This window comes from Homalodisca vitripennis, chromosome 2 (genome assembly GCF_021130785.1).
Source record: "Homalodisca vitripennis isolate AUS2020 chromosome 2, UT_GWSS_2.1, whole genome shotgun sequence".
Lineage (NCBI taxonomy): Eukaryota > Metazoa > Arthropoda > Insecta > Hemiptera > Cicadellidae > Homalodisca > Homalodisca vitripennis.
In genome coordinates, this window is record NC_060208.1 from 61,657,777 (window position 1) to 61,724,345 (window position 66,569).

The window sequence follows — 66,569 nt, forward strand, 5'->3', positions numbered from 1 at the left end:
TCTTGCCAATGTAGAAATGAAGTTTCTTGCAGAACATTAAATCTACAGCTTATTTTCTTTCTGGAGGTATCATATAAACTGACAGACGACACAGACAGATAAGAAATTTTGCAAGACCCTTGAGTGATAGGCTTCGCAACGCTTAAGGAAATCATAGGCAAGGACATAGACCATCACCCAACTCAATCTCGCTAATGTAATAGTAAAGTTTCAAGTCTATAGCTAAATTCTTTTTCGAAATATTCCCTTGAATGGTATTCTGAGCTAGTGGAATCGATTTTGGGCTTCGAAAATATGAATTTAGCATAAAATTTACTATAATTACCTAGAATACAAAAAAAGTAGATAAACTTGTCCATTTGAAAGTACAGGCAAATATTTAAAGAAGAAAACGTAGACATTTTGTAATCAGACCAAAATAAAAACTGCTGAAGATAAAAATGTCAAATTGCTACAATACGTAGCCTACCTATGTACAAATTTTACATTATTATCAGGCCGTAACATGTTTTTGTTTACGTATCTTTTATTGAGTTTACATATTTAAAAACATATAAGTTTCTCATTATTAAATAAATAAATAACAAACCGTGTTACTTACAGCTGAATATACAACTTTATATTTTAATTAAATCGTTTTCCTTAATTTGACAATCTTTTTTTTTCAAAGTAAGAGTGATTAAAATGCATCAAACACATTAATTTTAACATATCTTTGTCTATATAATGGGTCACAAATGATGAAGGTTTTATAAAACCCACTGAGATCTTTGGGACAGCTTTTTTTACATAAATCGAGGCTTTAGAGGTGCAACTTTATTGCGAATCTTATCAATGTATGCTCCTTTTCATTGTAAACTATTTGCAGCGTTGACTGCTTGCAAACAAACGTACAATAGCGAAATTCGTCCTTAGATAGCCCATTTCTTCGCCTGGCTGTAAGGGTTTGTCATATTCAAAACAGTTAAAAACATATGAGAACTAGTTTTTGTCAAATATAGTCTAAGAGTTTGTAGATGGTAACACATTTACAGACACATTATACAGCTCACGGTTTCTGTAACTGATGAGAAGAAGTCAATAATCAGATTGCTAACAAACCTGGATTTCCACGTAAGGCCTGCTTAACATAGTTAATTAATAACACTTCCAGCCCTATTTTATTTTTCTGCGCTTTCTTACAATCTCGCCGAAAGTGCCACAAACTGTCCACTTGTTTCTTGCACTGAACATTTTATTTTTATTTTTCAATCGAAATTTCCTAGTATAAAGAAAATGTTACTTAACGTCAACTTTAAAACGTAAAATAATTATGGGTTCTGTACATGGACTTTAAGAATTGCCGATGTCCACTACAGTATAGGGCTCCCTCAAAGACGGTTTGAATTTAAATTAAATTTGCATTCTCAAATTATATAAAATGTTGATTATCCGGCAATTGTAAGCTATGAATTTATAATTTTGATGAAGAGTTTAACTTTATTTTCCTGTAGGATATTTCCTACCGAATCCTTTTTTAATTAAATAATTGGTTTCACTATGAAACATATTTTAAAAGCTGTAAAATTTGTGCCTTTCGACATTATACTTTTAAGGACTTTTCCGAGACTATCGCTTAAAAGCATGGCCAAACCCGTACATTATGAATAGACTTGATAATTTTTTAACTTTTTATTTTCAGTATGAAATGATTGATAAAAAACCGAAAAATCTATCAGTCACAACAAAAATTACCCCCAGCCTAACACCAGGGAGTGGCGTCGAGGCGGAGCGCCCACTCCCGAATCAGTTAAGGTTGTTTTAAACTGGCTAATTTATTTGGATTAGATTTGCCGCCAAATGAGGCAAAACGAATCGGAGCGGTCGCCGCGCCATCTGGCGACGGTGGCGCGCAACTAACAGCACCGCCGGGAGTTGCAGGAGAGCGTCGCGCCGTGTCGCTGCCGGAAAATCGCTGTCCCCTCGTAATGATTTATGGCAGTTTTTACATCATTGGCGCGCTCCACTGTTTCAATGTAGCTTATCATAATTAACTTTTATCGCCGGACCAGTGGGGCCGGCTTATCGAGCGCCCGGGGCTCTCTGACGCGGCCGAATGTTATCTTTCTCTCTGTATATGTATTAATGTCCACTCCCGGTTCTGTTTTTTGCCACCGGAGTTTCCGTTGTGATTTATACGCGCGATTCCGCATTGTCCGACGATTGTAACTCATATTTACTGTTAATTCCGGTTTTTCTCCCGACATGTATTAGGCGTTATTCCCTTTTGAATTCAGAAATTTATCCGGCCTCGCTTTAACCGGGTCCCACTTTAACCGCACCCACAGAGGATTGGAGATAAACGGGGTAATTTATTTTGTTTATCTTTGCCTCGTCTTAGATAACTCTCTGTACCACGTAACTACAAAGTATGCTCTGACAAATAGCTCAATTATTCGCAGAGACTTCTTTTGTATTTCATGACTGTATGGAAGGCATTATGTTGTTTTATTGTTTATTAAACTTGAAAATATTGGTACATTTTACTTCTAAACTAATTTCTATGATCGAATTATGTAGTTTTATAACAGTTTTATACATAAACTTATATAATAAAACTAACCTGCTGTACGAGTTAAAATATGTAACATATTTAATTACAGCCTCTTACCTGTAAACTGTGCTTTCTTGCATAAACGTTTACTTTTCGATGAACGAACAGAATCATTATTATGTTTAATTTTTTACTAAAAACAATAACCTTCGTACAACAGTTCAAACTGTAGTCATAACACTGCTATAGTTTCGACTTTTAGTACGACATCGTCTAGCACTGATAAACAATACAAGCGAGGATTATCCATCTTGAGTCGAAATAGTTTAGAATTTATGAACACAGCACAAAACACAATGAATATAAAACGAATAACACAACATTTGAAACCCCTATGACACGCGAATATGTATGTGTGTATATATACATATATATATATATATATATATATATATATATATATATACACATATATATATATAATTTTGTTGTGTTTTTGTTATTTAATTATCTATTCGTTGTGTTTCGTGCTGGTTTTGTCAATTTTAAACTATGACGACCCAGATGGATACTCCTCGCTTTTAATTAACGCCCGAAGATGTACTATAAGTCGAAACTATACTAGTGTTATGACTACTTTTTGAACTGTTTGACAAAGGTACATGTTATTGTTATTAGTCAATCCGCAATTCAGGGCTATATAATATGGAAAATAATAAATCTTTTAGATTCCTTATGTTAAAAGAGTACATGCTACATACTGAAAAGACTATTACGTCAATCATTTCAAGCATTCCTTTCGTTGGACTTTAGATTTCTGTCTAACTAGATATTAACATAATAGTAAATAATCAAACACATTTGTGCTTGATTTGTGTATGTGATCATCAACTTAAAAATTATACTTCATTTTAGAAATGAATAGTTAACATGTATTTCTTACAGGGACTAACCGCTGAACTGATTCCCAACAAAATAACGTATTACATTATTGTTGAAGTAAACAGTTTAAATGTTCATCTTCGTAATTTTTTTGTGATAGTACCCGTGACTGGTGTCATCTAATATAACATTAATACGCTCAAATTAAAGATGTTATTAAAAAGAAACTTTTAACAACAAATTTTAGGTAAGTATCTAAAAGCTCTTTTTCCTTACGGTACACAGAATACAGTAGAGTGGAGTTAATTCCGATCTCCAACACATCTATAGTGGGCTCCCCATTCTGTCCATCGAGACTCAGAGTCAAACTATAATTTACCGACCCATCTCCATCCCACCCTCTCGAGCTGAGTGTCAGATAGCGTGAGTGACCCTGTCCAAACACCGGCACCAGCCGTCCACTCCGGCAAACACATCTAGGCACTTCCGGGTCTCAGATGACCGGAAGCGACACCTCCCCGCCACTCCACTACGTGACACCGCAGATTTTGGCCACCGTCGCGTTCATCATGTTGATTACTGAGGTTCCGGATGACGGGCATCAGCTCTTATCTGGGTGTAAGCCATGGAGGGTGGCATTTTCCCGGTTGAAGTTTCCAGGTGCGTTGGAAACACATCAAGTTCATTGTAGATTCATAAAAGAGAGTTATATTACAGCAAACTCCTCACTTTTATTTTAAGCAACAGTTACGTTATCCTAATAATCATTGCTTGACACACAATTAATCTAATCAAAAGACAAATTTAACAATGCCGTAATTTTTTTAAATTGGTTCATAAAATTGAAATTTATCACGACCATTTTCCAAATTTCCATCGGAGATATCTCAATATTCCTCATTAAAAACCTCGTGCCAGTTATCCCAGCCATGAGAACTTTCTGACTCACGAATGTCTCAACCGATCCACACTGAAATTAGTTTATTTCCGTTTAGCGTTGCGTGTCGCCGGTGTTTCTATGAAGATAATTGAATCTAATTAAAACTTTGAAAAGTTAACACCCACTGCTAACTTTGTGGGACTCGTTGTGTGGTATATTAAATTGGGCAAACTTCAGGATCAGTCAATCACGCTAATGTTGCTGAAGGATTTTTAGGAAAAAGTCGCGTACATATCCGAAATTGTAGAAAATAGTAGTATTTAAGAACGAATTAAATGACAAAACGAAAGGAAATAGTAAATACCAGTGATTTCAGATCGCGATGGAAAACTGATAGTTACACTGTTGGGGATGTTGGGCCATTAATTAATTACCCATAACACCCCGGCGCGGGAACAGGCAGGTTCGGGCCGCGAGCGACACGTGTTCCCATAAATCTGCGAACCCCGGCATTCACGTCATAATAATGGACAAATGACTGTAGTATCAATTGGTGTGAATGGCGTGCGTGTGCGTATGCACGTGCAGGGGGCACGTCACGTGACTGATATCAGCATTAAATACTTATTTATATACGATAAGACAAACACTCCCTTAATGGTATTCTTTGTTTGGGCCCATCTTCAATAGGATTGAACCGGGTGGTGCCTCGATATGTATCTTTCTTTATACACGGATTGGCTGTGATGCTCAATATGCTCACTTTATAATATTAAGGATATGCAGTATGTTTTATCTGGTTATTTTTTTTATATTTTATACAGCTCTATTAGTTAGCCTCATAAAAACAGTAAAATATTGTAAAGTAGTAAAAGTGGAAAATTGTATAACCATAATAAATGTATGTACGTGTGTCAATATCAGGGTGTGACATGTTTTAAAATGATTCATGACAACTAAATAAAATGTTTAATAGACAATACTTTGAGAAAATTACACGTTTTCTCATAAAGTATTACGTAAAGAAATCTTAATTTTGTTTAAATTAAAAACAATTACTACTACAAGTACGTACTGTAAAAATTCACATCCTTATCTTTTTGGCGCCTTACTACTAGATGTTGCTAAGTACTAATTTAAATACAACTCTACAAAGGGCCTACAAACAAAGAACAAAATTATCACCAGTTGCATTATTTAAATGTTTAGTTAGGCCCGAACCATGAAACCTGTTTCATTAACATGTTTGTGAATTTGTATTGTGGTCTTTTACATATTTAAATCGTTTAAGTCTATGTTTATTAATGTAGGTTAATGTAGTAATGCAAAACTCTCTATGGTCATTTTAATGAAATATTTGGAAAACATTCACAAACATAAATATAACTTAGAGCCATATTTGCCTTGTTATAGTTTAAAGAATGTTTTACTCTTTTAGATTATTTTAAATTAAAATTTGTTTACACTTAACAGCAATTGAAATTTAAATTATTTATTAGTCTTTTGACAATATTTATTCCAATATAGATGTATAGCCGTTTCAATAATTTAATATTCAAACCCCATTATGAAATAATAAATTAATTATCTTAATACTTAATAATTTAAAATAATTCAGTACATTTTATGAATTTGTTATATGAAATAAACACAATTGCTTCTGTAAAGCAAAAAGTTTTTCAGTTCTAGAATAATTTAAAAATAAAAGTATTAATGATATGTCATTAAAACATATATCAAACTTATTTACTACTTTATATCAGAAGGGCAAAGGACGAGAGGGGGTGAGGGCAGCCAGGACCTACTCCGGTCTTGGCTGTACCATCGCCTGGCTGTCTTTGTTCCTCAATGTGAGGAAGAGAAATTATTTTGGTAATTTAAACCTATACTCTATATGAGGAACAGGGGCCCTTGAAGAACTACGTATCCTCGCCGACCAATCTGATCTAGCACACCGGACTGTACGTGGAATCATATCCTGTTACACCTTAGTGCGATAAGTTTTGTTTGTTCTTATAAAATTAAGTTTATTTAATTACATACAATCTTCTTTACAAAATAAATAAAATAAATACAAATTGCAATGTAAGCTAATTATCAGCTCATTTTACGATTTTAATATGTCACAGTTATGCAGTTTTTATTTCTTCATGAAAAAAAAACAAAATTCAAAAATTGGTTCAATACCTTAGTGTATTTTAAAAATATTTTCTGTGCGTCATGGTACATAAAATATTGAAGGCCTAGTCAGGCAGCAGGGTTGTGGGATACAGATACGTTAGTACGTGCACAATGGTAAAGAATTTATAATCCTTCCGAGCCCACGGTTCTTCTGTCTGAGTATTTCCTAAAGATCGTTGCTTCATATTATAAGGGAGACGGACAGTCATATGGTGTGATGACATATTACTTTGATGAACGCGTGGTACTGTATAGTGTTTGCGCGGTATGACAGTCCGCTGCTGTTCACTCAGGAACCGAGCATATTTATTCATGTACCTGTATGTAGAGTGATTAAAGTGTGAACTGGTTACGTATTTTAGAGCGCCTGCGCAGCTCACCAATACACAGAAGGCTTGTTTGTGGAATGTAAAACCCTTTACAAAGCCCTCAGTAACGTAAACCGACACACGCAGAGCGAGCAGCTGCAGAGTCGTGTGTAAGCTCTACACCATCACCACTTGCTAAAGTACGTAACGCAACAATGACTTACAAATCAATATGGGCACCTAATATTCCAGAAGGTTTCGCAATAAATTTTGAAAGTTATCAGACTACGACCTAAGTCTTTATTAAATCAATGTAAACATTTCCAAAAATAGAAAGATATCGATTATCGTTTTCGTGGGATCGAATGGGAGGTAGCAAAAGGATTAAAATATCTAATAATAAATTTGTTAACTGGTCAAATAAGAGACCTTCCCAATTAGATAAAGAACTCCCTTAAAAAACATACAAACATGATTTTTCTATTTCCCTTAACAAGATCCTGCCATTTTCAAAAACAATGTACAATAAGAACGCCACAACACGAGTCTCTCAACAGACTTCGCTGAGGTTGCATGAGAAAGTTTATATCTTTAACTCATTTTAAACAGACAGACAATCATACACAAGAGAAATTTTTACATTCCCCAGCAGACAAAAGGTAGCCTACGAAGTGATAGGAGTCGATGGCCCTCAGCTTCAAATGCCCTGGGTGGACTGCGCCGTCATATAAAACTCATTCTTGTCTAAGTATAAATGAAGATTCATGCAGAATATAAAGTCAGCGGATGAAATCTCTCGAAATATCTTGTCACACAATGCATTCCAACTTTTATTTATTAAATTAGATGTCATATCAGTGTTCAAATAGTTCCGAGGAGCTAAGGACGCTACTACAACACTATAGTTGAAATCAAATCTTGTCACCGAGTTTTTTTTCTCTTTGAATAAAACTCACGTGTTTAAACTTCAGATATTGAATTCAGTTTGTTTACAAATTCATTTATACCCATAAGACCAATGTAAGAGTGTTCACTAACGCTCAGCCAATTCCCATGGAGTGACATGCACCATCATAAAACTCAGATGAAGATTCAGAAGACATTCAAGTATATTGGTCAGTTCGTTTTCGAGATATCATCCCAACAGACAGGGATTAATTTTTCCAGCCCCACGATAGGTTTTGCTAAAACTCGAATTATGATTCGAATTCCATTTGGTCTAAATATTAGATAGTAGCTATTTGAATACGAGAATAATTGTTCACAACTGCGAATGAATTTAATATTACATCATTACCTCATACCTGTAGCTAAAACGGTATCATGTTTCTATGGTGTTTTCCGTGTTATAAGGGTTTAGGTCTTCAGGACCCCGTAACATTGCTCTTCAGACTTGTCCGATTATTCTGAAATAGATCCGGAGATTAGACTATTACTCAGTAACTTATCTCTGGAGTATTTTGTATGCTATAACTATATGAATATAGCGTCTATTGTTCCGCAGTAAAATACATGCTAAGCCGCGAATAAGTGCTAGTATCCTATTACGTCACATATCAAACCAGGTTGAAAATTCAAGTTCAGCCGTCCAGACAGCTTTGCGCTAACTAACTTAGATTATTTTTTAATGTTTTTTCCAATACGATTTAGATCAAAGATATACTTATTTGTCAGGATCTGAAATCAATCTACATGTAATGAAAACTCTAACATAACTTTCTTTGTAGTTTTACGTGCAAAAAAGATAATTTTTATTAGTTTCAAATATTGAGATTGGACAGAATGAGGCAACAATAGTTCTACTCAACAATACCCAGCGGTAACTGATGTAGTTCAAAACACATCTGCTAGGTGCGCTGATGTAGTACTCTTCTCATGTAGCTAACTATAACATACATTTGAAATACAAGAAAATGTAAAAGTAAGTTACACTTGCGATAAATATGCAATGAGTTTACTAATGTAAGTGTAAAATAGTTAAACTGTAGTTATATTACATATAATGGAATTATTAACTTATTATTTCAGTCTCTAGAAATAAATGTAACTTGAATAAGTCCATTGTGGTAACCACATCTCACACTAGCAAGTCTAGTGTAAGCGACTTACTAAATTCGTTATTGTTTGGAAACTGCTGACCTCTCATCCTTACCTGGGCGTAGGCAGCAGCACCATCAAGAAATGTACAATGCTGATCCTATTAGGTCATTTTAAGCCGCGTATCAGTAGCAGTATGCTGAAGATTGGGAGAATAAGATTAGATTTAGCTGCAGATGTGAATTTTTTTATTCACTTTTAAGCTTCAGCTCTTGGCAATGGTGGCTTGTTATTTGGTCACTGTGGTTGTTATTCCTATCATGATTGGACCTCACCGGGATTTGAACCCGTGATCTCTGTTAGCCCTCCAACTGCTGTTCATCAAAATTTTGATTGACACAACCCATTGTGGATTGCTGTTCATCAAAATTTTGATGAACAAACATTCCCTTGCATAATCACTCATTACAGTATATTCCGGCAACGTATCGATTCGATTCATGCACCATTGGATTCGGGAAAAAAAAGCCTAAGGAATGCTATAGTTTTATTCCTCTTTGTATTGTAGTTGCAACGTACCAAGTTCGTAGTTTGGAACGTAAAAGATGTGACCGCCATGTTGTCGATGCCGTCTGAGTTGTTGATGTGACGAGTCTTGTTTATTAGTAAGTTTTAGTAGGTTTATTTGTGTTTTAGTGTTGTGTTTAGTGTGTGGTGAATTGTTAAATATTGCAGTAGTGCAAATAAATATATTTTAGAATAAATAAATTTCTCGAAAATTTTTCGCAAAAGTTTTGAGTAATGACAAAATGAAACTTTTTTCGACTCTTAAAAAAAAAGTTATGGAATTTATTTTACTACTGCTGTATAGTTTACTTTATTCTGAGTAATAAAATATGCAATATAACATGTATTGAAGTAAAACTGTATTAGTAAAACTTTTATTAGCAAACTCTTACATATACACCCTATTTTCACAATTTATGCGCATCGCTGCTTTTTGTTATATAGTGTTATTATAGTTTCATAAATTTGTATAATGCTTATGTGTTTCTGAAACTAGAATAAATTTGACACAAAATGGATATCTCACTTTTATAGTTTTCTTACTATAACTTCGTTTGCTAGGTATGGTCCCCCCCAAATAAAAAAAAAAAATGTAAATTTTGAATTTCATGGAAAAAAATTTTTAGTCAACATTTTTTTAAGGACAAATTTAAATACTAATATTATTATATGTTTAATTCTGAACACAAAAATATATACTTCTGTATATATTACTTTTAATTTATATTTTTAATAAATTTTTTTTAAACCCTTGCACGAGGCTCGAAAACATGCCGCCACTACAGGAAAAAATGACTGCCAGTTGGAGGGTAGAGAGCCGTGACTCTATCCACTAGTCTACGATGCTGCAGGTGTTCCTATGCTGTTGGAAACAATAGCATCAGTTTCAATGGAATGGAAGTGAGCTGGTATATTTGCATCGTGTTGAAAAGAAAACAGCTGCTAGTGAATATCCGTTGTGGACAATCAAATGTTGCTACATTAGTTTTTTTTTAATCAACACGGTTTATATTATGGTTTTTTATTCTCTTTTAAGCCTAAGCTCTTAGGCTATGCTGGCTTGTTTTTTGTCAATGCGGCTATTATTCCTCTCATGATTGGACCTCGCCGGATTTGAACCCGCGATCTCTCAATTAGAGAGCCGTGGGTTTCATTTCACTCTCAGGTACATTTCACTCTCCCGATACATCTTACTATGTCACATACTACAATCACATGATTATACACAGTTTCTAGATTTATTTATTCTACGATATCCTCATTGGTATGGTTACCCAGAAAACTAATGTAAAATGTTTACTAATGCTCAGCCAAACCTCATTGAGAAGCTTCACGCTTCAAGTCTATCAAGTCACGCTAAGACAGTTTGTTCTCGAGATATCGTGCGGACTGACATACGTACATATATTTTTCCTTCTATAGAGCTTCACTAATGCTCAGTCAACGACAATGATCAGTACTTTTAATATTCCTCTGTGTTTATCTGTCAAAATTCGAATTTTGGGTAGCTATCTTGAATAATAAAAGAAGGATATTCATTTTGGTTTTCAGATGCAGTTCTTCATTAATGTTTGATCTCTAACTTTGTTTAAGTATGTTCGTGTTTTCCTTCTGATGCTCCATTTCGACGTTAAAACATTAAAACAATTTTACATTGATTATAAATACAAGTATAATTACAAATCTGTGCTCGCTTTGAGTTAACTACCTCAAAGGCGAATCCAAATATTTAGTGGAAATTTCATGAAATGTTATAAAATTATGCACAGGTGAATTTAAAAATTCAGTATCTGGAGAAATTTACTTTATTTTGTACTATTCTTATTATTAATACTCTCATCATCTTATTCAAAAACGAAATACATCCAACGGGTAAGTACTGTACATATACACCAAAAACTTATTTTAGTAGTTTAGTATTTACATCTCATTTTCACCACATTTAAATTGGTCCCTATCTTCACCTTCTTTGGTAAAGTAATAGCAATTATACGAGTATTCTTTACAGATTTTTACGTTTTTCTCATTATTACTATAGTTAAAAACAAGGATTTACATTATTTCCATTCTAAACAAAATGAACTGGAAGTTCTAAAACTAATACTATAAATGATGCACCACATTTCGACAATGCCAGATGCGTCAGACCTTCAATAAGTCAGCAGTTTTCCCCAGTCCATCATCATACATTCCACGATCGCCAATGATGATCTGGGGTGGAAGATCAGACTGAGATCAACAGATCAGCCACCACATGTCCACCGACCGCACGACCCTTCGCAGGGATGGGGTTGTTATCACCCCTTGGAGACCCCAGACCCCTCCCCGCTCCCGCCCCGTGGGGCCAACAGACACCATGACAGATCGAACCATTCGCCTGATAAACCGTTTCAATTGTTGACCACATGTTTTTGTGTCGTTAAAATACATGTTTTTTAGATTCAAATTGGGTCTGAGAAACGAACCAACTGTTATTTCATTCCAAGGAAGATTCAATATTCATTTTGCACTATTACTTATCAATTGCCGAATAATGATGTCTTTCACTTAAATCAATTTTTTGCTACCATTTATCAGGGTGTACTTGCAAATTTTGTTTATAATTATCAGTCACTATTTTTTATTTATAACTAGGATACAGATGGCAATGGTTTACATGGTCTAACTTTTTCATTATTTTAGTTTAGCATCTTGAGTAGAATTATCTAATTCTTTGTCTAATGTTTGTAAAAATGGAGATATGTCCGTTGATATGTAAAATAAAATATATATTTATGTCCGAATACAGAGATGTCTTCCTTAAACGGCTGGTTTCTGGAATGAAACTTAAAAAATTATTTTCATCACTCATTAGTAACATACATCTTTTGTACATGGAAGCATTTGGAGAAGTCTATCGTAAACATTCGGCCAGGTATATTTCATATTATCCACCTGAATAGAATCTTCTAGGCCTTTCTAAAATAAATTGTTCTACGTCAATTGTTATTTATTTACTAACTTAAGTAGCTACTTTTAGCTACTTTTACCGACATTTACTACTTAAGTATAATGTCGGCGAATTTATGGCACACAATTGGGAGATCGATCATTTACAAGACTGACCCCGACGTTGGAAATTGATAGATTTGGCGTATGAATGAGACTGAAAGAATGCAAAAACTATATGTAAGAATGGATATTGTGGTATAAATGACAAAATTATTTTAATTTTAGTTTCTAGACGTTTGCTATAATTAATATAGTATATTAATTATATTAATAATTATATTAATATAATATAAATATAGTTAACGTGTTTTCGTAATAAACAATTTGACTTTCACTTTGACTTTATTTGAGTCAACATTTTATTCTCAATAAACTTACAAGATTGTACTTGAATTCCGGTTTTTAAATATTGGTTCTGCAGTAAGTTTTATTGCGCGTCTCTAACCATCGAAACAATTTGATCCTCAAATGAGGTTTTAAAAGTGAAAAAGTGTAGGTGAATAAAAATTTATATTTTTTTAAACTTAGTATTTACAGAAAAATTATATGAATTCTCATTAAATTCCAAATAATTCCTAACTGTGGGTCTTTTGGAGCTATTAATTTTATTTACTCGGCAATCTCATCAACTACTATGCAAATAATCCAAATTTAATTTAAGGAGGGCTTTCCCACTTACTAATATTGAAATACGAGTATATATCAGGGTTCTAACAGCCTAGTATCAGACTTGAAATAACTTAAGTACCAAGAGCAGAAATTGACCCGGACCATCATGTTTCTCGTCTGGACAGTTTTTAGACCATTCGACAGTCCGGGCGTGAACACAAGCGCAAGACGACAGCTGCTCAAAGAAAAACGTTAGATTATACAAGTTCTGTTTCTGGCTGAAACGAATGTATTACACAATAACATGTCGATCTATGCTTGTATCATTATTCGAAATATTTGCAACTATGGACCCATAGTAGTCTAATTATGTATAGCTATGAGTTGTGCCAAGTTCCTATCAGCTGTTTGGAAACTGTTTAGTGGATAAATGTTCTAATATTTTCCTATTGTATTTTGCGTTTCTTTGTGATATCCCATGGAAGCATGCGATTTAAAAACGAAAAAATCCAATAACGTTTATTATGATAAAAAAAAACAAATTTCTGTTTTTTTTTCATAAAAAATAGAAATTACTGATAGGTGCGTAATTATTTATTTATAAGGTACTGTGATATACAAACGTCAATTTCATCAAGCTCTAACTCGTCAGGGTTTGTTTTTCAAGCATTGCCTTTATTCCAGTAAGTAGAATTGTATGCTTTTTTATATCCGTATTTTTTAATTGCTTTCTAGTTGTCTAATAATTGTGGTTGTTTATATAAGAAGGGAAATATGCCATTAGAGGGATTTTAATTATTGAAAAAATATTTGTACAAAACCAAAACATAATGTAAAATTTTAACTTAAATTTATATATATCCACAAATACTACTTATGTTGTAGTTTTACATGTATATATAAGCATTGGGTACTCTTTGTATGTAATGGGTTTACCGTGAATAAATAAATAAATAAAACTACTCTAAACAGCTCCCCAGGTAATTTAGACATAATGTAATTGTAAAAATCAAACAATGTTTCAATTCGTCACTCGGTCTGTTCTGTTCTGTTCTGAAAATATAATAAAAGTACTAAAATTGAACATTGTCCAGCGACAGATTGTTCCGAATGAACTAATTGAACTAAATTGATTATCATGTGTGTTGCGATTAAAGTCATATTTGATGTATTGAAATTGTAAGAAATAATAAAATATAGTTTGGTAGTAATGCAAAAAGAAATAAAAATTAACCATATTTTAGAATACTGATAATAATGTGTGCCATAGTTTATCGATCTGACAGTGACGCCTTTTTTCGAAATCAGCAGAGAAGCTGGTCTCTGAACAAAAACTCTCAACGGGGAGCTGCGGAATGTAATGCCAAAATATGTTCACAGCCCCACATTAGTAATAAATAAACTACGTGTACGATTAAATTGTTCAACACAAATTTATGGACAGTTCAAATGGGGAAAGTGTTTAAAACGTGAAATATAGTAATTATTTATGAGAATATTGTAAAATATTGTATTGAAACACACGTAAACTCAAATTAATTTATGTAAAAAAGAAACAAGTTCGGGCTGTTTCGTTACGAGTATTAATTGTTGTACAGCACACTTCAGGACCCATTTATTTTGTTAAAATCCTATAAATAAATAAACCTACGACAGTGCACAAGAGCCTCTGCGATAAATAACACGCGCGTCATTTCGCCTGTCAGAAATCTTGTCGTGGAGATTAATAAACAAGGGCCGAACACGCCTGAGTCTAGTCGGGATAACGAACCGAGATAACCTCAAACTCTCAGCTGCAAGTGTGGCTGTGGCACTAATTGCCGCCTATCAGCTGACTTTTGGCGGGAACCCAATCAGCTTGATAACCTTCTAAGCCGCCCCGCTGTCTGTTTCAATTTTTTTTCAACAACTGATTACAGTTATTCGAACAGAGGAATTGTTCAACTAATATTGGTTACGTGTTGTTAATAACCGTATTAATTTCTGACTGTGGTGAAGTTTATACACAGAAAAAATTAATGTTTGTGGTTACCAAAACATTTGCTAAAATAATATTGTATATTTTTATTTGTTTAGTAAACATAACAATAATAGTCTACAACGACACTAATGTTCACACTGTATGTGTTAGTAGCTACTTTAATGAATTTAATGCAGAGCCGTTGGTTTATCATGATAACAACTATTACCTGGGGACAATTAAGATAATTTTCTAAGACTAATTTTTTAAGCAAATGTATTTATTACCAGTCTTGATTGTACTGCCATGCCGGTGTAAAGTGGTACGTTTTAAGCCACTGTACTGCCTGGCTACTAGTCTAGTAGATTGCACAGCCATGTCGTTCAGGCTTTAGTCACCACGAGGCCCAATCCGGACGATGCCTGTTCTAGCTGGACAAAAGTAGTCTATCTATATGATGTATATGATAATGTTAAGTTTAAGTTATATTTGCACAATACAGAATCGACAGTGGTTTTGTTAAAACTGCTTAACACATCCACAATGCAAGATCTAGCCAGGTCCATCCATTGCACTTCGTAGCACTTTTCAATTTAAAACATGACATGACTTGATTTAATTTAAATTCGTTCTTATAACAACGGCTTATTTTTTTTTTAATTTGTGGGATTGTATAAGATAATGATGAGGTGTATTTACGAAGAAATATGGGTTTTCCGCCATTCAATTTTGGTTTAATAATTATTTTTAAGTGAAAAACATTATAAAATGTAACCATTTAACTCTTTGTTGGATTTTTAATGATAGTTTCGCGTTTTTTTTTTACCATCGTTTTTGCAAGAAAACTTATCACATTTAAATGCTTTTCAAGAGAGTTCATCTTAAACTTCACAAAGTATTGCATCATACCAGAAATACCGTAATTTTTTTACTGTATTTCCGCAATCAGAATTTGACCTGAGCTCATCCATGAGTATAATCCGAAGCACTCGGTCAGACATTTGGAAAGTTGGTGCGATGAGATTCGACTAATATATTCTTGCACTAGTGGCTTGGGAATCAGTTCAGTTACAAGTACGTAAACTCTTTGATATTGAAACATTCAAGTATTAAACGTATTCCTTATTGTTTTTTAGTTTAGTCAAAATTTAGTTTTTCTTATGAATATTTTTCTTCTTTTAGTCTATTTCATCACGTATTTTTCTCCTAGTCCTAGTATTTCTATAGGCCGTCCTCGAGATTTGAATGTACTGTACATCATTTACAATACTGTATTGGGTTTTGACAAAACTTACATTCGCGTGTGATAATAAATTACATACATAGAATATACAATAATTAAAGTTTTAAAAATACAATTGGAATTTCAAAAAGATATGTTCAACATTTAAGGGTAAAAATTACGTTGCGCGTATTTGAGTTATTTTATTAATTAACAATAATACCATATCATGTCTGTCATAAAAGCCTTTAAAGTAACATTTAACTTGAAATATGCTTACGTTTAAATGTTAAGGGGATAATTAATTGTAAAACCTTATCACTAATATTATAATATGGTTAAGATATGTAAAAGATGAACAGAGAAATTTAAAAAGATAATTCTCGACTGATAAGTTTTGGACCATAAAAGTTGTAGCTTACACTTACACTCAGATAATTCCCTATGGCTAAAACTTTAACGTATTTATGTAAAAAGAGTGTAATACATTATCAACTCACGACATGAAAAAAAATTGTACTTCAGTTTTTGTTAGCATTTAAAATCAGTACCACAGAATTAACATTTCTGGGAACTATTTTCAAAGTTAGGAGGGAGTGTCCCAAGCTGACCAGGGAGAGTATAGATATATCATGTAGATGTGGTTACACCACAGTAGCTTCAACCACCTATCTGCATTACCTTACAAGTATTAGTTTTGTCCAGATAGAACGCACAATAAGTTCATGACCGACTACTATGTAAGCGTTAAACAATAAGTTATATGATTATTTTTAGTAGAGAAAGACAAATTATCAATTTTCTATTTTAAAAAACACAAATTTTAAATTCATACAGGTTAAATAAATAACAACCCAAGTTTAACGGACTTAATTCGTAATGTATGTACTAGTTCAAATGCCAGGATTGAATCTGCAGGGTATAAGCACATACCTTGGGTTCTCTTGAAATCCGTGCAATATATTCCCTTCCACCCAAACAAATCTATTATCAGTCACTCAAGATTTTGTATAGGTCAAAATGAGAGGGTCGAAAGGGTTAAAAATATCTAGTCTCAGATTAAATGTTTCTTAAAATAGTTAAATCCGCAATAACTAACCATACACAGGCCGATCATTTGGCAATTTGCCAATTTTATTCTCTTTATTTACGTGATTGACATAAAAAATTACCCTTCTTTTATTGCCCTCCTTAAATTTTTAATTTTAATCTCACGTGCTCAAAATTCTATCCTATTTTTTGCTAATATGACTCTCGCTATAACACATTTCAAAAATATTTCGTTTCTAAGCGACATATTCAGATATAGAACAATTTAAGGCGACTATTATGGACAAATTCTTTGGAATGGATCATTCAATATTATAATACAGGTGTTTCATTAAACTTATCTCAAGTTACTTATGTTTTAAAAATAACACGAAACTTGGTCTATAGAAAATAACTCAAATGAACAATAATGTAATGGTGAAATAGCAGAGTCTAAACAAGTTATAGGCAAGTTAGCCTACTAAGCGTATTTAAAACTCCCAAGTCTTATCTTGCCTAGGAAAGATTACTAATTTTACGGTCATTTTATTAGTCTACTTATCTTTTCTAATAAGTAGTTTCCTGATAATTTTAGATAGTCATATATATTCCTCAAGCTTAACCTAATGATAATTATAGTATTATAGAATTAAATTTCTATTCTAGATTTGCATAGCCACTGTCCGGTCAGGCCATGCATTGAGGAAGAAACGGTCTAAGTCTAAGGAAGTAATTTGTCTCACCTCTCAGCACACATTAGAAAGTTTTATATCTTGAATTAATATAGAACGTGTAGTAATCATATTCTGTAAATAATCATTATTTTCACAGAATACATAATGTAAACAAGTGTAATTTTTGGCGCGGACACGCTTGGTTACCATGGCAAATAATTTTAACATAACGACAAGCATTATTATTATGTAGGTCTACTAAATAGCTACAAATGTGTTTCTTAATCACGGCTATTATGTACAATCTAGCAAAGTGTATTGTATATGTACGTGTATAAATTAAACGCAATGATACAATATTAAACCCCACATAGATTATAACATTTCGGTATTTTGATGAACTTTAATACATGCTTAAAATATTTTTTTAATCGGATGAACATCATTTTAAATATTTATACCTCAATATGAAAATTATAATGATGGCGCATAAAATATTCATCCAACAACCGTCGTAGTAGTCGATTTTTGTATCCTGAAGTCCACACTACTGTAGTTAGCTCTCCTACTAGTGCGCCTTCCAATTCGAAATGCAATAACCGCGCTACTGCCTCAAACTATGAATTGTTTTTTTGGATTCACGCGTATAATTTAAAAAGGCGATTATTGGAAATTCAACATTCTAGCCCTAACATTTTCATTTCATAGGTGAAATAAATAGAGGAAAGGAAACATATAATTTACCAGTCACTTTTACAATCAAATAAATAGATTTCAGCAGCTTTGTTGTTTTGGTATCGATACTTCTATAACTGGATACTCTAATATTCCATAATCTATTATATAAAAGAAGATTACATGTCCTGACCTACTGACTGATTGATTCATCAACTCCCAGCAAAAACCATGAAAGATAGAGACATGAGATTTGGTACACAAGTTTATCTTGTGCCGTAGGGACACAATAAGAAGAGATTCCGCCCTACTTGCCTCTGAAACAGCGAAAACTCATGTGAGAAATGCATTGGATCAAAATCATGATAATTAAAATATCTCGTTAAAATATAATCAAATATTCTGTGTAAACATTCTAATATGACAACACTATCATATGTTTAATTAAATTAAGTACTATTTTACATTTCTTTGCATTTACAAGTCTCCAAAGTATAGAGTAGCCTCAGCTTAAAAGTAATAATAACTTACTTCTTATTTCACCCTTTTCTATAATCACTGTTGAGCACATAGTTAAAAAATATACTTTTAACTATATGACTAAAATTTAACAAAATTAAGAATATGTAGTGCTTCATCAGTAGTACAATGCAGATAACAGAGATAAAGTTACTATATAACTATTGCTACTGATTTAAATATGTTAGAAAACCCTCCTTAGTAGTTTTTGACAGAATTATTCTTTTTAGATGTAGGCTATATTTCTGTAATGATTCATTCGAACAAAAAGTGCCCATACACTCTCAGCGCCTAAAATAAAACCCATTAGCAATTTTGCTTAACATCTAAAGCGTTTAACTATAAACACTGAAGTGATTTGAACAAAAAATATGCCTACTTCTGTTTATTTAAGTAGAGTTCCATAGTTGGAGCTATTCGATCAAATATTACTAAACAATGGAAATATATTTGAGTTATTTCACAAGTAACTATACAAATTGTTTCACCCTCCGTTCAGGACCCCATCTTTAAACTTAAATCTAAGATTGGAATATCTTTCAGAGACCGTTACCTATCTTAGTAATTTCATTTAAAAATAATGTGTCCATGGTGTCCCTGTATATTAGAGAACAACTGCGTGCGAAGTCGCGGGTAACTGACAGTGTAATGTAACTCCTATATCATCTACTAGTCGTCGCAATCAATACAACTGTCAAGAATACGCATGAATGATTTTCGTTATTGTAGAAGTTGTGAGCGATTTAGTTTAGTTCCGTTTCTACCAATATTGATGTTTCATGATAGTCAATAGAATGTTTATGTTTCTTTGTTTATGTATTTATAAAAGTGTGAATTTATAATAATACATTTGTCATATAGCCTACGTGAGGAAAGATTAAAATACTGGCACTAGGCCTACATTTTAGATTCCAATTAAGCATAGCACCACATCGTGAAATACAGCATCTCCTTTAAAGAAGAGGCGAACATTCTACTTTAAGATTTGCTACACGCTGGTTAATACACTATTAACAGAATTTTGAACTTCAAACTTGGTTTCTCTAACTAATACGAAAATTATTTTGATTTAAAAAGGACAGTCATAAAAACGTAAATGGGAAATGTTACTAGTGATGTGTGTAATGTAATTGTAATCTTCAGGAATATTTGTTTCAAACAAAGATAATTTTTTGGAAGATTCTACGTGTGGTGTAGCTGAAACAAATTCAGGGATGAAACTGTTTACTTTACGTCACCTATACGAGATTGGCAATGTATAAAATGACTAAAGAAGCCCTGTTAGTGTTTCTTGGATCTATGTCTTTGTTGTTTTTTAAAACAAACTGAAATTTCCGTATCCCCAAAACAAAATTTTGAAATCGCCCTCTATTATCTCAAAGTATTATAGGGGTCTACTCTGTAGTGAGCCCGAATTCCCCTTTCTCAGTGCCATCCTCCATCGGACATCCTATAAACACTTGGAGACCGCTAATCGAAACGGACCGCCGGGTGATCATTAAACATAAAACGATCCAGAGTACATAGTCGGGTCAGAGACAGCTGGCGGATGTCGTCATGGCGACATCCAATCAGGAGGCGGCGTTGTGGCCACGCCCACTAGCCGCGGGGTGGGGAGAGGGGATCAGCTGATTAGGAGAGAACATCTGTTTATTGACATCTCAATTGAAACCCTCTCTCTCTCTCTCTACCACTTAGCCTCATCATTACTGGGCTGATAGAATTGCGCTACATTTTATCGCGCAGAGTTTATAACTCGAAGTGCTCTCGAGTTCAAGTTGAACCCTTTACACTCTTTCCCCAGAAAATACTCTCGTGTATACTTAACTTAGTATTAAATGACATTAAAGTTATACAGTTCATTAATGTTAAGCATGATAGTGGACAGATAAAGAGTCTCTCAGAAACTTGTGTATTCCTAATTACTCCAATTTGTATTATATGATTATTTAAAATGACGATGATTTCTAGGTTATTATTTTTTTTCCTGTCACTACCTAACTTACATCCTTATAACCAGGTTAATGCAGTCTATTTTTATGGCTCAAATTTGTTAGTTTATTGTTATATTCACTGCATAATTCCAATTGCAGGGATGTGTAAACGTATTTTACATTCGATTTTATAAAACGAACATTTGCAATACATTGTTTAAAGTTAAGTATAGTTTTATTTTATACGTCTGACAGGAAAATATGTATGAATTAATTACTACTATGATCGTGTACGACAGATATGTGTAGAGAAAAAATTACATAAGAACAAAATTCATCATTATTCATAAGAAACTGTTTACCTTCCATGACAAAAAATTTAGTTTCAATGTTCAGTTTTTATTTTGTTATTCATTCAGCTGAATAATATGCTATTTGAGGTAACAAAGATGTTGGCCGACTATTTCTTAGCCTGATCAGCCCTTACTAAGGGAACACAAGGACACTAAGCATCTATACAATCTCATTTGTAAACATTTTTACAGTGTTAAACTTTTTGAAAAGCTACTCAAAAATATAACATTGAAAATGCTTTGAGGCTAGGTCTTCTTAGTAGCCATTAGAGTAATACCTTATCTCAATCGGGTGAATGGAAAACAATCACAACTAGAGTTGTAGGCCTATTTCGCTTTTTGTCTGTCGGCGTGTTTTTGTCTGTCCGAGTGTTTTACTAGAACATTCATAGGTCTGAATTACCCATTGCTATTTAGTACGAGATTTTTTTTCTCGTACAATTTAGTAACTTACTGAAAATGTTTAAAAAAATACTTGTGCTTACAAGACACGGTTCCACATCCCGATAACGGATGCAGCAGCAAACAAAACATTGAGATTCGGTACCTCATTTGTGTACATTTCATATTAAAACTAACCGAAACAATGAAGATATGTTATTTAATGTTGACATGAAAGTCAATTTAAATTCGCAGACACCTCTAACTACAGAAAAGATAAGCTACAGAAGTCTCATTGGGACAACTATTAGCAGCACGATCTTGGGAATTATCCTATTAACATCAATAAGACATCTTGTTTAGTATTGCCTCCGCTTGTCATGTTTTTGTTTTTTTTTACGACTGTTATTAACAATGTTCAAAAAATAATTATTATGTTCTGCTTAAAGTATTTGAAAGCAATGATGTGAAACAACTTTAAAACAAAAGAGATTTTATATAAGTTTGGTTTGATTGAGAGGAATTTCCTGTTTAGTAGCTATATAGGCCTACATATATAAAAAGTTGTATATTTCAATCTAAATTTCCACATTTAACGAGGTATTCTATCAAGAACTGATTGATTTTGAATAGACTAAACTAAAATTTCATACTATCGTTGATATTTCAAATTCTATTTTATTACACATTTACTCTAAATTTCTGCATGGGATAGTTAACGCGGAAGTGGCAAAGTCGTGGCGTACAGACGAGGACGAGTCTTTCTCCTGTGGTGATTGGCAGCTTGTTATCAGGGGGGGGGGTTGGTCAGAGGGACTGATAACGCGCTATTATACTACCATGTTAATAGATAGAGACAACATTCGATCTTTTGATAGTAGCCTGCCATCTCAACGAAAACATTGGATGTAGCAATTAGCCTACTCAATAATAAAATAGGCTACTTGTATTTGTACAGCTTATTGTTGCATTTATGGCTGTCCTGTATATTTTATATTAAAAAATATTATTATTATGTTCATATGATACATTAAATTATATTCCAAGGTTTATTGTCCTCAGACTGTTTTGATCATTGACTGAAGTTGGAACATAATCTCCTTTTACGCCCTTATTTATTAGAGGTATCTGTTTTTGATCTTATTAAAAACCATTGTACAATAATTGTCTAACCATAATACTTGTAGATAAGCTATCGTTCAATAACTGTCTAGCTATAATACTTGTAGATAAACTATTGTACCATAGCTATCTAGCTATAATACGTGTAGTTAAACTATTGTACCATAACTATCTAGCTATAATACGCGTTAGTTAAACTATTGTACCATAACTATCTATAATACGCGTTGTTAAACTATTGTGCCATAACTATCTATAATACGTGTAGTTAAACTATTGTACCATAACTATCTATAATACGCGTTGTTAAACTATTGTGCCATAACTATCTAGCTATAATACGTGTAGTTAAACTATTGTACCATAACTATCTATAATACGCGTTGTTAAACTATTGTACCATAAGCTATCTAGCTATAATACGTGTAGTTAAACTATTGTACCATAACTATCTATAATACGCGTTGTTAAACTATTGTGCCATAACTATCTATCTATATAATACGTGTAGTTAAACTATTGTACCATAACTATCTATCTATAATACGCGTTGTTAAACTATTGTGCCATAACTATCTAGCTATAATACGTGTAGTTAAACTATTGTACCATAACTATCTATCTATAATACGCGTTGTTAAACTATTGTGCCATAAGCTATCTATCTATAATACGTGTAGTTAAACTATTGTACCATAACTATCTATCTATAATACGCGTTGTTAAACTATTGTGCCATAACTATCTAGCTATAATACGTGTAGTTAAACTATTGTACCATAACTATCTATCTATAATACGCGTTGTTAAACTATTGTGCCATAACTATCTAGCTATAATACGTGTAGTTAAACTATTGTACCATAACTATCTATAATACGCGTTGTTAAACTATTGTGCCATAACTATCTATCTATAATGTCATCCATATTCGGAAGAGTTTCATAAAAAAATTAAGAAACATAAACGCATCATCTGGCATCATTTAATGCAGAAGATGACAGAACATTAAATGGCCATGTCATTTATAGCATTATCGTTTGCAGACAAGTATCCCATAAAATGAATCCCAAAACACGATTTACCAGAAAAAATACCGAGAATAGCTAGGTTTCATGATATTATCATTAAAATGAGACATATCTTATCATCTCTACAACTAAAATTAAGATTAAGGTCGAAAAAGTACATGAGATTTAATATTGTACTTATGGGGCTTTAATCAAGATGGCCACCCGTAGACTACAGCCTGCTCTTCACTCATCCCTACATCAAAAAAGGCTACATAAGTCATAAATGAATATATCCTACTACATTACATTTTACAGCCTATCGCAAATATTTAACAATGTTCCCGATACAAATATGAAACAATATACTTAGCCAACGATATTATTTTACAGATCTACAAAAAATCTTAAAGAATGAGCGAGGCGTACACGTACAAAGTAATATGCCCATAATATAAACCAGTAACTGCAAAGTCGTCGGTAGCTTCTAAACCCAAAAAGACTTTACTCGTAGGCAAAGTGTTTCATGTTGTCGGCGATTAAATTCCATTTGGTGGAAAAAACATGAATTTTCATAAATTTAACGTTCGTATATCATAGAAAAACATAATGTGACATAGAATAGCTCTCTAATATACAGCTTATATCTTTTTTCTCTTTGTAATATCAAGACTACAACTAAAAATAAAATGTTCATAGACGAATCCAATAACAACCAAACATCATGCGCAAGATCCCTACAAACCTTTCTCTGATGCAAAATCGCAAATCGCGTAGCGTTAAATTGAGGTTATGTTGGGCCTGTTAGGTCGGTCAGGTTATAAAAGCGATACAATCATCGGCACTCTAAGCACCAGTAAATCATCCCAGTCGCGGCTCGACAATCGCCATCGATTATAAAAACTGCAGCGTCGATAGCAGGGCCGATAATCAAATTATAATCGACTGTAACCACTCAATAAGGCGATGTCAACAGGATAAGTGAGGCCGTGGCGCGCCGGGCGTGGCCACTGCGCATCGACTGACGCGCACGTCTCGATCAGCTGATAGAAGAACAGCTGATCCGCCGCCATTATTCTCACAATACCTGTTATCCACAGGCCGTCCTCAGTGTTTGTTTTTATAATGCCTCTTATTACGGCCCCAGATGGCGCGGCCGGATCTTGATAATCTATTTAATGTCATAATTTATTTTCCAGCACGATAATGTTACCGCTTCATCCCGTCCTTAGGCTCTGGGCACGAACGAACATAACCTCAAATAGTTCAGGTTATGGCAAAGTTTAAAAAAGTGAATGTAAAAAGGATCTTTGGTCCGTTTCGTCTTTCACTATTAAAGATAGTATGTTCCAAGAGAAAGTTATGTTTTTAAGAGTCATTAACTCTTTCAAAACCTCTTGTTTATTTCCTGGGATAATAAGTATACGCAGAAGACTTTTTAAACGAATTACTTGAAAAAAGATTTCTCCAGCTGATGTTCAGAGGCTTTGCCATATCAAAATTTTGTTTATCGCCCAAACGTAAATTTTTGTAAACTCGTATCAAATAAAACCAGTTGTAAAACTAACCAATATTACTCGTTTACAAAACATTGACGAGACAAATTTATTATCCTTTTCAACAGGTTAGAGTATACATTTAAGAAATGTGCAGTTTCAATTTCAAAAGTTATTAGGCTAAATTCAACGAAGAAGCAAGTAACTTTAATACAAACATAACAGCAGTGACATTAAAAATGTTAACTTGTGCAAACTTCGTACAAAAAATAAATCAAATTTATCATATCCAAATAATAGACATATACTTACTTTTAAATTGTAGACATCATAACAAACTAGTAGGATGTTTATACATTATGCATGACTAATTTTCCATCAACACATATGTGTCATGTTTACTTCTTAAACCTTTATGATATATACAGTTTTATTTAATGCTGTTATAAACATAATTACCTTTGAGATTTAATCATTTTTCTCAGAGGTGGGCGACTACCCTATTATTATATAGCTACTTGACTTTATCTGACGGAGCAAACCCATGTGGAGAGATCACGTTACATCGACTCACATTAGGGACCGCCGCAGCGTAAGGTTAACTAGATACCACTACTGTTAAATTTTATTTTATGTTTCTACTGACACCAAGCATAACCTTCCAATAATTTCCAAAAAGGTTAAATGGCTATGAAGAAATATATTGTATCGAACAAAACCGGTTTGGTGCGGATCAGGCGACTGCCTCTACATCAGGTTCAGCTGTGGCGAGCCGTAAAGTTTTTTCAACACAAATGTTGCGAGGATTGTCCTGTCCTCTATTCAAGGGCGTCTGTATGATCTGCCATTTACCAAGTTATTATTAAGTTAAAATAATACATGTTACTGATTAATGGCATTTTATTTGAAATCTGCATTTAGTTTATGTGGAAAAAGTAAGACACAATCGGTTTGCAGCCTTACTGATGAAGTTCAATTGGTAGAAAAGATGGCAGCTATGGGTTAGTTGGGATAGGTCTTGGAGACAGGATGGAGTGGTAATAAATGTGTGTATGCATGAGTTTTTCGTATTCAATTTTTAAAGAGACCTTTATTACATAATTTTGTTTTTTCCAAATGCTGTAGCAGTTCTACTTGACTTAAGAAATATTCATGTATTAGGGTTAATTGCAAGATAGGGCGTTATGGCCTTAAATTCGTCCTATTGTAGCCTACAGCATGATACAAATAAAGTCATTTGTCAGTATGGTACTTAACAGAACTAGTCTGAGCTCCCTACTTAAAAATTAATTGTAAAAAATGTATCGCCAAATAATGAAGTTACTAAAGAGTTATGTGATTACAGTTATGATTACAATCTTAAGTTGTTAAAGCTATTGATATATCCTGCATCTACATACTCGAAAATGTTATTTTTACTGCCACAAAATGTAATCAACTTATATGTAACCAAACCAGATAACTATAGGTCTGGAACAGAACAACATTAAGGCAGCGTTTAGGCACTCTATATAGATGGCTCTTTATAACCCAGATATCGCGGGTTCGATTCCCGGGAAATCACAACAATATGCAGCTGGCTTTGGACAGTTTGATCCTAAAATCTTTTAGTATAACAAAGAAAAAACGCCATTGGCGTAGATAGATTCCCCTTTGAAAAACAACCCATCATTATTTTTCAGAGTATTTCTTCGGAGGTAGACGTAAATACTTTCCTGAATCCCTTATAGGGCTTAGAGGAACAAAAAAATCTTCTGTTGTTTAAAGTCAAGCTTAAACCTAAGGCTTCTCACTCGAGTAAAATACGGAATAATTCACTGAAGCAGAGGTAGTCTGACAATGTTGCTCAACGCCAGCTTTTACACTACACGTCTGAAAGTGAATGAAGAGACTAGGACCTTTCGTCAATGATCATTACTTATATTCAGGTGCTTTTGGTATTGGTCAACAAACAGTAAGAAATTATTATTACATTCTATTCAATCCTGCATCCACCACTTGTGATATTGTTTTGCTGTAAATGCATTAAATTTAATTGATACCATAACTACTATATCAAAGAACAAATGCTCAGAGCCTCACTGGAACAATTGATCACAGTGCGATCAAACGGCCAGGCCAAGGTCTCCCTTCGACGAGACCTAACACAATTTTAGTTAGTTACTACAACAGTGAGATGTCTGGATTGTCTTTCAATATGTAATTAATAAATGGCAATTGAAAAAGAGCCAGTTACGTTCATTGTAACAATAAATAATAATTAATTACGTACGTCCCATTTTTGTAGTATGGCGTGTTGTTGAGGCTTAATATTCTCGAAGGTGAACGCCAAAATTGTGGGGGTTAGCACAGTTTCTCTTGACAACAAAATCGGTAACGTGTTCAGAGGAGATTTATCAGATGTGTGCAGAAACATAATAATTCATAATGGGCAACCCCAGCAAAATCAGTTCTTTAATCATTATTAAGTGTAAATTATGTAATAAGTCACTGAATGGTAACTATTTGATTGTTACAACGTGTATTGTTTCTTCCAGTTCGTCAAGTTGGCTTTGATAATAGTCTACTTTCTGATGATCATATGAGACATCGTGGAGGAAATTCTAACCCACAAAATCACCCATATATAAAAAATAAAACTGAAAAATATTGAAATTTATTTCGGGATTTATCGGGATCAGGGCGATTTTGCGGCCTTCCAGCTGGGGAAATGTAGGAGTTGGAGGGCTGAGAGAAGACTGCGAAAAGACTAGCGACAACTGTTTCTGGGGTTGGTCGCAGAGTATGGGCGTATATAAAAAGGAGACAAACATTAAATTGGACTCAGTTGTGCATTTAAGCACCCAGTCCCATACTTCAGGCACGTCTACCATTAAATTATTAGTTCTAAACTGCGTCAAACAATTGAAGCGTTGTTAAAACCATACCATCTCAAATACACGTTCTGGTAACATTACATTTTATGTACATGTTAACTCAAGACTGACAATCAGTGATAATGGACCAGGTCAGATCCGTTATAATGATATTTAGTAACAGTACTACAGGTAGCGCGCTCGTCACAACCCCTTGCAGACGCGAGACAACACTTTACTTGTGTTGCCACCACAACTATAACTGTTCATCGTTTCTATAGTTAATAATCTTTTTTTATTAAGAATAAATGAAACATATGTCTTTCTGTTATAACCACTTGTAGCTCGATGAGTTTTGCTCTTGCTGTTTTATTTAGGGTGTTTCCATTATCAACTCAACCCGCCGCGCCGTATCATGACAAGAGCAATAGTGTTAATGTTAATAGAAGTAACAAATTTTATTTCAAATTTAATCAATGCAATTCACAACGTCACATACCACCCACCATCACTTTAATTTTACTGCAAGTCATGCGCTCCAATATAACAAATGCTCCAGAGATAAGTAATGGTTACTGCATAATATTATAATCCCCGGATCCATTTCAGAAAAATTGTACAAGTCTGAAGCGCAATGTTTTGGGGCCCGGAAGACCTAAATTTTCATAAGACGGAAACACCATAGAAACAAACATTAATACAGTTTTACAGGTATGAGGTAATAATGTAATATTAAATTCATTCGCAGTTGTGAACAATATTAATCTCGTATTCAAATAGCTATTATCTAATATTTAGACCAAATAGCATTCGACTCTTTTAATTGGCTGAGTTTTAGCAAAGCCTATCGTGGTGCTGGAAAAATTAATACCTGCTCGTTCGGATGATATTTTGAAAATGAACTGACCAGTAGACTTGAAATTTTTCTAAAGCTTCACGTATATAATTACTAACTCCGAGTTCGATTATAGTACATGTCACACCATGGGATTGGGCAGAGCGTTAGTGAATATTTAAGCATTAATTCGTAATGTGATGGCAACGAGAAAAAGCAGAATAAGTAAATTAAACGAACTGAATCCAATATTTGAAATTTCAGCATGTGACATATCCACAGAGCAAAATTAGAGTGGAAAGTCAATGTTAAATCTTGGTAATAATATTTTATTTCAGCGCACTCTTGCGTCGTAATAGCTGTATCTTACATTATTTGAACACTGCTATAAAGGGGAGACTGGCGTCCCTATCTTGCGCATGGTAATTTTTCTGTTTTTATGCCCCATTATCTCAGAACCTATTAGTCATTTTTAGGGAAAATTCATTTTAAAACTAATTTACCTTAGTAAAGCATACAAACTTGCTTTAAATGGTATAAAAGTAGTTCAGTAACACCACTACACTTACCTTAAAGTACAGTAAATATGTCATTTCTGTATATTTGTTTCTGAGATTTTGTAAAAAAAATCAAATTTCCAGAAAAAACCACAAAAATGGCAGAAATTGTTGATAATTTGCTTGCTGAATTAAACTCTAACTCAAAACCTTCCAGGTTTTGATCTTCATCTGGATCCTCTAGCTTTAGTCTTTTCCTCTTTCTTAATGTCCTGGCTTCTTTCTTAAATTGTTGGATGGCAATCTCCGCTTTTTTTATCCGCAGGGTATCGGCATCGTTTAGCTTCCGTTTTTTTACCAATGACTTTGATTCCACACTGTTTTAAAACACTAAGTCTGAATACACACACACACACACACACACACACACACACACACACACACACACACACACACACACACACACACACACACACACACACACACACACACACACACACATCATTGAAAGTGGAAACAGCATCTCAAACTCCCAGATCTAAGGTTTCCTTTCCAACAAAATGGTTTTTGAGAACACGCGATCCAGTACATTACTCTGGACGATTCGTTGACATATTGAGTTTTAAAAGCAAACATTTTTGTAACAACTCCTCACTGGCCATATCTCTAAATATAAGCTTGATAGCGTTCATTACTGGTGTTGGATGAGTTGATGCATCGCAAAGTTGATGCGATGAGGATTTATCGGTCGATACCCACGAAACCGTATTGCCCAAACTGCCTTTAGCATTGCATTTACATCATTGCAATAGTTTCTTATAGCTTTACCATAGTAATCCGGCATTTTATCTATTAGGCTATCAGAAAGTATTCCAGTTCTCTTCAACCTCTTTCCATCGGACAGTTTTACACCGCTAATTTCAGTCTGCGGAGATGTGCCCCATGGGCTTTTGGACATTTCCAATAAATTCTAACTTACAAATGTCAGTACTGTAAGGTTTTGAGTTACATACATACAAAAGCAGAAGAGTCCCAATCCCCAGAAACCAGTTTACCGTACACTTCGGGTTCGTTCGGATCGGCTGAACATTGATACAGCGGCAACAGTTTCCATTCCACCACTAGACCCATCATAATTTTTTAAACACATGTGATTAGGTGTACCAGCATTCCCTTTTTATAGAACATATATATTATTATTTTGACAACACCTCAAAGTATATCGCCTTGCTTGTATCATAACTTGTAATTGTAATTGTAGCACACGAGTTTTACGACACGTGTCCCCTTTTCACCAGGTGGCATCAAATGCTATGGGAAATCTAGGCCTAAATTATTTTCTTCAGTTGTTTTATTCTGTCCAACAGCTTCAAAAACTGCACTCTGTATAGGGCAATCAACAAAGACAAAGTCTTATGCAATATGATGTATAACAATGCGATTTGTAGCTGAAATTACGTCAAATTTATCAATGACCCGACATCTTTAATAATTAAAAAAATACTTAAAATTTGAATTATTTCATATATTGTATGATAAAATGTTCGTAAAGAACTGTATTTATAAAAAGTCAAATAAACAAGTTTTTCATTTTTTCAAAATTTCATATCAGTTTCATAATTTAATTATTAAAAATTGTAATGGAATGTATGGCAAGATATATTGTGAAAGATTTCATCTGTTGATTTTTATTTTGTGCAAACCTTCATTTCTACACAGAAAAAATATGTTATATGATGTTACATTTCCAATCATGGAATTTGGCTGAGCGTCATTGAAGGCTAAGACATAGTAGGCTGACACAATTTTAATTTTTCCTGAGGGAGAGGATGTAAAACTTTCTCTATGATTGTCTGTTTTTTCATCTGTCCGCAGAACATCTCAAAAATTAAATGAGCTATAGATTTTAAAATTTGCATGCAGCCTCGGCGTAGCCTGTTACGCAATACGTGGTGTGGCGTACTTTACCTTGTAAATAAATAAATATGCCTTTTATTACGAACGTTCCTCAGGCTTATTTCTAGTGTTAACAGAGCAACTCTACGTTAAACATTGTTCTTATGACTAATATTGTAATTAAAATAAACCTTACAACCCCTAACCTAATCCTTACCTTGAGAAAAGTGTAAAAAGGTAAGAATTTGAATTGTGTGTATGTGTGCAGGTTAAGTGTAAGAAAGGACATAAGTCCTTTGCTACAGAATGTTTTATTTATCCATGTATAAGTTTCCTGGTTATTAGTAGTAGAGTGGTTTGACTGTAAACATTATGTACTCTGATCTGACTTTTGCCCTCCCTTTTATAAGTTTAGAAGTGCCGTACTATAAAATAACGATTTTAGAACCTAATATTTGAAAACCTTTCCGGACTTCCCCCTACTGAGCTTGGGCATTCTATACTCCATTGATGTTCTCGGATACCACTAGAGAAGAAAATACTGGGCGCCATTGATTTATATTGTGTTATTATCTGAGAAATATCTCCTTTAAAATGTTTTTGTTTAATCACTCACAGTTAAAAGTCTTGTAAGATAGTTTAGAGGTTCACATGTCTTAAAAATGAAATTGATCTGTAAGCTTCATGCTCCAAGTGAAAATCGCATGCTGTAAAAGATACATAATGTAAAAGAGAATTTTTATCCATCAAAGTTAGTACAGCAATATACTGAACACACATTTTTAAACTAAAACAGTTTGTGGTATGTCTCTATTTTTAAATCTAGAATCTGAAAAATCTAGTCTTAAAACTTTTGCTTGCATTGTATTTTTCAAATGCTTCTGTAGAAAGAATTTTCAGAGAATTAAATAATATAAAAACTATCCATCGACAACACTTAAAACTATCACAATAGTGGAAATAATGGCATTAAAGACTATGAGGTGTAATTGACTTCGAGCCTTCAAAAGCATACCTTAAGTGTAACATCTGAAATTAGTGGAAGATCCAATATGTAGATATGTTAATCCAAAATGTTAACATCCAAAGATGTTATATTTCTGCTGATGACCATTGGTAACATACCTGACATATGGTGAATAAACCGTGTTTGTCTTAATTTTTTTCTTTGTCAATATTTTCATGTATTAGGATTTATTTAGTCCGTGTAGTTTCATCACATAAGTTTTACGTATTTTATCTTTGTAATTAATTTTACAAATCTAAAAACCATAAAAAAACACACACACACACACTTTGACATCAATATATTTAGAATAATAAAGGACAGTTTGGGGTAATTTTTAGTTAGGCTTAGGGTAATGTGACGGTCAAATATTGGCAACACTGATACGGAGGTTGAGATTCAGTAGCAGCCCAGATATCAAAACTTTGTTATTTGTTTATGTTTTTTAATGTTTGTTAGTATGTGTTATTTATTACTTTGTAATTTGCATGACTTTTTCTTTGTGTGTTATTTAACTTTAGCATATCTATTTTCAGTAGACAAATATTATATTTAATATTTAACTCTCACAAGTTCCAAGGTGTTATATGCTCTTTCGTACTTTGAAATGGGGTATTTAGTAGCTTACCATATGCCTGAAATAGTTTTGTATTGTGCTTAGAATTATGACCTACTCAAGACCTATACCTACAGCTTTAGGATCACCTTCCTGTTATAATATTGGTTCCTGCTAGCTTGCTTATTCATTTATTTGGTAAAAACTACATACATACCAAATTCTTTATTTGTAGTTAGGTTAGTTTTGCTCATTTATTATTGATTAGCTGTTGTAATTATTGTAAATAATATATTGTAATGAAAGTTATGGTTGTGATTTATTGCAGTTGTAGATTTGTTTTCATTAATGGTCAGACTTGATTTACAAGATATTAGAATGTTTTGGGCTAAATATGAAATTGGCTGAAAAAACAAATTAGACTGAATTTCACAGAGTCTAGTACATAATAAGCATCCAAGGCTCGAATTATCTATATTCAAGAGTAATGAATTTTATAGGTATTTCAGATTACAGTATAGTTCGGCTATTTTTATGTATTTAAAAGTAATAATTTAATGGGTATTTATTTACATTAGCGTGACCACGGAAAATGGACTTTTTTCATGGGTTGGGCATTTATAGCCAAATATTATTATCACAGGTGCATATGAACTGGGGGGAAAGTATATTATTGTATTATATTGATGCCTTTCGGACATTATTGCGTTAAGGAGCAGGGGCATCACGTGATTTGTAATTCGACTTTTGCAAGCTCGAGTTAATTTTTTTTCTAAAAGAGCAAGCAGTGCGCAGCACTGCGCAGCGGGCAGGCATCATTGACAGGATTAACGTATACTCGTCTTTACGAATTGCTTCCACGTGAGATACCGAACATCCAACTCAAAGGTGTGCCATTACCACTATTGAACTAGGACGTTAAGAATAGACGTGGAGGAACAACAGTAGTTCAAAATGGCGTCCCTTCTTTATTTGAGAAGGGCCGGAGTAATACCAAACTGTCAAATATGGATAGTGTTGCCAGAGGTATGATAATTATCGTAAAGGTACGATAATTTCATTGATTTTATGCGCCGGTAAGATACACGATGGGTAGTTATTATCGTACTATGAAAGATTTTTGACAAATTTATACAAGTAGCATAACCAAAAGTTAATTATAACCTAATTTATTATACGAACATAACATACTTTTTCATTAAATTTGTTTGGTACGATTATTTTACATTAAAGTACGATAATTTCTTGTTGTTGGTATGGTAATCGGTTTTTAAAATCTGGCTATACTGAGTTTGAGCAGACGCGGAGTTATAGGAAACTGCCAAAAACAGAGTTTTCAAAGGATCTAAAAAATCGTAGCTCCTTTGATTTTCGTTGCCAATGAATTTTTTCTTCAATATTGTTTTCAGGAAAAATTGTAGTTTTCAGAAAAAAAAAATGAACATACCTTTCCATGGTCACGGTTAATGTAAATTGATACCATTTAATGATGATAAAAAACCATTTAGGCTGTGTGTATTTATAAAATGTAACAGAAGAAACAGTGTAACATTTACATACTTTTTACTGTTTTGTAGGATAAACATTTGTGACACAAATAAAACATGTACATGCGGCCATCACTGATGGGTAGTATTAGTGTCTGTAACAGGTTAATCAGTTGCTACCTATATCCGGAATACTGTTATTTCAGTAACAGGTGGGCTGAAGGATTTGGTGTTCTCATAACGCCTCTGGTATTTGGTTACTCTGTAACCTGTAACAGCCGAGGCGATTTTGTGCAAGCAGTGGGGCTAGGAATGGAAATATTACGCTAGGGAATGTTATTAAGCGATATAAGTAGGTTTAGACTAGGTTTTCATAAATATGTTACTATATTTGTAGTACCAAAGTTTAGGGTAGAGTACGATAAGCGGACCCGGTTTTTTATATTGATATTGGCAAACGATATTACGTAATCATAACCATCGATATAACCAATTGATAACTTACTGATTAATTATTTTGAACAATTAACCTAATCTATATCAAGAGCTGTAAACACTTTCAAATAATATACGTAATCATATTATTATAATTATTATATATACGATTACGTGTATATATAACAATAATAATTATTATCAGACATACAAGTAATAATATATAATTACATGTGTATAATTATAAACAAATCAATAATTAATTACATACACCATATGAATATGTGGCTCATCATTATTTTTGAGTTTTCCTGTTTGATCGATCTCGTTCTGGTTTGTTTATTATTTATGTCTTTTCTTAATTATTTATGAGTTTGCCCATATATTCATATTTTAATTTAAAAAATATGATTGTTATTTAGAACTATAGATACTTTTATATCAATTGATAGTCTAGGATTCAAGATGCGAATATTTTTTTCCCCCTTCCTGAGGGAAGAGGACAGTTTGTCCCCGCACTTAGTCCTAAAAAGGACCTTTGCGCCTCCCTTACTTTAATTTGTGCCCTCAAAGACCGAGGCTTTTGCAAAAACCAATCAGATTTAAGGGCTCCTATTCTCTAATGTCCTTGGGGCTGAGAAGATATGTGTTCAAAATGTTCCCCTCTAGAACATAGTCTCTACAATGGCAGGACAATCCAACCAAATGTGCTCCGCTGACTCCTCCTCTTCTCCACAGAGTCTACATTCGCTGCTCTGACTGAGGCCTACCTTCATAAGATGCTTCCTCAGAGGGCCATATCCTGTCAACATTCCTAATATCAGTCTTATATCCTCCTTATTCTGGTCTAGGAGAGCTGTCCACCCTTTTGCATAAGGAGAGATAAACATTTTGGATAGTCTTAAACCTGAGGCTCTACTCCAATTCTTGTGTCTTGTCCTCTTTTCCCAATCTTTGACCAGAGCTTTAATGTTGGAGAAGGCTATCCCACAACCTGGCTCAGGCCCCACCAATGTGGATTCTGCTCCCTTTTTGGCGAGGATGTCCGCTTTTTCATTCCCATGAATACCTTCATGACCCGGTACCCAACCGAGTGTTACTCTGTTATTTGGGTACTTTGGGATTATACCGACCACACCAGTATGAAGAACACAAAAATATAAATTTATAGAAATAAACATGATAGAACGAAAAAAACAACTCTTTAATTACAAAATTACAAACTTACAAGCATTTCCAGGTATTGTGATCGGTATTGTTGTCGCTGTTATCTTATCTTTCTCGAGAATCCCGATTACGGCAGGCCGCGCGGCATCACATGATTTGCACTATACATAATTGCCTTTCCATTACAATTCAATTTATATTTCTGATCAGCCCGTCTAGAATTTGATATTTTACTGATAGGTACTATCTCGAGGGATGTTTTTCTCTTGTCGACATCAGCGCGGGGCAGCACCAAAGGTGCTGTCGAAGCCCGCGCTGATGGCCGGAGGCACTCGCATTTTGGGTGGCGGAATGTGATCAAGAATAAAAACAAGTTTTGAGTGTTTTTTCAATAAAGAGTTTAGTTTTAGTTTGGTAATGTTTGTTGTTGTTGAATTTTTGTGTTTGGAGAAATGTAGAGGTAAAACACGGAAGTACAACAAAGCGACGCACCAGCTGAACGGGCGGCGAGACTCTGCAATCACGTTATCTACTAGACCGCTCGACTTTGACCTCTGTCTGAGGATGGGGAAGGGTTTGCGATAAGACAATTCCTGTTTTATATTGACGAAATATTGTTTTACGCTAATCTAGTAATCTGCAAAAGCAAAATGTCGAATAACGATTCATGTCTGGGTGTGGTCGGTATAATCCCAAAGTACCGTTATTTGTTGTCAGCTCTGCTAGAGCATTCCTGCATTCCCAGACCGCTTTCGAATCAATCGAACAGGTATCCAGTGCCTTCAGTGCAGCCTGACTATCAGAAAGTATTAGGTATGATAATCCTTTTGTCCTCAACTGTGTGAGTCTTCTGGAACATGAGTCTATTGCCATGACCTCCGCCTGAAAAACCGTGGCATGTCTTCCTAGGGGCACAGCCATGTCGACTCCAGGTCCATGTATTCCGTATCCTGCCCTAGAGTCTAGGAGTGAACCACCAGTAAAAAACTTCAGGACTCCTTTTGTAGGGTAGGCCTCCCTTTTAATCCATTTCTCCCTACTTCCGATAGAGACCGTATATGGTTTTTCAAAGGAGTATTTCTTAACCATAGCATCTGATACTTTGGTTAGCATTTCAGCCTCAGGAAATTTTTCCAATATCTTCATGTGGCCTTCTAAGGAAGTAGCATTTATTACCTTTGTTCCTAGAAGCTTCATTGCGCTCATCGCAGCTGTTCTCATCACCTCCTGGCCAAGAGGAGTGTACCCCAGAACCGCTTCCATTGCTAGTGTTGGGCAGGAGCTCATCGCTCCTGTGATGCTTAAGCAAGCTAACCTTTGAAGACTCTGTAGCCTTTTTGCAGCTGTTGTTTGTTCTACCTTCGGCCACCACACTAAGTCCCCATTCAAATCCAAAAAGTCTCATACAGGCCCCAAGGGCCATTATTGCTTTGGATATCCTGTTTCTAATATGGGAGTTCCAAGTGAGCTTTTCATCCAGGATTAAACCCAGGTACTTCACTTCCTTTGTTTGGTTAATGCTGATTCCCTCCAGGACAGGTTGTGCTATCTGGAATTTTCTTTTCCTGGTAAAGGTAATCATATTTGTTTTTTAATGGGTTGATCCGCAGACCTTCCCCATGACACCAGTTACTTATGAAGTTAAGTTCTGTTTGTAATAGGCGTTCCAGCCTGCCTTTGTTTTTCCCTTTAATCATAAGCACTAGGTCGTCCGCATAACATAGTAGCCTTATTCCCCTCTTCTCTGCTTTGCTTAGGAGATCATCCACTACTATCGCCCACAGGAGAGGAGACAAGACTCACCCCTGGGGGCAGCCTCTTTGGGCCGTGATCGCGGCAGATTCGTCTCCGTACTTAGCTTTCACCTGTCTGCTTTTTAGGAGGGCTACTATCCATTTGACTACATCTGGGGAAACTCCAAAACGTTCCATCGCAGTCTCCATGGATTGATATGCTACTCGGTCGAAAGCTCCTTCAATGTCCATAAAGACGCTGACTAGGGCTTCCTTTTTTTCGAAGGTATTCTCCACCTCTCTCACTAAACTGTGGAGAGCAGTAGTGGTTGATTTTCCTTCTATGTAGGCATGTTGTGTGGGACTAAGTGGGTGTTCCAGTAATATTACATCCCTTATGTGTCTATTTATTATTTTTTCCATAGTTTTCACCATGAAGGAGGTTAGGCTTATGGGTCTGTACAAACTGGGTTTTGTTGGATCCCTGTCGTTCTTCCTCAAAAACACCACTAGTGCTATCCTCCAGTTCTTTGGTATGTATCCTAAGACGAAACTGCTTCTAAACAGAATGCTAAGAGTATTTAATAGTATATCCAGCCCCTCTTGAAGAAGGGCTGGAAAAACTCCATCCGCCCCAGGAGATTTAAATATGGCTTAAACGATCTTATAGCCCATTTAATTCTTTCATGTGTGAATAGTCTGTTAGACTGCTGTCTGGCTTTTGCCACCTCCCGACTGGATCCCCCCCTGATTAGAGAATATGTGTCCTCATTTCGAGTTAGGTGACCCCCCGGGAAGTGTCTCCAGAAGTAGTTCTAAGGTCTCCTTCCTGTTCATTGTTAGGTCTCCATTGTCCTTTACTAGAGTCCCCATAGGATTAGTATGCTCCGTTTGGAGAGTTTTTTGAAGCCTGGATGCCTCGAGAAGACTGTTAATGTTTTTACAAAAATTTCTCCATGTTCTTCTTTTATTCGTTCTAAGTTCTTTTTTATATTCATTTTGGGCCTGTAGATAAGGGAGCCAATCGTCTGTCCTTTTTGCCCATTTTAGTAATTTCCTCGTTTTGTTTCTTAATGTTTCCAACCTCCCAGTCCACCACGGCACATCCTTCTTCAACCAGTTTTGCCTGGGAGTGCAGTTTTTCTCCTAGGTCTTTATTATAGCTTGCTCTACTATTTGTGCAGACCTTTCTAATTCAAATTCACTTTTCTGGAAGGGTCCTATTTCTTCCAACTCTTCTACTAGGGACTCTCGGTATCCTCTCCAGTTGGTAGATTTAGGAACCCTGTGGGTCACGTATCTTTCCCCTATCTCCTCTATGTCGAACCTAATTGGGCAGTGGTCCGATAGTGAGGCCTCCTTAGAGACGTGCCACCTTACAATGTTTATGTTTTTGAGTCCTGTAGATAGGGTTATGTCTAGGACTTCTTTCCTATTTCTAGTTATAAAGGTTGGGCAGATGCGAATATTAGGTATCGTTGATTAAATTCTTCAATATAAAAAACCGGGTCCGCTTATCGTACCCTACCCAAAGTTTAAAATAACCTTTACAAGCGCCCGTGATATGAGCTTGAATTTGGATACTATTTTGAGGGATGTTTTTTTTCTTTTTTGAGTTGCCAACCCGCACTTCTGGAGAAAAAAGAAAAACTTCCCTCGAGATAGTACCTAAATTCTTGCTCAGATCGCGTGAGTGCTTATACAGTCTCAGTTTACTTGCAGTTTAGTAAAGTCATTTCAATAATTACATGATGCTAATACTTAGATTAGATCGGCTGTTAAAGTGTTACCATGGTAACAGATTGCATGAACACAATATCTCAACACGTTATTTTGTAATATTTAAGTTATTCACAAATAGCAGTATTTTCCACTGTAGCGGCCATTATTCAAATACATGATTTAACTTTTTTTAAATTAATTCCGAACAATAATGTCGATTGACTTATATTGTAGACTTTCAAGGTTCTATTATAGTGAAGCTGTATTTTTATACGTAAATAAATACACGTTTTAAGTTATAGAAAATAATACAACTTTATACTTATTGTGAGCAGCATTGTATGCCTACTTACAATTATTTACAGAGGGTAATCATGTCTGACAGCAGTTAAAATGTTTTAATATCCACTGATATTTGATTCAATTGGAATTTTGTGTGCTTATCATACTGCAGCCATTTCACATTATTTAATATTACAATTTTCTCCCTGAACAAAATAATAAAAAGTCAAATGGAATGAAAAAGTTGCAGTATGATAAGCAGCCACCATGATATTCTAATCATTGATATTTCTGATTATTATCTAAACTACCGAACAATAACAAACCAAAATTAAAAACCTAATTATGGTTACACTACATCATATTATCATTGATCAATGTAATTGAATGTATTGAATTTTCAATATTCATGAGTGTTTAAAAATATTGAAAACAAAAGGTCAAACCAAATTATGTAACAGTTATTTCAAATAACTAATAAATAAATAATAGTTCTTCTAGTTTTACACCTTAAAAATTAATATATTAATCAGAAGTAAAAAATATATCTAGGCTATGTACATTTATAAAATGTTACAGACAAAACAATGAAACATTTATTTGCGTTTTACCAATTCCAAGTATAAACGTGACTTTAATCCTTGTGACACAAAGAACACATGAACATCACCATTGCACTTATGCCATTACTCAAATACACACACATGATTTTGCTTGGAATTAATTTAGAACAAAAATGTTCAACTGAATTACGTTACAGGCATTTAAAATTGTGTTATAGTGAATCTGTATTTTATTGAATTGAAGATTATATAAAGTAACCAAACTTTATTTAAACTATGTTTGAGCAGCGTAGTACTTTTAATTAATTACAATTATTTGAAATGTCTGACAGCATTTAAAAATGCTTGAGTGTATCACCATCATCAAAGTCATTATCTTGTAACCATTTTAAACATTTTTCAAAGTTTAAAAATACATTTTGAAACAAAAATAGCATAGCATGTTCTTGCTGATTTCACAAGCATAATTATTAATTATGAATATATATATATCATAATATATATATATATATGTCAAATGTTTTTATATTCAATAGTTTAGATAATTCTAATTGATAATTTATTTGATTGTGGTGGTAGCTGCTTATTGTTCTGCAGTTGATTAATAATTTAACGATGAATTAATAACTATTTTACTTGTATTTATGACATGTAACAAAATGGTGTAAAACTTACTATTTTGAAGGATAAGCTTGTGTTTTACAGTTTGTGACACAAATAACGTAAGGTTATCGCCATTGTAGTTGTGGCCATTACTCAAGTTACCACACAAATGATTTTATATTGTTTGAATTAATTTTAAACTATAATTGTTATAATACTTTAAAAACAGCTAGATTTTAACTGATTGTCCAATAACTAATAAGAATGATTTTGTACTCGATACTTTAGATATTTCTAATCTGTAATTGAAATTGATTGTTGTAGTATATACTTATTATATTGCAGCTGATTAAAACTAAACTAGACTAGGGAAGTTAGGGACAAAGATGGACATTAACCCTTTGACTAGTAATCCCGCAACAAACTCGGGAGCGCCCTACGTGCAGCCCGCAGTAATCCCGATAGCCGTGCGGGAAGCACTATGGGGCTACACAGTTTTCACAATAATGTCATATGATGAATAATCTCTTGCTTCAATATAAATGCGATCTAGTAGAATAAATAAGAAACAGTTTCAAGTAGTTTTCGTCGTTCCCACCAGAATGCAGTTGTTTTTTTATCTATTTCTTTCAGACCCAATCGACGGTATTCAGGACATATGACGGTATTCAATCAGTTGTTCGAAGTAATCAGCTTGAATCTATTTCTGTTTGTAGTGAATACTGTTTTTTAGTGGTTGTAACCTCACTTCTACATTACCGGTTGCCTTGATTGTAAACGTTTTTTCTTGTGTATCGGGAGTAAATAAACGTGGCTGTTTGTGTAATTACTGATCACGTAAAATGGTGTGAGAAAGAAATTACAGATGAATTGTTGGCTAAGATGCTAGGCATTTCCAGCTACCATCCCTTGCTACAGATAAAATGGACAAAAGAGAGCATGATACGTGTGCAGATAGCGCCGGGACACGATATCCGGGATTGTGACGTTACGCTATGTGTGTCCGACTGTTTTCCGCTGCTTTTCATACCATCAAAGATTTCTGAGGAGATTTGTGTAATGTATGTTAATAAGTTTTACCTATCAATGTGCCATATTATGTTTATGATAAAATACTGAATATCTTATCTTATTCCCATATTTTGTAAATATAATAAACATTTGTGCATAATTAGATTATGAGGGTAGGCTGAAAGGTAATGCACAACATGCTTGTAAAACACGATTGAAGTGAACTATAGAAACACGCCTGGTGTCATTCGAAAGTACCATTCCTCCTTTACACGCATGTGCAGTTTGAAAAACCGTGCGCCAATCCATTGTATTGTTAGCAGCGTAACCATGCAGACGGATTCAAATGCTTATGTCAATTAGATGTAAACAACGTGCTGTTATTGAATTTTTAACTGCTTATAAAGTTAATCCTACTGAAATCTATAGTCATTTAAAGAGTGTTTACGGTGACGATGCTGTTGATAGATCGACTGTCAATCGATGTGTGATAAAATTTCATTGTGTTAATAGGCAGCCTTGAGCCAATGATCTTGCAACACAGTAACGCTTGTTTCGCACACACTTCACACGCAACTGAAGGAGGCATTGAGAAAGCTGAAGCTTTGAACCAATTCCACACCCTCCCTATTCCCCCCAATCTGGCCCCCCGGATTTTTATTTTTCCTCTACTTAAGAGAGATCTCAAGTGTACTCATTACACTTCAGACAATGTGTTGAAAGCAGCTATTGCGCCCTGGATTCGAGAAAAATCCGAAGAATTTTTTTCAGTGACGGAATAACAAAATTTGTTACACTTGGGAGAAAATGTGTTAGTCTTAATGGTGAATTTTTTAAAAAAAAATTAAATTAATGATTGTGGAGCTTAGGAATCAGATGCCATACAAAATTTTCCTTTGACAAACCATTTAGGATTGTGATGCCTCCTAAGGACGATGGAAGGAAACCTCTTCCACCAGTGGAACTTGAATGGTTTTAAAGATGGTTCTAAAACAAAAAGTGGCACAGGCACTGGAATTGGGGGGGTTGAGATCATGCAGGGAGCTTGTGGTCCCTATGGGTCCTTATCCTAACAGTTAAAGGGTTAAAGAGTGGTATTAACGGCTGCAGTTATAGTAAGTGGCCACCACCGCAATTAAATCTTGTTTAGCCAAATTAATTGATTAGAAATACCTAATCTATGGAATACAAAAACATTCTATCATTAAAGTTATTTACAATTGATTATTGTCACCTCTTTTTAATGTATGGAATAACAGTTATTGTCCAAAATAATTCAAACAAATTAAAATGATTTGTGTGACATATATTAGTAATGGCCCACAATTAAAATAGCATTGCAAATGTGTTATGTGTGTCACAAGTTATTAGATACATTTATAATTAAAAATACCCTGTAGTATATTAATAACTGGCCACCGCAACAATCGAATCATTGATATTTATGACTATCTAAACAACCGAACACTACCAAAACCCAAAATATCAAAACGTATTACGTTGTAGGTATTTCAAATTATAGTTCAGCTATAGCTGTTTTATATCTGGAAAAGTAATAATTTAATGATTAATTAAAAACTATCTAATGTGTGTTTAAATAGATGTAACAAACAAATCAGTGTAAAACATACTTACTTGTCAACACTAATGAAGAATAACCTGAAATATCTGACAGCTTGAGACACAAATAATGCACCGTTGTAATGTGCGGCCACAACTCAGCTACCACACTGTAAGTTTACTTTGTTTATATTGCAAACAATGTTGTTATTTAATACATTAAAATAGTTGTATATAATTATAATAAACATTTTTGTATTTGATAATATGGGTATTTCTGATCGATAATTTGGTTTCGCTGATTCAAATTGACGTGGTGGCCACTTGTACTGCAGCACGGAACTCACTTTTCTCATATGGAGCAATGTTTCCTTGATATATATCTGTTCTGTGCGTCATTTTATCTTGTGGCTGTTTATCAAGTCATATTGATCATTACATATGTCAACTGTCGTGCCAGTTTTGTATGTAAAACAACAATAATAATTCAAGGAGATTTTGGACGAAAAGAATGGTGGTAGACTATGTATATGACAATTACCTGAATTAGAGAAATAGAGAATACATTTTCATGTCTAGCTACCTCCGGCCATCAGCGTGGGCTGCCTTGCACATAGGGCGATGAATGGAAAACATTCCTTGGGATAGTACCTACCACTAAAAGATGTATATAGTATATCCAGTAAATTCTGTATGGTGACTGTATCAACTTCAATTTCTTTAACACTTTTACCCTTGGAAATATTTCAGAGGCATGTTAACCATGTCTCAGAAACATCTAGCCTTCATTAATCAATCAATCATTTATTGTCAGAACACAAAGTGTATAACAACATCACCATTTAAAGGATGACAACAATCCACACTAACCCATAATTATTAAATACAAATACATTTTAAAATTTAACCCTTTAAATACATGTTTTATTTACTATATTGAAGTTTTTATAAAGTTTTTTTTTGTCATTTTGCAAGACATTGTCAAAACAATGAATATTTTGTTTAATAGAACTAGGCCTAATTTTAAATTACAATTTAACGGTTCTAGGTGTAAAATTAACTAAAAATTTATAAAATACAGTGATGCCAAAGGACTAAAACCAGGTTAAAAGTTACCCCTATACATCAAAGTACTCACACTATACAAGCATTTTTCAGTTAACCATAACTTAATAGTGGTTTTAAACCTGTTTTAGGGACATGCCTTTGATGTCACTAGATAATGCATTGAATAACTTAATGCCCTGATGTACAGAGCTGTTTTGATGCTAAGAGTTATTACATCTTTTTGTAACAATATTTAGCATATTCCGTGTTTCATAACCATGACCAAAATGGAACCTTGCGGAACTCCATGGCGGTACATACAGAGTGCTAGAAAAGTTGTTTGTTTAGGAACACGGTTTGACATCTATTTTCTAAATATGATTTTAATAGGCTTACAACAGAATTACTGAAAAAGTAATAAGGTAACTTATTCACTAAGATGCTGTAGTCCACAGTGTCAAAGGCCTTGGACATAAAACAGGATCTAAGAACTACACTATGATGGTTCTCAATACCTTCATAGGAGTTGATTATTACTTGTTGAACAGCTCCAACAGTGCTCTTCTTAGGTCTAAAGCTAAACTGACTTTTTGACAACAAGTTGTTGTTTTCCAAAAAGTGCACAAGTTGACCATGTAAGTTAAAAGTCGATCCAAGACTTTGACACTGTGGGCACAATAGATATAGGCCTATAACTGTCACACAACTCCTTTGCTCCCCTTTTGTGTATGGGTATTATCTTACTAACCTTCATTAAATCAGGAAAAACACTCTGAGTGATATATAAATTGAATAAATAAGTGAGGACTTCACAGATAAAAACAGAAGCAATTTTTAGAATGGCAGTATTTAGTCCACAGACATCCAGGCATGCGCTTTCTCTTAGTCCATTTATGGCTTTAAAAACTTCTTCCACAGTAAAAACATTAATATTAAAACTATTTACAAATCTATTAACATCACAGTTGACACTATTTACATAAAAGCTATGGTCTTCTATACTACAAGGCACCTTGGTTCTAATATCATTTACACAATCCACAAAATATTTATTAAATTTATCTGCTGTCAAAGAAACTGGTGTGGGCAGAGGTGTACTGTTACTCTTCATACAGCAATTGATAATTGACCAAGCGGCCTTGGTTTTGTTCAAAGAAGTATTTACCATAATTACAATATGCTTAACTTTGCTTTTTGAATTTCATCTTGACAGAGCTTTTAACTGACATAACTATTGTAAATCTTGCCATCAAGATCTATACTATTCTTTAACAAAAAATACAGCCTATCTAGAGATCCCTTTTAATAGAAACAAGACCCTCATGATAACAATTGCTACTTTTGCTTTTTCTCCTAGTTGTGCTTCCACCAAACTTAGTCCTAAATGGCAAGGAACTATTTACAGCCCACATGAGAGAATCAAAGAACAATTGAAACTTATGATTTACATCACTACCATTACTATATACTTCAAGCCAACTTATTTTCTTTAAGTAATACAAACATATATTTTTGTTTTCACAGTTTAGTACTCTAGAATGACTGACAGGTCTGAAAGGTAGGTTAGATTGTATTTCAGTATCGATACATGCCTTAAAAACTATTGCATTGTGATCAGATACACACCAATATGTACTACAGTCGCTGTCCATCTGTCTGGATGCAATGAGGTAAAATGTTGTCGATACATGTACCGCCCCCATCAGAAGTGGCATTACGTCTTGAAATTTCAACTACTGCTGGAGTCAGATTAAAACTGTTTATCAAGTTTTGAAGTTGTAGAGTTTCACTAGTGAGAGACATAAAATCTATGTTGAAGTCCCCAGCCAGAATAAGATTGTAGTTCCCACCATAGAGACTGGAAAAAAACATCATGTAGCTCTAGGAAAGCTAGGTGTTACCTTGTGGTGGACGGTAGAATGACACAACCACAGTTTTGAAATCACAAAGGAGAACTGCTGCCGCCTCAAATTGAAGCTCTTCAACCACTGATGGAAGTCTGTCGTAGATCTATATGTTCCTTTATGAAGATTAAAGTTCCTCCTCGCTGTTTGGTTTTCCTACAAAAATAGCTGACAGCACCATAGCCAGGCATAACAAGATTGCTGATATCATTATCGGAGATCCACTGTTCACATATACACATAAAATCAAGATTGTTATTATCAGCCACTAGTTTAAGAATATCAGTTTTATTTATCAAACCTTGTACATTCCATCAGTGAAAAATTATGCTTGTGTAGGCCTAAGTATTTGGTACCAACACGGTCTTCATCTCCAAAAAGAATTTTTTGAAGCATCAGAGTTGCTTTGTTTGAATATCTAAAGAGACTTATGTAAATACCTACAGGCCAAAAATCTGCATCAAACACCTTAGTCCACAGTGATAGGGGAACACCAACCTTAAAGGAACTCTATCTTAGACGTATGTTTTTTAGCTTGGTTACCTCATAATTAGCTTTAGCACTGCCATTTAGATACTCTTTGATATCAGATACATTTTGAGAAAATCTTGAAACAAAAACATGTCTGTACCTTTCTACTACTTTTAATTTGGCATCAGTCACAGTTGCATGACCAGTTAAAAACTTATATTTGTTAGCACCAGTCTTGCGCTTATGCATATTGTGCTTTTTTATATTTAACCTCAACAAAACCATCATTGCTGTCACTTTCCTCCAACTCCGCTGAATTAGGCCTAGGTGGTAACACTGCAGAACTTCTAGTCCGTTGATTTATTTTGATAACCCTCTAAATCTGATGCACTGTGAGATTTACATAGGTCAATAGTCCGACCAGATTCACGCTGGTCTACACTGTCAGATTTTCCAGATGCAGACATAACACGTCTGTTAGAGTTGTCACACTATTATACCTATCATAGGATAGGAAGAGTTAGTATTTTTGGAGGTAGATTTCAGTATACTAGAGTAAGAAACTCACTCGCTGTCATTTGGCGTAGTTAAAATGTCACCAATTGCCTCTGTGTGGCCTAGAAGAACGGATGATAACCTCACATTCTCTGATTGAAAGAACCTAATCTTTTCTTGAAGTTCTCGCATATTTTTTGTCAGATCAAAAATTTGATCAGTCAAAATTCTAATACGTACAATACAGTCACACGAGCGATTATACACTCAACTTTGTCAGATAAATTAGACAAGACACTCACAGTCCTCTCACGTTGCACCAACCATTTATAGTTGTCACACACAAAATGGGATTTTTCGTCTTTTGAAAACAAGAAATCTTTCTTACTTTTCCCGGCACACATAAAGTGGAACGACTTCATACAGTTTCCTTCACACGTAAGTCCTCCTGAGCTACTTGTAACTCTTTTTGGACAAGCTCCACATATTGAACTTTAAGTACCAGAAGCCATCTTCAATGAAAATACTACTGTAGTGCAACTGATAATATAATACTCTATAATATGTCACATGTATTATTTATTCATTTTCCTATCTTCTTGATTGTATGAAAATATTTCAATATATACTGGATATTTTTGTTTCAATAATGTTATAGTTGTTTGTAAACAATGATGGACAAAAGTCTGTAGCAGAAAATAAAACAGCTGATAACCAGTGGTTGACCTTGACCAGCACAACTGAACAGGTATATTGGTTCAAATAATTGGTGCAGTTTGAGACAGGAAGCCACCAAACTAGTCATGATAAATCGACTACTTTTCTTGTTTTTTTAATAAAAATGAAAATCATCAAACTTACATAAATTGTGCAGTTTAGTATTTTAGAACATATTTATTTGACATTTTATAATGAACCGTCTCTATTTTACTCTTTAATTTAAAGGTTTTAAGCCAATAAATTCACTAACAAAAAATCATGTGTTTAACAGAGAACATGTAAGTACTATAGTTAAATTAATATTTTTCACCCAAAACGTCTAGATAAAATGGATACTATTTATCCAAAATGTTATCTGTACCGCACTGAAACAACCTGTTATATAATTCACCAATAAACAATAATTTAAAAGAACAAAACTTTTAAAAACTAATGCACCGATGTAAGGACTGTTTCTTTCCTTAATTTTTTTCCATCAATACTGAAGACACAGGGTATTTTGTAGGATCTCAGGACCAAATTAGTAAATTTGCAATGTTTCAGTTTTAAATTATTATAAATTTATTATCATATTTTCATTGATATTTATTTTGCTACGCTTGCAATAAACTGTTCTAGATATACTAATGTAAGTTACTAAAAACGTTTTTTACATATGGAAATATTGTTTTGAAAATAAAACATTTAAAATTTTTACAATTTATTATGAAACGAGGAAAACAAATTGTCAGGGAATTTAAGCTGTATTGAGTTACCTTAAAACACAGAAATTCAAGTCAATGTGTATCAAATATGTGTGATATAAGACTTTTTCAAAAACATTGCATTTTCATACTTTATATGTGGTTATAAAAGGTTGTATACACTATTATTGACTATATAAAATTCTTTTTACATGCCTATGTGATACAACAGTTCTTTCTGTATATCGCAATAAAATTACGAGTACATGTTTGAAATCCAAAAATTTGGACGTTGGGATCGGAAGGGTTAATATTAAAAAAATATTACAAATGTAACTTTTTAATTATGTTTGAGATGAAACCAGGATTTGGAAAGACTAAATAATGAAAACTATTTTGAGAGAAGCCCGGTCAGTTAAAGATGGGACAGAAAACGGCAGTTGCCGGGCTGGTCCTAACCCTCTGCACAGGAGACGATTACTTTGCCTTTCAGACCCAATCACTAATTGCTAATATTATAATAGAATATGTTGATGTATTATTTTTACTTTATTATGATTTTAAAATTTTTGTTTTTTAAATTATAAATTCAAATAAAAAAGTTGTATTTTTAGAGATTGTATATTTGCTTTGACTGATGCTCCAATCAGCCCTGATCTCTATAAATTTTCTTGTAAAGTCAAGGCTGTTTATCAACTTATAGTACATTTTAATGTTTTAATGTTTGTTTCAGGTATTTGAGAAACATTCTTTTGATAATCTAGTAATTGCTAACAGTTGGGAAAATATATAAGACAGAACATATTTTAATAGGTAGACAACAGTGTTACTATATTTGAGAATTTAATATGATGCCCAGTCAAATTGAAATTTCCCATTTGGAAAACAAAACCAACAGTTTATGTACTTCAACTGTTAAGCCCAATGTTGTTAATGCCAATCTACATGACCTCGATACCAACTCTAAAGACATCGGATGTCACAATAGGAGGAACTTGCATGAAGTGGTACAATCCAGTAAAACCCTTGCAGTGTTTCAAAAACGCAGTTTAAAAAGTGACAATTATTTCTGTAAAAAAGTGGATGACGAAAAGCTAGTGTCCACTGAAATAATCCAACCTAGACATTTAAAGTTTGGTAAACCTTCAAATACAGAGCTGTGGAAGATGAGACAAACCGATGACCCCAACCTAGCAGGTTATAACCCGTTTAGAGGAGACTTCAATATTGAATTCAACAATAGTGCAGAAGGTATGTTGTGCTTGGCTGGTATGTTGAATGATTTCAGTAATGACAAAGATAATACAAATGAAAATGAACGAAAGCTATTGGAAGAGCTGCAGATAGCTTTGATAGAAGGGTACAATTTACAGCTTGTAGAAAGGCAAAAAAGGAAAAATGTTATAAAAAAACTAGGACTGATCAATCAAACAGGCACTTACCAGTGGTACACCAGATATGAGGTAAGTCTTATTATTGTTATTTTTATATTGTTTATTTATAAGAGGTGTTAAAAAATTTTGGAAACGCGTAATAATATTTAGTTTAATTTGTGATAGTAAATCTGAGCAAATTAATACAGGACATAAATCAGCACTTTTCTATAACACTGATGATTCTCCACCTCTTAAAGATTCTAGATACTATTCTTTATTTTTAAAATAGGTATTATGTTGCACATTTGTTTTGAAATAACTAAAATTACATTCTGCTGTGACAGCCTGGAGATTATGGACATTTTCAATTGTCGATTTTTGTTGAAGTGCTTCCCACTAAAGGTTATGTTTTCAAGTGGCAAAAAGGTAGAAATTTCTCAGATCAAGAATAATTTAAATAAATTCACTATGATTCCTAACTTATGCGTGTCACACCACTCATAAATGATATGATTTGTTTAATTTAACATAGATTTTAATTATGTGTTAGGTTAGTTATTTACCTGATTTGATGTTCAGCCTACTGAGTCCAAGAATAGCTTTGCAGGCTTATCAATTGGAAATCAATGAAGCTTTAGCTTGTCTCAGACCTAAGAGGCTTTCCCGGTAGAGAGAAATCCTCTCACAGCCATCAATTTTGTGAACCGTCTCATTTCCCACAATCCGGTCATGTCCCAGTGCCCACATCAGGGTAACTTTGTTACATATAGCTAGGGATTTTGAGTAATATTTGACAATGCCAGACCACTTTGGACACAAAGGTGCAGCTTGGTGGTTCAATACGATATAGTTCTTAGCCCACTTTGGTTTCCTACATTCATTGATCCAGGCACACAAATCAACTGCAATCATTTCTGCTTGAAAGACGGCCAGGAAGGAACCAAGGGCCTTGCTCGAGCAAAGTGGTAGCCTTAGAAGAATTAATACAGAACCTTTTTTTAAATATAATTACATTGTCAAGGATTTTTTTGTTGGCCTACAAAATTCCCAAAAATAACAAAATTAACTTTTTGAATTTGTGAATAAATTTTGATAACTTCATAATCATACTAGTTATCACTGTAATCAAACATTCAAAGCACTGAATAATGATAAAATTGAAATCATGAAAATATTTCAATTATAATTTAGTATGTATTTAATTAAAATTACACTAACTATAAATACAGTATAACTTAGAAATATAAACCTGTACATTCTTAAATTAATCTGAGAATAAACTATTTAACTACATTATTTTTTTGTAATGTATGTCAAATGCTGTTAAAAAACATACAAATTAATTATCAGTTAATCATAAAATTAATAATAACCAAATAGTTGCCATATCATTATTGTGGAACAGTGTTTGCTCCGCTTACAGATAGATTTGTAATCTACATATTGCAGTGTGTAAATGTAAACAATGCTTTATCTATGTATATGTATGTATTATTATGATTATTGCGCTATGATTATTGCTGGACATAATGAAATGTAATACAATATGTAAAACTTATTTTTATGTATAGTAGTTGAAACAATGCAATAATGAATGTGCAATATAATGCTGGAATGTTAACAGTTGGGCACGGCGTTGTAAATTAATCATGATCATGACACTGCAGTTGTAGGTTTAATAGTAGTTTGTTGAAAAATTTAGTTAAAGCATTAACTTTAACTGTCTTTTATAATAAAGTTAGAGACATGATATTTATTCCCTAGAAAAGAGTAACATTTTTTATGGTTGCCATAAAAGGTTTTTCCTATTACACTACATACGTGAGGTAAAACAAGACATGTAATTGTTTAAACCCGTTCCAAATAATTGAGGTTGGACCAGAATAGAATCATAGGGTCTTTAAACATGTCTTCAGTCATCCTAGGTGCTGCTGTCTGCTTGTGTTGATTCTTTTTTGGGTTTTTTATATGGGTCATTCACAGTCCGTGAAATGGATACACACAGAGGTAGATGGTTAAAAAAAATAATTTCTACAGGACCAAATACTTGACTGTGCTTAGCCACAATTCACAGATTCTCCCATTATCTGTCTGCTGAACAGATATAACTCAAAATTCCTCTTAATGTCTCCCATAAAATCCAAGAAATCAAAATTTGACTGTAAACAATGTACATTGGCATGGCTGTGTAATGCAGGCAAGTCTAATTATTGATTAAATTTGGGAAGGGATGAAGACAGCACCAGTTATAGCACTATGTGCCGAGTCACCCTCAATCCGTCCATGATAGAGCTCATAGAGCCACAAGAAACATTTTCAGAAACTATGATGAAATGTAAAAGCATTTTAGGCACTACAGAAGTAATAGAATGTCTAGAAAGATGAAGATATTTTGGTAGGGCCAACATTTTTTGTGTTTTAAGGCATTACCATTTGAACATTTTGAGTTGGAAGGACACACTGCCTTCAAGAGGCGTAACTTAAATATTTATAAGGTCAGAAATTATATTTCATTGTTCTCAAAATATCTACTAAGTTTTATTTCTTTATGTGGAATCGTTTAAAAATTAAAAACTATGGTGAACTTTTCTACTACCGTGTCTTGGAACAAAAAACCTGTTGTAGATGTTGTGGTTGTGGGCGGTGATAGATTAACTTTCATTTTATATGCACAAGTGTAAGGTGTGTGATTGCTGTTAGTTATTTTATTGTTATACTCAACAACTGGACCCTTACCACAGTTATAAGCTCCAAAAATGTTCTTGCAGAGTAGTTTCATATCCATCTGGATACCATTTAGATAGTTAAATCTTTTTACTTGTAGGGTGCACTGGGCAAATCAGTGTGGAAGAACTTGATCCGTTTCTCTCGTCTAATGGATGTAGACAAAACCGAACATCTTTACGCCAGTCTAGAAATCATGAATGAGCAAAGAGCATTAGTAAATAAACTAATCTTTTATCGAACTCAACATGGTATAACTACTAAACTAGGAATGAAGGTTTTTGAAATGGAAAGAAAAAAGAGAGAGGAGCCGTTTGAAAGGGTTGATATCCGAAACTTGGCTCTGCCGACTACAGTAAAGAGAAAACAAACAACCCGACAAATATTTCATTTACCAAGGTAAGTCAAGAATATTTGTTTTATTGTTACATCTTAATCATAGAAATGAGAGGTTGGTGGCATAGTTAAAGTATTAACACTGTCAGTGTCACAAAGAAATTTTAATAAGTAATATTTGATCACATCACTGATAAGTAAATATAGTTTTATATTCCGACCGACTACATTAATGCATTTTCCACATAATGTAGCTACGGTAGGAAGGGTTGATTTAATTTAAATGTTTGATTTGGCTCCAGTTCACGTTACGTATAGAAAACTTGGTTGCTCCATTGTGCTTAGGTTGTTCGTGCTTAGAGATTGTGGCAAACATTGTAATGCACTCAATTATGAGCCTGATGAGACAATGAAACTGCCACTTCACCTATTTGTAGATGTCTCATATGTCTAAATGATGTAAAGGTTCATTTTGAGCTTCTTCATCGCCGACTTTCTTTGGATCCCTTCAGACGAACATGAATTCAGATTCCAGGAGTCAGATACAAGACACTGCAATAAAAGGAAGGTGAACTGGAGCCAAATTCAACATTAAAAATGTATTTTAATCAAGATTTCCTTGGATAACGCTTACATCTCATTCACATCTCCCATGGTCAGCATCTAACTCCCAACTGCTATTCGCGGGGATGCTCCTTGAGATAGTTCCTTACTTTATCTTGTGACTTCGGTGACCAATCCAAGGCCTTTTTCATGAACACCTTTTACGAGCAAGATATAATCCCTGAATGTTTTATGTCTCAAATAAGAGAAGTTATTTTTAATATAAATTTAGATTAATATTTTGTATTCCTATTAAAGTCAATTTTTGTTTATTTTTAATTTGTTACAAATTGTTCAAATAATCTGATGCAAGACTAGAAACCACGTGTTTAATATCACCTGTTTATGTTACAGTATTATCTCCCATTCATTAAAATAAATTATTGTTTACATTTTATTTACTACAAATTTATTTAAGTAATATGATGTAATAATAATGATCTGTTACAATGGTTTAGTCATGAGCTGAGAATGCCTTGATTTGTGAAAATTTTCCTTAGTCCGATTTTGAATCCCGATAACTGGAAAGGTTCTGCCTTGGAATTCTGTATACTCCATCAGTGTTTAACACTACTGTTTCCGTAAAAAAACTATAGAAATAATTTTTCAGCGATTCTGTTTGTTTTTAGGTTGTTCAATTCAAATTTTAAAGTGTATTATGTAAATGTTCCAAATATGTTTAGGTACAAAGATCTATCAGTGAAAGAAGCTGAGTTGTGCTCCACCATCGGACTGGTTCCTGTGTTCTACCTGGATACAAAAGATCAACTGATTTCAGACTGTAAAAAAACTAACGGCATCCTACTGAAGAGAGCACGGAAGTTAGTCAAGATTGACGTCAACAAAACAAGGAAAATATTTGACCTATTAATGGAACAAGGATTGATCTGGCCTCCAGGTAAATAAAACATAGTAATACTCAGAGCTTTCAAATACAAGACATAAATATAGCAGAATAACTTTCGTATATTCTACTAATTACTGTTGAATCTTGTTAACTTGAATATCAAAGGATTTCCGTTTTGATTTGAGTTAGTTGTTAAAATCATTTTAGACAGAATAATTTTAATTTATTGCATTTATTATTAACATACAAAATGTAAATATATATATATATATATATATATATATATATATATATATATATAAGTTTACATAACTAAGTTTTTTGTTTTACTCAGCTATTACAATTTTGCTTATAGTAAAAAACAGTTTTGTGAAACATAATGTAAATATAAGTTAGACAGCAATAAACAACAACAACAACAGACATTGTATACTGAATTGTTGGGAATGATTACCAGATAAAGTTTTGTTTTTGGATTTGATAAATGGCTAAAAGAAAAAACTACGTAAAATCCAAAAAAGAAATAAATATATAAATTGAAAGATCCTCTTTCTAGTAAGACAATAAACTACTTCAAATAGTTTCAGCTGCTGTTTCTAGATCACATAATGATCTGCACGGGAACCATAATAGGCTGCTAATTGATTGGTTGCATACTATCACATTGAACAATAAATGTGAGTTAGGATTATAAACCCCTATCCTTAACCTTAAAATATTAACAAACATGCTTAATGTTAAAGTGCTATATACTATTCCATTTCTCTAAAATTAAAATAATTCAATGACAAAACAATAATAAACTTTAGCTTAAAACAACTAATCATGAATATTAAATTGAAATACACACATATTTTCTTTCCTATTATTAGACACATTCGTTTTCATTCAACTTTCTTTCCAATGCTCCAGTTCCATTTTTATATCCCCTAAGCCTCCAACATTAAGTCCTGACCTCCATTCCGAATTGAGCATGCCTAGTTTGAAAGAGCATTCCACAACGATAGGCAGAAATAGTGGATGGTTTTACTAAAAATTAATTAGTCGGAATAGATAATAATGTGCCATTGGAAATTGGAAACAACAAATAAGTGGGACAGTTTGTATTTAAAAGAGTATGCAAAGGAGTGAGTTCATGAGAGTTTTGAAGGTGGATGATTGTTTAAAGCACATAGGTTCTGATTTTCATATTTAGGAGCTATACAAAGTCTGTCATTGAAGACATTAACATGATGGGATTAACGCTCCAAATATCTATAATTAACGTATATTTTAATAATTAAAATAAACTCTAATTATTAGAGTTTAGTTTCATTCCCCAACATCAGCTGTTTGTTTCTACATTGTGGAGCTCATACTCCATCTTGATAATTATGCTATCTATCATGCTGAGCTAATAAACTTACACTAGGAACTGAGGCAGATCATACCTAAAATATTATTGTGAAGTTTTCTTTTATACTTCTGTCCACTGCTGTAATTAAAAATCATAATAAAATATATATGCAGCTCTGATCATTGATAGTGCTTTCTCCTACGAGGTGTGGCTGAAAAGTAATGGGACTGATATTTTATTTGAACTATTTAAATTTTTTTTACGCTTCAAAGTAGTTTCCCTGGGCAGCTATATAGCAGTCGAGCGTTGTTCCCACTCTCCATAACAGTGCTGGAAGGTTTCAGCTGCTTATCGCCTGTAGTTCCTCACTTACGCTCTGTTGGATGTTTTCAAAAGGTACCAAGAAGACACCCTTGCAAGTGTTTTTTTTTTTTTTCATCTTAGGAAACAAAGAGGACACAGGGACTGAGATCAGGTGAATAGGATGACTGAGGAGTTACAGGAATACCTTTGTTGGTCAAAAACTGGTTGATAGAAATGCCGTGTAACAGGGGGCATTGTCATGATGGAGTATCCAACGGTCTAAAATGTCCGATCTGGCAAGGACTTCTTTATAAAAGACTTGGTAACAGGTTGTCCTGGAAGCACAAATTTTATGTGATCTATCCCCCTGCTACCAAAAACAAATAAGAATAGTCTTGATTTTTTATTATTCATGCGAGCTTTTTCGGTCAAGGAAATTTGGAAGTATGCCAATCTTTACTTTGTCGCTTTGTCTCGGGATCATACTCAAAAACCCAAGGGTCATTTTCTAAGCTGTAGAGAACATCAAAACACACATTCTTGCAATTATCTTTTTGTTCAATTTTCAGGTTGTTGATACCGTCTTGGGACACATTTTTCTCATGCCTAAATCTCGTATCAGAATCTGATGAAAAGTGGAACAATTCAAACTTAACATTATTAGTCTTAATTTAAGTTGACGGTCTGACCTCACCAGAGCCCTCACTCGTTCGATGTTATCATCAGTTTTGATATTGAATGCCTCTCAGAACGAGCTTCATCTTCAACTAACTCTTGGCCCTCTAAAAATGCCTTATGCCACTGAAAAACTTTTGCTCTTGATAATAAATGTTTCCCATAAGCTTTTTGCAACTTAATAAAAGTCAAAAGTCGCGGATTCACCGAGCCTAACACAAAGCTTTCAAAACACACCACACTAGAAACACTTCACTTATCGCATTTTAACGGATTACGTAGCAACTGGACAGGGTTGAAACTTGTACTGGGTCTTTGGGAGATAAAACAATAAAAGAATCAAGTCCACTTAATTCATTTTAAGCTTAAAATGAACATATATTCTGATTTTGTTTCAGAAACAGAAAACAAAGAGACCTGATGAAGTTCTACAAAAAAAGAAGAGCACATTATGAAAAGTAGTGTCCTTCAGCTTTTATAAGGTCCTGAGCGAAGATGATAAACAGGGTGTGCTCAATATGTACAGACTAAGGCCCCGTTGTAGCTGAGCAGCAAGAGCGACGCGTCCACAAGCGCGACAGACGCTGCACCTGACGAAGACCGAGGCAGATGACGATGCCGCTCTATCATGTCACCAGTGTAGTGCTACCAAATACAAACCTGTTTTATCTTGAAGCACGACCAACAATAGTGACGGTCCCTCTTGCTGCTCAGTGAGGTCACTCAAATTACTTACCATGTGTTTGTACCTGTCGCGCTTGTCAGTCACATTGCTCTTGCCGTTCAGCTAGGATGGGGCCTAATAAATCTCTAAATTTTATGGGGCAGCTTAACAGTTTTTAATTTAAAAAGGATAACTATATATTTTTTTGCACAAAAAGTGACTTGTTATCTCCTTTGGGAGACTGCCTTTGAAGAGGAAGCCAAGGTTAAATTATATTATATGAGCATCCAGGTGAAACTAGTGCAATGTGCAGTTTAAAAATTCAAACCTTAATGTACATGTTATTTTATAAATTATTAGATTGAAATAGTTCATATATGTCTTTGTGTGTACATGTATGTATGTATTAACCTTTAGAGACCGTATTATTATTATTATAATTATTATATAATATGTAATATACTTTAGTAATTTATTATATTAGTATTATGTTAAATAACATGTATTTTAGTTTGTACATTTTACTTATTTTATAAATATTTATGGGAATTATATTTATTTGTTATTCTATTGCCTGCCAAATGAAATTCATTTTAGATTTCAAGTTATAATCAGATGAGTTATTCAATTTGTTGAATTTTAAGTAATTAAATAAAAACTATTCTAAATGTGATTTAGATTAATTTTGATTCCATGACAGGTTCATGAAAACATTTGGTATTTTTCTTTACTAAAGGGTAGCCATTTATTGTTTTACAATATTGGTCTGTATTTCACAACAATCCCCTGAGATTACAGTAATCATTAGTTCTGTAATTTCCTTGTGTAAGCGTGAATGCTACTGTTGGTGCTATATTGTACACTATCATTTAATTTCTATTTTATTGCATTTATACAGCCAATCATTCATAATATAATGTAAACATTATTAATAATAGTAATTAATAAAGGTAATAAATACTACCTCCTCAGGAAGGTCACATGAAAATGACGCAGGAATTTCCTGACGCTGAAATGCTGACCAATGTGTCAGAAGTAATGGTTAAGAAATACTCCTTTGAAAAACCATATACTGTCTCTACTGAAGGAAGGAAGAAATGAATTAAAAAGGAGACCTACTCTACAAAAGGAGTCCTGAAGTTTTACACAGATGGTTCATGCCTTGACTCTAGGGCGGGATTCAGAATATATGGACCAGGAGTTAACCTAGCAGTGCCCCTGGGAAAACATGCCACAGCCTTCCAATCGGAAGTCATGGCAATAGAATCATATGCCAGAAGACTCATACAAATGAGGACAAAAGGAGCAAAATACTTGATACCATCTGCAGCCAGGCTGCACTAAAGGCACTTGATACCTGTTCGTTTGACTCGAAAGCAGTCTGGGAATGCAAGAATGCTCTGGGAGAGCTGGCTAAGAATAACAGAGTAACACTCGGTTGGGTGCCGGGCCATGAGGGCATTCCTGGAAATGAAAAAGCTGTTATCCTCACCAAAAATGGAGCGTAGTCCATTATGGTGGGGCCGGAGCCAGGTTACAGGATAGCTTTCTCCAACGGCAAAGCTCTCGTAAAAGATTGGGAAAAGAGGATAAGAAACTTTAATTGGAGTAAGGCCTCAGGATTAAGACAATCTAAAATGTTTATCTCTCCTTATGCTAAAGGGTGAGTATCTCTCCTAGATTAGAGTAAGGAGGATATAAGAATGATATTAGGGATGTTGACAGGACATGGCCCCCTAAAGAAACATCTTATGAGGGTGGGCCTTAGCCAGACTGATGAATGCAGACTCTGCTGAGAAGAGGAGGAATCAGCGGAGCATATTAGGCTAAATAGTCCTGCCATATCAAAAATTCTGAAAAGATTCCTGGGAGCATATCTCCTCAGCGCCAAGAACATTAAAGAACAGGAGTCCTCAAATCTGATCGGCTTCTGTAAAAGTTTCAGGTTCTGAGGTCACAAATGTAAGGTAATGGAGGTGCAAAGGTCCTTTTCAGGACTAAGTGTGGGGACAATCCGTCTTTTTCCCTGAGGTTAAAAGAAATCCCTGTGCATAAATTACTTTTCTTTGTATGATTTACACTTTATTTTGTACATATTTTTAGATTTTTTTTCTTCACAATATATTGTAAACATTGGTGTTGAAAACCCAAGGAATTGAGGCGAGAGAACCTTGAAGGGGGGCTGTTAGCCCCAGGTAAGGATTTTGAAGCCTAGGTTTAAAAAATCAAGTCACCATCATTCTTCCAGTCAGCTTGTCATTAATTGATACAGCAGATCTTCAATAGTTAGCAACATACTTGTAGTCATAATGATGATCAACCTCATAGTATGGCTCTGCCCTAGTGGGTGTCATGCCACTGAAAATTACTTTGTTGCCAATTGTCTGAAAAGTAAAATTTCTGTGATTCCCTATACACAGGATATAGCCTAATGTTTCATTTCACTATAGCAGCCCAAATTAAAGATTCCAAGAGTAGGCACACAACACCCACAGATGTAGTGGTATCTTCTGTACATATCACTAGTAACAGAAGTAATTATTTGGGCAAGTTATCTTTAAAAACAACTATGTTTAATGAATTTAGATTAAATAAGTATTTGTGTGTAACTTAGTTATACCTGATGTACTTTTAGAATACTGTAATTAAAGAAGTGCTTGTACCAATTGTATTATAGACCTAAATGTTGGATTCAGAGCAGGCTCTTTTCTCCTATTAGAAAGAATAGAATATTTTGTTATCTAGAGAAATTATGATCTGTTATTCATAAATTTTTTATTCATTTATAATAAATTTTTATTATTGAATAAAAAGCTGTAAAATATAAAATGTGTTTTTCTGTACTTTTAAGTTCAAAAGTGTTATTTAAAATTAAATATACATTTGATGCTATTTGGTACAACAAATCCAGTCGTGTTGCTGTTTTATGAATTATGATGAATTTAGGCAAAACTTCATGATTACTTCTATAGAGTTTTAAAACATTTGTTCACCAAGTTTGAGGATATATCAAATTTATGAAAAGAATTTTTAGACCATATTGAACCCATTGTAGCTGGTTACCAATCCTGTACATAGTATTTAAATTTTCAATTTGGGAAATCCTGAATCACAGATAAATAATTTTGATCTTGAGTATCAGGAGCCAAAAAATAATAACCACCATTGAGTTATATTTTATGGCCTTTGAAGTTTAAATTGAGAAACATTGATACACTTATTTGACACCCTGTTTGCAGTATTTGACAGGAGTGGAGACATTCATTTTCTTTTAAAATGTATGTTAGCTAGCGCTGATCGGTGAGGTAGATTTTATTATTTGTTGATAGTGGATCGAGTAGTGGGTTTTAAATAAAACACAGAGCTCTATTTTTTGACAACACCTGAATTGCATAGATCAAAGAATTAATGTATGGGTAAAACCATTCAAGTTTTCTGGTATTTAGCCAGTCCATACCGTGATAGTGACTGCTTTTTATAGTAATGTCCATCCTGTGAGTGGACAGTTTCTTATGCTAGCACCTTATGACCCGTCTCATCCTACACGCAAGTTGTGTCGTGCTTGTAAGAAATTGACTTCTGGAGGTAATATACAATATTCTTAAGACCACATTTATTGTCGCCCAGAAATGACCCAGGTACAGATAATGAATGACCCATCTTGGAGAGATGCAAATCACTGATCTTTGGTTACATGTATAATTAAAAAACAGATTTCAGTGTTTCCTAATTACTATGAAACCAAGTGTTAAACTGATCAAAGTATCCAAATTTGAGATTCCAAAGGAATCAGGATTTTGGACATCTGCCAATATTATAATGTTATTAAAATAGAACACTAAGGTTCGAGGATTTGGTTCTATTCTCTTTTTCATGTGTGAAAAAAACATTAATGGATAAAGTTATCGAGCTCAAGTAGTTAAAACTAAGAAGTACTCATCAAAGTGTAACTAACTAAAAAAAATTACATAAAATATACCAAGTTTATAGCTGTACATCCAGAACAGTCAGCATGAGGATATACCTCAATACTGCACTGTGCATGTGAACGTAACACACAGAAGGTGAGTCTTGGGAAAGTTAATACAAGCATTTCCTGTGTCTAGTCAACTGAAAGAAAAGATTACAATGGCAATGTGAATTAATTTGATTTATATCCACAAATTGCAGGGTTTTTTCCAAATTTTATACACATTAAACACGTTTTACAAATGTCCAATTTAGCTTTTCAAGTGTATTTTCCTTATTTTAGTCCTCAAGAAGTCCAGACTTGACTCTGCTTAATCTGAACACATTTGTAATGTACCTCATTTAAAACAAAACCCATATGTTTCTACAGCGAGAAAAGAATTTTTGCACCACTTCGACTGAACTATGTATTTATTGTTCTGTATGTATATACAGGATGTCTTAAAAGTCCTACTCCCCATTAAGTTTTATAAATACCGTAGGATTAAAATATTTACTCACTCAATGTTTTCAAAATCAACTGAGGAGTTTTTTATGTATCAGAATTTAAACCTCTCCCTTGGAAATGAGGTAGTTTTGGGGAAATTTCAAATTTTGTAACAGGAACCCCTTATCAAGTGACAGCTTATTTTGAAGATATTAAAAAGAAGGAGAATGACACCAAGTAGATATCTCTAATGCTACCCCATCCAATGTGGTGGCTAATTAAAGTTGGAATATTTCCCTAAAACTCCTCATTTCATTCAAAATTATTCTCAAACAAAAAATTTGATATTTCTATTAATGAGGACTTGAATTTGAAGCTGACTTTAAAAAATTGATTTTCTGCCATAATGATGAGAAAGGTGTTTATGGACATAATATTCACCAAGCTGAATCAACAGGAGTAAATTTTTCAAGTTTGATTTTTTTTATCTGTTTTACACTTCAATTTCTTTTTTCATACATATATGAATCTGTGGCGAAAAGTATGTATTTCCATCTAAAAAATCGCAGTCACCTCATAACCACAAGTGGATCAAACTTTTCAAACCCTACACAACTTTAGCATGAGTAAACCTTTCCCTAAAGTTAGTTTCTGAGAAAATATTTTAGTGTTGTAGGTCTTTAGGCCCACCATTCTACAATAAAGAGCAAATTACCAAGCATACAAATTCAATCATATTATAAAGTAGGTAATCTATAAACACAATAATTACAAACCGATTACTGCTTGTAAACTGGGAGTGGGTAAATCCCTTTTTTGTTAGCAGGGTGGAAATCCTCCGGATAGGTTCCTTTGACGATATACTGGTGAGTAAAGGGTATGTTGGATACAAACTAACAAATCAACCCCACTGTGTTACCTATTATCAATAACTGGACTTTGGCCACTGGCTGAGATACCTGTTTGAAATGTAGCAGTAGAATCCCAATGAAGTTATTACTGCTAGGTGTTGCGGCCTAGAAACAGAACAGTCATGTATGTTTAAGCAGATAATAAGCTGTACAGCTTAGTTTCTGAGTACAAAGGATATTGTATGCAAGCACAGCCAAGTTGAAAATTCCGCTCACTATTTTTTTTTTTTTTTTTTTTTTTTTTTTGCATATGGGTATGAACACTTCAATGCCCCTAATTGATACAACCCATGCGTAGTTATAGTAGTTGATTGTATGAATAAAGTGCATTTCGTATGGTGGTTTGCGTTGCTCATTATGTTATTAGCAGTTCAGAGGAAGGTTTGTTTTCATATATCTGAGGAGGAGGAGAAAGACAAATTCGTCAAATCAATGAAAAAAGCCACATTGAGAGTTTCCCTAATTGTTCTTTGATCAGTTTTTTTTTATAAAAAAAACACCGCAAGTTATTTTCAGTATTTTTAATGTCTACTGAAAAGTATTTTGAGTTCTAGGGTGTGATCAGAACTGATACGTGTCCATGGCGCAGTGCGGCATCGTGCGTTTTCCCAGTCAAACTAATCACCGTAGGATAAACCAGTTGAAATAAAAAGATAGCTTATATTCATCTAAAAGTTTTCCACAAACAGAAATTGCCACACCTATTACTAAAAACTTACTCACAGAGTTAAAATTGTGTTTAAAAGTTTGACACTTTGTTATAAATAAAATAAAAGATAGTACATTTTACATTTACTACAAGCAACCTGTGTCTATTGATCTGCCTCACCTCAAAATTTAAAACTTCTCTTCAACATTTTCGTGTTTAAAATATGCCTAGTTTGTAAATATCTCGTAGGTTTGTCGTCGATTCGAGGCAATGTTTGTAAAAGAATAGTATAGTTTCTTCGTCGATATGACAAGTGCGCCACTTACTGCAAACGTAGTCCTTTTTTTCTTCTATTACCACAGGTTTTAGACCACATTCCACCAGAAAGCATACATTTTAACATGGCGAGAAGCAATAGTGATTACTGGCTTGATTGAATTACTCACCTAAAGCTTATACGCCCTCTCACAAAAACTCATTTTTATACAAGTATATCCATTAATTGATGGTACTAAACTTCAGAAACGATAATTATATCTCAGGACTAGAGAGGGAGCCACACAAACAAGATTCAGAAAATGTATCGTAAATTTTAATGTTTAAACTTGCTAAAATACACCTTAATTTATTTTAAACTAGAGAATGAAAATTATTTATAATTTAATATAGTTTCGACATATGTAGTTTTAGACTGATTTAGCAAGCGAAAAGAAGAATGTTATAGTATTATAAAAAATTAACAAGATATAATTTATCTTCAACACATTCCATCTTCAATATCATTTCCCTCGAGTGATAGAGAGGTTCCAGAGACTGATTGACGTTCAGGCAATAATGAGAAGCAGTTTACTGTTTTAAGGTAAATGGTTGACAATTTTCTTAGTAACCAAGTAAATGAATAATAAAATGTACATTAATAAAAGCGAACAGTTACGTAGATTTTTGTAGCATTAATGTATTATTTAAATCAAAAGCCTTTCAATTTACACTGCGTCGAAACAATGCTTACGCAGTAAATTTTTTTAATATTTTGGCATCGCTGTGGAGAGCTATCTTCGGTCAACAGATGAATCTTTCTGTTGAATGGAGATGCTCTCCTTGTGCAGCGTCTACTACCAATCAACAATATAGTCTAGAAATTACGGCATGCTACATTTCAGACAAGATATATAGATAACATAATCAAAGCCGCTAGCCGCTACATACCTAGTGCAGTTTATAATTATTATAGCCATAACCGTGTATAGTGGATGAGTATTCGATACCACCATATAAAGATACGAGTATTTCTATATCTTTAGTCTGTGGTAACACCCACTTCCACTACCAAAAAATGGGAAATAATACAAGGAAAGTAAAGATTCAAATACATATTTCACAACGACGCTAACGTTTACCTTTAAAACGACTGATGAGTCAGCGGATATATATTGTATAATATCGGTACTAATCAGTAGTCAGGATATAAGTGTGCATAATGATAATCAATTAAGATTAACGTAGATCTTGCAAGAGAAAATTCGATTGACGAAATGAGGTTATATACAACAGACGGACATTGTTATAGTTCCGTCATTTGCCACCAGGCGGGAGCTCGTGTTAGCTATCTCCGTGTCCGCTAGGTGCCGTTTTGTTGTTCTCTCTTGTACTAATTTGTATATTAGTGCTTCTGTTTTTTGAAGTGAAAACTTCTTTAGGCGCGTTGAGCGTTTTGGTAGAGGGTAAAATCCTCGGTTCGCGTCACCGACATGCTAATGATACTAACCTGCATGAAAAAGTCAGTCTCGCTGTGTTTTTTAACCGTAGACTTGGCCGCGGACTACTAACCTGCATGAAAAAGTCAGTCTCGCTGTGTTAAAACTGTCCCGGCGGAGTATGAAAACAGACTGCGAAAATCAGTGACCTTTACGGCTTCCTCTCGCGATTTAAAAGTGAAGCCAATGTCGTACAATTCTGTAAGATGCGTCAAATTAAAGCTCTTAATATTGGCAATCTATTGGTTACATTTTTAAATATTAAAAAAATTTCGAAATAATTTTTATTATTGTTTACATTTTACATAGCGTTTACAATGACAAGAAAAAAGTAGTAAGCGAGGATTTTTTTTATTTTTTGGTCAGACAAAATTTGTCAGCGAGAAAGTTGTGTGAAAATAGATGAATATTTTTTTTGTAATTTATCATTTTTTTATTGGAAGTTTAGTTTAGCCTGTAGTAGCGTATGAAGTGATGAGTGAACGTTTCTGCCGGAACTGTAGTGGGCGCATTGGCTCACTGATACCGTATTAACTCAATAAATTAGTTTATTGTGCAATAAAAATACCTTTACGAAAGGACCAAGTTAATTTAACTAATTTATTAGTTTTAAAAATATTGTGGGTTTAATTGTTATTGCAATTATATACTTTATCCGTAGCAATAACTGTATTATTTACAACGGTGTTCAACTCACTGTTGTTCACTCGGTGTTTACTCACTTGTATTCTATGTTTAACTAACTATTAATATTGAGCAATTACAACATATTTTTATACAGATAAATGAATAATGAAAACAACGAATATATTTTTAAACATTTTTAATATTTTTATGAATATTTGTATTTAAAATTTAGCATTATTCATTTTAATTATGTTTTTAATATTTAACCTCTTCATCATGAAATGAGTATTATTACGGTAAAGATTTATCTTACTAGCGTGGTAAAATAGATTTCTAGTTATATGATAATATTTTTTCGTGGATTTTAAAATTGGAAAATTAAAAACGCGTCACATTTACAATTACAGATGTACTGCCACTATAACGTATTGTTAATTATTACTCTCAACTTAATAGTTCCGTTTTCACTTCTATCGG

General features: G+C 33.8%; 1 protein-coding gene across 4 annotated transcripts; it reads left to right on the forward strand.

Annotated features, from left to right (window-relative positions):
- Positions 1-32,888: 32,888 nt before the first annotated feature.
- LOC124354037 (transcriptional adapter 2A) lies at positions 32,889-58,810 on the forward strand. Of its 4 annotated transcripts, none has more exons than XM_046804194.1 (5): positions 32,889-32,906; positions 49,625-50,354; positions 53,092-53,390; positions 54,614-54,828; positions 57,490-58,810. In XM_046804194.1, the coding sequence occupies exons 2-5, from the start codon at positions 49,740-49,742 to the stop codon at positions 57,510-57,512; spliced, it is 1,152 nt and encodes a 383-aa protein (XP_046660150.1). In that variant the 5' UTR covers positions 32,889-32,906; positions 49,625-49,739; the 3' UTR covers positions 57,513-58,810. The 4 variants fall into 4 exon arrangements, with proteins under 4 accessions (XP_046660150.1, XP_046660149.1, XP_046660148.1 ...); XM_046804193.1 differs by lacking the exon at positions 32,889-32,906 and adding an exon at positions 32,955-33,206; XM_046804192.1 differs by lacking the exon at positions 32,889-32,906 and adding an exon at positions 43,613-43,743.
- The last annotated feature ends 7,759 nt before the right edge of the window (positions 58,811-66,569 follow it).

Excerpts from the sequence above, each read along its gene's own strand:
- LOC124354037 (XM_046804194.1), top strand. The coding sequence starts at position 49,740 with ATGATGCCCAGTCAAATTGAAATTTCCCATTTGGAAAACAAAACCAAC. Across the intron at positions 53,391-54,613 it reads CAAATATTTCATTTACCAAG|GTACAAAGATCTATCAGTGA; the intron begins GTAAGTCAAGAA and ends AAATATGTTTAG. Across the intron at positions 54,829-57,489 it reads AGGATTGATCTGGCCTCCAG|AAACAGAAAACAAAGAGACC; the intron begins GTAAATAAAACA and ends ATTTTGTTTCAG.